This window comes from Balaenoptera musculus, chromosome 11 (assembly GCF_009873245.2).
Source record: "Balaenoptera musculus isolate JJ_BM4_2016_0621 chromosome 11, mBalMus1.pri.v3, whole genome shotgun sequence".
Classification (NCBI taxonomy): domain Eukaryota; kingdom Metazoa; phylum Chordata; class Mammalia; order Artiodactyla; family Balaenopteridae; genus Balaenoptera; species Balaenoptera musculus.
The window spans coordinates 41,214,657-41,275,604 of NC_045795.1; the positions used below are offsets into that span (position 1 = coordinate 41,214,657).

Sequence of the window (60,948 nt, forward strand, 5' to 3'; positions counted from 1 at the left end):
TCAATTTCGTTCCTTTTTATGGCTGAGTAATATTCCATTGTATATATGTACCACAACTTCTTTATCCATTCGTCTGTCAATGGGCATTTAGGTTGCTTCCATGACCTGGCTATTGTAAATAGTGCTGCAATGAACATTGGTGGAGGCACCATTACTCTTAATGCATCTTCCATACTTAACTTTATAATGTTTCATTTCATAAAATGTTAAGAATGAAAGGGGCTTTAGGGACTATCCAGCCAATTTCAGCCTCCACCTACCAAGAAAATGCAAATAGTCGGAGGAGTGTATCTTTCCCAGCCAAGGTCACCCACCAAGGTCTCCTCACGTCCAGTCCAGACCTCATGAGTTCCCTTCCAATTTACACTTTCCTAAATATCACTTGGCATGTATGTTCCGAAGTTTTTACAGGGAATGTTAAATATTTATACAAAAGCATAATGGAGAGGAGAGAGCAGCTGGTAGATCTCAGTGGCTTATCTTCAGGGAAAGCCAGGGGGAGCCTTAACCTAAATGGAAAGTTTATTAGCAGCAGCCCCAAGAACCTTGCAGTGAAGCAGCCTATGTACAGTTCTGAAAAGGGCCCCTTCCCAGCCGAGAGCCTTGATGCCCAGGCATCCCAGGCATACATCACACGTCCCTTCCCCCATGTCAGACACCACCAGCTGCTTGAAGGATACTGTCACATTTTCTTCTGCAAGATCCCCAAGAGACATGGTCTCTCACCACATCCTGGGTTTCCACACTTTCCACTCTTAGTTAACTTTTGTGTAGGTGGTTTAGAAGGCGGTGGCCAAGGCCAGCTCCCTCCACTGAGGGACAGAAGGCTCACGGCCTCAGGGAGGAGCCGGTGGCAGGGGCAGAGGCAGCCTGGGACCAGGAGGAAACCTCTCGTTAATCCAGGAGACTGGATGGGTTAAGTTAGGGCCAGTTGTGTTCTAAGTGAGGGTCCGGGCTCAGCCGCAGCTATTTCCACCAAGCAAAAGGCCCTCTTTGCTTATCTCAGTGTTCATTGTTCTGTTCCCAAAGCCCTGAACCTTCAGCTGTGTTCAGGCGGGAAAGCTTATGAAAGGTGGTACTTTCTGTCTTGGATATAGATAGGGTGCCGTTATTTGGTTTTCAGATACACACATTCGAATTAAAGACCAGTGTCATTTGAGACTTGGAATTGATTTGTGTCTGAGGTACAGAAGTGATCTAAGTCCCTGTTACTTGACGTGGCCCACACAGCAGCAGCGTCAGCATTACCTGGGGGCCTCTTAGAAATGCAGGAATGTGGGCCCCCATGCCAGGCCCACAGAGCCAGAGGTGCACTTCAGTAAGAGACCTGTATGCAGATTAGTTTGACAATGACCCTGCCCTAGGATCTTTCAGATAAAGAAAAGTAGACAAGCAGATGAAGCTGAGAAAAGTGGGTGGACAAGATGAACTAGGGGTTGGGGGTAGGAGAGGGATGTGGGTCCAAAGACATGGGTTGGAAACGGTTCTCTGCAGGGTCTGCTGAGCCAGTCTAAGCGGGACAGCACCCCAGTGCGCACACAGCCCGAGTTACCTGTAACTCACCATGTGACCACTGACTTGGCACAGCGACAGTTTGGAGTAAAAGAAAAATTCACTTCCAGGGGTCATTTCTCCTCTCCCCACAGGGGCTGACAGCTACTAGGGAGGTGAGGCATCTGTTTTCATCACTATGCGTCTTTCTAGAAAGAGCTGAGGATCATGATGAAGAAATCATTTCCTGGCATATCTGGGCTAATTAAAAAAAACCAACCCTCACCACCATCCGTTTAGTTGTAGAACTCACACATTCAAGAGTTTTCACAATGCCAATTCCATTCTTTTATTTCCTCATACCACAAACACTTTATTGCCTTTTTACAAACTGAATTTACACAAGCAAATTGCAAAGGAAAAACAGGCGTTCTTTAATCCTCCAAAATGCATGTATGAAATATAGCACAAACCCTAGTATCTAAACATAAACAGGTTTAGCTGAAGCTTTATGGCAATTTCTTAAAATTAGCATGACAGTTTAGATATTTATGCTTGTAAAGTTTGCATAATCTACTATACATAGTTTTTTCAGAAGCAGTTAAGACTTTTAACTAATTGGGGAAATAAAACTTCAACAAAAAGCTCTAACAATTGTGTGAAACTTAAATTATTTACAATTAAACATTTAGGGTCCTGATTCACAAAACTTAGTGCATATCATGATTTATTTATGAGTTTCGCAGAGAAGGTAAGTAGTATGCAGAATAATCCCCAGGTAAAATCTAGAATAAATGGCTTTTAGAAGAATGTCTGTAATATGCTTACTGGAAACTAGAGAAAAAGTAACAAAACAAAAACTTCAGCAGCTGCGTTTGATTTGAAAATTTAAGTAGACAGCAGCAATCAGAATAAACAGGTGACCACAACAGAAGAGCTGGTGGCATTTTTGACATTACTCTTGGTATGTACAAGAAGAAAAACGATTCTCCCCCTTTTTCCATAAAAAAAATCACCCCCAATAATCACTACGCATGAACTCAGTTTTTCTCCAGAGTTGTCTTCAAACTTGATGCCAAAATTAGCAAATGCAGACAGAAAGTACTGTCAGTTCAGTGGGTTCTGTTTAGTGGGAAAAGCTTGGGACAGGGTTACCGAGGGGTTAGCTATTCCAATTACCAAAGAATCATCATAGATAAGGTGCCGGAAATCCAAGCTTCCCCTCAAAGCACTTTGGTGGATTCAACAGTGATTTTATGTATATGCCAAAGGAGATGATTCAAAGAAAATTAGCAGGACAAACTGTTTTCAAGGTGAAGTGACAGATTTCAGTGAATCAGGTCCCAGGTAAAGTCTTTTTAAAAAAACCAAAAATTTACAGTAAACATTTTAAACTCTGGAATGCAGATATAGTATAGTTATCAGTAAGTTACATTTACAAAACCGTTTCCACAGTAGTTGCTCCAGTCAGAACTGAAAAATGTACAAGCCAGCTCATAAATGACTTTAGATACAGTGTTATTAAAATACATTGTTAATCATAAAAATACTTTACTATGTACATGTACACTGTATAAACTCTAGATTTGCCTAAACCCACTTCTGCCGAGCAGCTCAGGGAACAGTGCAGTGCTATTATCTGGTCTTCACACCACGCAGACGGGCTGATCCTGCGGTCAGTCCTTCACTAACACGGTGAAGCATTTCTCCTTCTGCAGGACGTCTAGTTGGAAGAGTCAGTTTTACTTCCACTGTACTTTACTTTCCTAAATGCTGGTCCAAGTAACTCTGGGCATTCACATAATTCATTTGCGATTTGGTTACACTTTAAAAGAAGGCTATAGTTCATCTCGTCAGTTATTACACTGTCTTGTTTGTAGTCTGGATGGTTTGCGATAAACTCCCTCATCCATCTGGCAACTGTCATTAATTCTCCTGAAAAAAAAAAAAAAAATTTTTTTTTTTTTTTTTAACAACTTAATGGTAGTGGTGTTTTTTTGTTTGGTTGGTTTTTTTCTTTTGTAAGTTGACATTTATTGGCCCACATAATACGATCCTGAAGAAGAATCAGTGTGGCCTTCTGGTGTACCCACATGGCAGGGGCCAGGAACGAGCTGTATTACGTGGCCGTAATGTTGGAAGAATTCCTCCCGGGGAAGGGTTTCATGCTGCAGGCAGGCAGCGAGAACACACACATCCCACTGCTACGGCACCTGTCAGATGCCACCCACATGGTGATGCTGCCGGCTCTAAGACATGGGAGCCAACGCGTGTGGACTAGAGCCCGAGTTCTCCCATCTGGCCACGTCCTGCCCATGCCGGTGTCACGAGACTGCCCCGGGACAGGAGGGCCCCCGAGTTCCCCAGAGCCATCTGACCAAAGAGGCGGACAGAATAATGAAAAGTAGATGCATGAAGACAGAAACTGGCAGATACAGCATTTGGGGGCGGGGTATATGCTTTGTGGATCTGGAAATTTTACAGAAGCCTCGAGCAAAATACAGATGCCACTGCTACTGTCCTCTTAGTCACGGCTGACAGCTCCCCGGCCACCATGATCTCAAAGCTGAGAAAGTGGGGTTCCAGGGCGCCCCTGTAGGGAGGCAGGCTGGAGGGCCACCGTCCTAGCTGTGCTATTAGTTAACCTGAGGACTGGCTTAGACTCACTGTGCAAAGAGCCCAGGGTGCCTCACGACACACACATTCGGGCATAAATGTTGGACAGGCAATCCAGATACTGTATTTCATTGCCTAAGAGGCCATCGGCTTAAAGATGCAGCATTATTGTACGGAACCAGTAAGAAAAAAATCACTGCTAATTAAACTGTGACTGTCAAAGATTACAAGGTGCATCCAACCGCAGAGATGGTACAATGTGGAAAAGTGCATTGATTTAGGATACCATATACTTTAATAAAAGACTGCTTTAAAAAGTGAATATTGTAAGATTGTGAGGTTCTGCCTACGTTAAGAGATTTTTAAAAAAGCAAAGCACAGAATGCCATACCAGATGCTCTCTTCTTAATCAGCTTCAGGTAGTTCAGAATACTGCATCTGGTGTCCACATCCACCTCCATGTTTTCCAGGTAAGAGTTCAGGATGGGGATCAGCCCGGGGAACACACCTTCCTGCAAGACGTGGGGTGCGCTATCAGCCGACTCCCCGGGGGTGGGGGGGTGGGGGGAGGGGCCGGGTAGCTGGGGCGCGGGCCCTACCTTGCCGTTGATGATGGTGTCAATGGTCATGAGTGCGTACTCCTCGGCCGCTGGCTCGGTGCTGCCCGTGGTCTTGCCGCGGCCGTCCACCATGGCGTTGCCACCTGCCAGAGGGGCGCAGAGGGTGTTAGCGGCCCGTGTGGCCTACAGGGACCCCAAAAATGCAAGAGGAGGCAGTACCTTTGCAAATATCTTTTCTGAAATAAAACAATCCCTGCAGGACGGCATCTCGCTTCTGTGCTACTTTCATGTTCTCATCAACCTAAAGGAGGAAAACAATCGCAGCCAAGTCAGAACATTGCCGAAGTCAGGGCACTCCTGCTCCCGCGCGTTTGGGGGCTGCGGCGCCTCGCTCACCTCGCGGTCTGGACCCATCTGTGAAGAAGCCTCCCACAGCCAGCGCTTGCTGGTGGCCAGATAAGACTTTGCACTGTCATGTGGGGCTGTGTCCCTCAACCCCAGACTGCTGGGACGTGCTTTTTAATAACAACAGGGCAATTCTAAGAGAAGCTTACCTTAAAAATCAATGTGAAACTTACACTCATGTAGGCCGCCCACATCTCGAGGTCCCTTGAGACACCCTGGGATGAATCTATGGCATTGGCAGGTCAGGGGGCTGGTCCCTCCTCACAGCCCAGACTCACTCTCCTGCCTCTCCTGCCACCTGGAGTTGAGGGCTATGCCCTCCCCGCCCCTGGGGTTTTGCTGCCTCATAGGCTGGCTGTGGGATCTGGAATAAGGTGACCCCTCCCAGGGCAGGTCACCAATGCTGCCTGCCCACCTGCGGCTCTGCCGTGCCCACTCCCTCAGGAGACCCCAACCCCTATTTGTGAATTCTCCATTTCTCCAATGACTTTTTAAGACCCTCAAAGTAGAGCTTTTAAAACTTTTTGGTAGTAGTCCCTTATTTCTGTAATGAAACCTTAGGGGACTCTCCATATACAAAACAGACACAAGTCAGAGGTCATGTTGAAGAGGGATGGTCAGTACAGAGTCTTTGATTACTTAGCTTTGCCCCCTCACACTGATTAATTCCTATCATTATTTTTTTTTTGTTTTAAGGCACATATGACCTTCGGATTAATCTAGACACAGGAACATATTCAAGCAATCTAAAATTCTATCATGGCTAGGAACATCCGGCTTCATTTCTAATAATGTTTGTATTTTTCTTAGTCTTGACAAAAATTCACAAAGATCACCAGTTTTAATTTCTGCTTTTATGAATTCCTTTTAAAAAGCTGTAATTTTACTACAGCTCTTTAGATTCTTAATTTAATTACTTAGGTTTATTTTTAATGTTTCTGTTTATAGTACTTAAAGCTGTGATTTTCCCTTAGAAATTATCTTTGCCAGCATCATTTTCCTCTACAATCTATAATTCGTTTTTTTTAAAAAATTTTATTGAAGTATAGTTGATTTACAACATTGTGTTAATTTGTGCTGTACAGCAAAGTGACTTACTTATACACGTATGTATTCTTTTCCATTCTAGTTTATTGCAGGATACTGAATATAGTTCCCTGTGCTATACAGTAGGACTTTGTTGTTTACCCATTTCTATATATACTAGTTTGCATCTATAATTCTAGTTTTGACTTAATCTAGAACCTACTAGGAAAATGATTTAAAATCTCCAATAGTTAAATTTTTCCTGAACATTTTCTTATTGAATTTTGGTGGGAACGTATCCTGTACAGTGTCTACTTCTGAGAAGTGAAAATTTTCCTTAATTAATTTTTGTTATTCTTCCTCAGGGCATTTAAAAAAGGTGTGCCATGGTATAAGATTTGTGATCAGGTGACACAACCAAGCTTATTAACTGTGTCATTTAATTCCCCTGTGGCCTTTCGCATCCTTTGATTATATGGCCTGTCAGTTACTGAGTAACGCGCCAGAAACTCTGCTAAGTGACTTACTCCATGAACCCCACATGGCCTTACGACAGCCCACGTGTCTCTGTTCTACACCTGCGAACTGGGGCACTGAGAGGACAACTAACTTGTCTAGGTGAAAAAGCTAGTAAGTAGTGCAAGTGGTTTATGAATTGAGTGCTCACCTGGAAGCCACATCTTACCCACCGTACTACAGTGCCTTTAAATTCTTCTTATGCTGCTGAGAAATGTTTGCTACACTTTATGTTTAAAAAAAAAAATGGCTCTAATGTTATCTTGAAAGAGTATATAAAATTGTTTCCTGTATCTCATTTAAGACCTTCTCACATTTTGTCTGTTGAGACTTTGCCCTTCCTGAATTGTTAAAAGGTCACTATGGAGCCCTTTACTGTCAACATCTGCCCTTGTTTTAAGTATATCTTATGCAAACAACATGTACCATTACATTGCTATTTTATATCACCTGTTTTAGCTTTTGAATAGGAGAATTTAGTCTATTCAAATTTGTTTTCATCTTATTTTTACCACTGTATATTCTCTGGACCATAATGTCTTATCACGCCCGTGGCCCCAGACCCGCTTTTGTGGCACCAGGAAGTTTTGTTTTTTTCCCACCTCTTTAGCTAGGAGATTAGAGGCGACAAACCCTATTTCTATACTGTCAGTGGTCTTTCTTACTTTTAGACAAGTAGTTTTGAAATTCTCTCTCCAAATGTCAAGCATTAAGAAGTATCTACCACTCCCCTCCTTCCAATGTCCCCTTGCTAGATAAGATTTCTGGCTTACTTTAGCCCTAACTTAATCTTTTTTGTTAGAATCACTTGGAATTTAAAGACTAGTTTGGCTGGCATGGTTCTAATTCTTTACCCTTCGGATTCTGTAGACCTCTCACCATCTCTTCTAGCATTTGATGTTGTAGATGAGAAATGATATCAATTGATTTTCTTCTCCCTCTTGGCAGGAAGTTTAGGTATCCTAATTTCCTCTCCTGTCTGGACAACTGATCTTCTCTTTGAGATTCAGAAATTCCTAGACTTGGGTTCTTCTTTAAATAATTCTGTCTCATCCTCAGTGGACTCTCACTCAGGGGTAATTCTATTTTTTATTTTCTTTATTGTATCTCACATCTCTTTTGTATAGACTGTTCTCTTCTTCTAAATTTTGATACAAACCCTGAACTTTCCAGAGAAATCCTCTCTTCCTTTTTCCCATAATCTCTGTTTCTTTGCCATCCTGCTGGGATGAATCTCAGTTTGGTTCCCCTAAATCACAGACTTTGATCTTCAACCACACCTACTTACTGGTAAGCATACTGAGTGTGGCTACCACGTCCTTTGTTTCTGAGAACTCTTACTTTCCAAATGTTCTTTGGTCCACAGGGCTTGTTTATTTAAGATGCGACCTTTCTCTAGAATTTCTTTGAGGGCACTGAGAATTTATTTAAAAATTCTTTCCAGTTTCTAAATTAACTGTGTTTTGGGACTTCCCTGGTGGTCCAGTGGTTAAGACTCTGAACTTCCACCGCAGGGGGTGCGGGTTTGATCCCTGGTCAGGCAACTAAGATCCCACATGCTACGCGGCCAAAAAAAAAAAAAAAAAAAAAATTAACTGTATTTCACTGAGGATAATATACTCTGCAGGCCCATGGGCTCTTCTCTTTTAAAGTTTTCAATTTTATACTGACTTTCAAACATCTATATCTGACCCCAGAACAATGTGGGTCCACCTATATGAGGATTTTTCCAGCAGTAAATACTACAGCATTCCATGATCTACTGCTGGTTGAATTCTCGGATACGGAGGAACTGACTATAAGTTACACGCAATTTATCAACTGTGTGAGGGTTGGAGCCCCTAACCCCCGTGCTGTCCAAGGGTCAAGTGTATTTCATAAGCAAAGGCTTGGACTGGCAGCTCACGTGAACCCCCCTTACGTGCGTTCATCTCCCCAGTGGCTGTACCACATTCAGGGTGTGTGTGTGTGTGTGTGTGTGTGTGTGTGTGTGTGGTGGAGGGAGGTGCAGGCTGGAGAAGCCCCTGTGTGTGTGTGTGTGTGTGTGTGTGTGGTGGAGGGAGGTGCAGGCTGGAGAAGCCCCTGTGTGTGTGTGTGTGTGTGTGTGGTGGAGGGAGGTGCAGGCTGGAGAAGCCCCTGTGTGTGTGTGTGTGTGTGTGTGTGTGTGTGTGTGTGTGTGTGGTGGAGGGAGGTGCAGGCTGGAGAAGCCCCTGTGTGTGTGTGTGTGTGTGTGGTGGAGGGAGGTGCAGGCTGGAGAAGCCCCTCAGGGAGGAACGGAGCAGGGGAGGCGCAGATGCTCGGCTATGCAGCTTTATTCGTGGGACAGGGCAGCTCTGCTTCTCTTCCCTCCAGCCCTGAGCCCCGGCAGACCCTCACTCCACCCGGCAGCCTTTCCCAGCCACTCTCTGTGCCAAGAGACCCACCGGCCAGGAACCAAAGGTCTCTATACTCACTTGGCTACTGCCCCGCGGCCCCCAGCTTTGCTGCCTCACAGCCTGGAACTGTTCCAAGGCTCTGCCGGGAAACTGCTTCCAGAAAGCTCCTTCTTGGTTTTTGTTGGGCTGAGGCTGATTCAGATTTGTTTTTCCAGTAGTGCAGCGCCAACTATGTTCTCCGGAAACCTCTCCAGTTTGGTTCCACTCCCTGCACTACCGAAGTTACGCGTCCCTCCGTCCTGAGTCTAATATCGTGATCGGCCTGGGACTGGACAGGACGAAACCCATTTGTGGGAATCCCTCCCGCCATCATCTTGAGTCAAAAGCCTCTAGAAACTAGAGATTGTTCAAATGCAACCCTAAATGTCTTCCAAATGGGCTGAGTAAGGAGCTACTATTAACATTTTTTTCCAGGAGTCTCCACCAAAACGGTACCAAAATCTCTAGCACAAACTTAGGTTTAAAAAGAAAAAAAAATTAGGGTGGAAGGAGAGCATTTTATTCTAAGGGAGGAACAATCCTAAGTGAGGTCAGAGTTGAAACAATTATTATCCGTAAATGAGCCACGGATGATAACCTACAGACACCCAGCCCTACACTGAAACTCGTCCTTACCTTTGACAGTGGGATGAGAAAGTCCAGTTTGTAGGAAAGGATCACCCTGGTGAGCAGCACCACGAACACCACGTACGCGGAGTTCTCGAAGTCTGTCAACTGAACCTGGACACGGGGCCCGAGACATTAGGGGCCCGCCGTGCAAACAGCTTCTCCCTGAGAGGCCCCTGAGGGTCATGTCTTTCCCAAGCATCTCCTAACCTCCCACCTGGGTCTGGAAGCCTCTGCCCACAATCTATTCTCAGAAGCAGTCCTCCCGAGCTGCTGCACTTGCGTGTAACACGCACACACGTGATCTGTGCTGCCTTCCAAGTAACCCGAGCTTCTGACAAGGCTGCGGGTGGGTGGCAGGTGGCTGGGAACGGGTGCGTCCGAGTCGGTTCCTGCCGACGGGCTGCATACCTCCATGGGCCGGAATTCCACTCTCCATCCAATGTCGGAGTTTGGAGGAGGAGGCTTAAATCGCATTGTCTGCCAATTTGTGGACTGAATATTCTGTATTCAAAAAGCAGAGAATAAAACCAATTTTCCAGTAAGGTATTAAGATGATTTGATATTTAATACGTGAAGCAGACCATTTACTGTCCATACCAAACACTCTTCAATTTACAAATACAAAAATGTACAATTTGGGGGCTTCCCTGGTGGCGCAGTGGTTGAGAATCTGCCTGCCAATGCAGGGGACACGGGTTCGAGCCCTGATCCGGGAAGATCCCACATGCCGTGGAGCGACTAGGCCTGTGAGCCACAATTGCTGAGCCTGCGCGTCTGGAGCCTGTGCTCCGCAACAAGAGAGGCCGCGATAGTGAGAGGCCCACGCACCGCGATGAAGAGGGGCCCCCACTTGCCGCAACTAGAGAAAGCCCTCGCACAGAAACGAAGACCCAACACAGCCATAAATTAAAAAAAAAAAAAAAAAAAAAAATGTACAATTTAAGATTTTTGTGGAGTGTGACCTGCTAGGGAGACAAAACAGCAAGTGCTTAACGGAAGTTAGGTGACACAACAGCAGTCCTGAAAGAAGCGGTCGTGTTATTTTTCTGTGCAGCACATTTGCATTTTTCATCGCTATGAAAACACGAGAAAATACTGAATGAAAAATTCAGAACCGGAGAGTAAGAATCATAAAATAAGGGTACTTGAACCAATTTAAAATCTTCACTGCACTGGGTCATGGAGGTCATAGAAGGCTTCTACTGTCATCAATGCCTTGCCCCTCCAGACAGCGGCCTCCACCCTGGACAGTGAAGTGAAACGCCTTCAAAGCGGAGCAGATACCTCAAAATGGTCGGACTCGTTGGCATCGTCCAGGTGGATCTTCTCTTCAAACAGAGTCAGCGGGTCTCTAATGAAGAGATGAGCCACGTGCTGGGCCAGGAGATGATCGATGCCTGCAGAGAGAGGTCACACCACTCACTTCAGAGCTGTTCTCCATGCCCAGAAAGACGGCAGGACAGCTCGGGAAGTCTGAAGAAAGGGCATCTAGAAGCTCAGGAAGTGGCTGGGCTGTGCAGGATTCTCGTGTCTCCCAGGATTTTATCCTATGGAGTGTGTTCGCTCCTTACACAACGCCCGTGGGGGCAGAGCTGGGGACCGAGGGACAGACCTCCAAAGTCAGTTCCTTTTGCTAAAAGTCAAGATCTCACAAGTATCTGGAACTTGAAACTTTAAGAACAAGCAGCCTCATGAGAAAAGAGACTTCACATTAAAAATAGAAGCCAGACCAGGAGTCAGCAAATGAGTTTAAAAGGGCTTTGAAGAACTAAAGGCTTACAATCAAATCTAGACAAAAGGAACAGAGGCTCACCTTCCTGCAACAGCTGTTCATAGATTTCTTTGTCTTTCGTCAGGTCGATGTCATTATATTTCTCACCGCACTCAGATAAGTAACTGTCTATTGAATCGTATCGGGACTTACTGATCCTATAGTGGTTGTTCTTCAGCGGCTAAAATTGAAAAAAATACAAATGAATGCCATATAAAATGATGTGGAAATAAACTAACACCCCAAATAATTATATTAAAAGCCTATATACTATATATGTAATTACATGAAACTGTCCAACCTGAACATGAGATCCCGAAAAAAAGCTAGTTAATCCTGAAAAGTATTAGAAAAATTATATTAAAAAAAATCTGAAGACAATTTAAGTAGTCTGTTTTCTGATATGACTTAAAAATATATATATTTCTTTTTTTTTTTTTAAAGTGGATCACCTTCATTCTCATTAAGATAGGAAAATGCCAATGTTGAAAGCAAAACTATAAAACTATAATGTAAAACAAAGCTATTAAAATGATTTCTGCTTTAAAGTTTATTTCTACTTAGAAGGCATGTTCAACAATTTACGAACAATTACATAAAGAGCAGAGCAGCAATAGGGCAGCCCAGGTCGAGAACATTAGAATCACCTGTGAGGGCTCCTTTAGTAACATGTATGTCTAGGTCCCAGTTCTGGACATACTTACTCACTGGGCTAGGATGGGCCTGGGTACTTATTTTTAAAGATCTCTATAGGTGGTTCTGATGCACAGTCTTGGTTGGAGAGATGCAGTTCAACATGCAAACAAGAGGCACAAACCTACCCTTATTAGGCAAACCTAACCCTTTGTAACAGGCAAAAGAACCTGACAACAGATTACACTTTCCACAGCAGAGAGCACCACAGACAAAGCACTCATGTAGCACCAAAAAGCTTTCTGGTAAAAACAGCCATCAGCACTGACTCCCAAAATATAGAAAAATTGTACTACTAATTTTAGAAGGTAAAACAAATACTGGTTTCAACAAATGATGAAAATTAACTTGAACCCCTCCCCCCGCAACCAAATCACATTTCCCACATTCTCACCCCAAACACACATTGTGAAGCCAAAGACAGGTTGATAACCTGTCAGCTTCTTCCCATGTGTGACTAACCCACTCAGGATAAAAATTTAAGGGCGACTTCAAAACTGTGAGTAGTGACAATATCCCCATTTTACCTGCTGGATTTAAAAGACTATTAAGGAAAATCACTCCCACCTCCAGTCCTCTCTCCTCCCGAGTTCTATCATCTACAGATGCAGAAATCACGCCCCAGCGACAATCAATGTCTGACACATAGCCTCGGTAAAAAGGAGACGCAGCGCTCAAAGCCATCTAAAAACAAACAGAAGTCAGCACCTGCAAGTTCAAAGTGTCATTTACATGCTGAAAAAAGCTCCATGCAGTTACCTCTGGTCTGGAAGAATAAGTTTATGCAACCCCTACAGATTTCTACTACATCTACTGTACCTGCCTTCTCATGGTGAAATACACCAGAAGTGACTCCAATCCTTGCCTCTGATTCATTTAAATCATCTTCTCTATACCGTGAGGACAGGCGGGATGGGAGGGGGAAAACGGCTATGCTCAAGCTCGACACTTCAACACAAAAATGCCTTACTGGCAATGGTAAACTCTACAGCTTAGACTCTTATCCATTAGCTCTAAGTCTGCATATTATTCATGTTAGTTCAGTTCTAAATGAAGTCTTAACTGGACTTAAATAGTACATGGTCAGCAAATTTTGCACGTGCAGTCTTTATTTTATACAAAGAAGTAGTTAAAATTAGGTGTGATTTCTACTTACGACAATTGGGCAGATAGTGGCCAACTGATCATAAAGGTATCTGGCCTCAGATATGCTGCAGGCTTGGAACGTTACCTGTTTAAGAATCTCAAGTTATTAAACAACAACACAAAATCAGTACCATCCTCCACAAGGAGCCAAGTCTGAGAAGGAAGGTGGTTGGTCATGGCATGTGATGGTCATTCTGTTGATGACAACACTGAATACAGGAGTTTTAAGAGCTGTCTCGGATGAATTTTGCTAGAAAATGGCTTTAATCATGTTCACATCTACTATAAATAACCATGTTCCAAAGTTAAGTAAGATTAAGAAGTCAGGAAAGAAAAATAAGACCTAGATTAACAATGAAGTTCAGCCAGGCGTTTCCTCTTCCACTGACTTATTTCCTTCTACAGCTGCCCATCCACATCTGTGGGCTTGTATACATTTTGGTACAAGAGGGGGATGTGGAGATGCGAATGATGGGTTTCAGAGTTCGCTGGTGGCACAATGGGGAATAGCTCGGAAGGGGGCAGGACTGGAGGAAGGAAGAGAGGGCAGTTAAAACACTGCAACTGTCCAGGGAAAGACTGAGGAAGTCTGGTGGGAAGAGGCACAGCAGGGCCAAAGCAGGCCTGGTGACCAGTGGGCACAGACAGCGAGGAGTGACCTGGGTTTTGGCTGGGGTGCTCCTCGGACAGATGGGAAGCAGCAGCGCCAGGACACAATGGGCTTATGAGGCCAAGGAAGAGCGAAACAGCCCTGTAAGTGGCTTGGTCTCCAGGGCTGGGGCCAGGAAGAAAAATCCGAGCTGGAGAAGTATTTGGGGAGTAGGCCCGGATGATGCACTAAGAAGGGCAGATTGCCCAGGAAGCCCGCACAAGAGGGGTAAGTAGGACACTTAAGAGTTAGGCAGAGAAGGAGATCACGTAATTGATTAGTGCAAATCCTCTCCAAACAATTACCCAAAAGAAACCAAAAAAAAAAAAAAAGTGCTGCACTCTGCAGGGCTGGGGCAGCGGAAGGGGCAGGGAACACAAACTGTGGTTGTGTTGGCACATTTGTAATAACTGCAAACTGGGAACAGTTCTCATGTCCTGTTGTTATTTAATAATGACACTTTGGATTTTGTGTTGGTGCAGTAAATAATTTAAGTGCTTAATAGTTGAACTAGCAGCTGAGTGAATGTTTACTATTCTAGTTGCAACCTGTTAGTTCCAGTAGTTTTAGCCAGGTCTCAACTTTGCTTTTTTTTGTTTTGTTTTGGCTTTTGTTTAAATGGCAGAGGACTTCTGTTGGAGACTCAAGGGTCTAACTGCTGAATTCATGGCATTTCACGTCAGTGTGGTGACTGACTACAGAAAACGATGATTCAGACCATTTACTGTGTCCTGACTTTCCTACCATTTCTATGTGAATTATTAAGTCAGTGCTATATTTTAATTAAAACATAATGATAGGTACCCAGCCATTACAAATTAATTCAACACACGGAGAAGAGCTGTGTCACAGGTGTAAAGGAGCAAGAATGTCAAAGGTGAAAACAGAAATTGAGAAGAACTGACAGGTCACTAATAACCCAAACCAGGGCAGTTTCTGCCAAGAGGTGGGAATGAAGAAATCCGCTTGTCTGTGGGTAAGAGTTAAATGAGAAGTGGGGGAGATGGCAAGCAGAGTATTTACAGGCTTATCTGCTGTGACTCCACCCCTAAAGTGTAAGCCCTAGGAGGGCAGGGGTCTGCCTTGCAGTTCTCTATCCCCAGTGTGTTGGACAGGGTCTGACACCCACTTAGTCCTTAATATTTATTAAGTGAATAGAGTATCTTGAAGGAAAGAGGGCGCTAAAGAGGAGAACACAGGAGCAAAGGTAAGTTTTATTTTTATAAAATGGAGGGATACTTGAAAAGCTGACCCTACAGCCCAAACTTACATGGATTGAGATTAGGAATACCTAAATGTTCCCCCAAGTGTTTTGACTGCTGAATGCTTTTGAACATACATCTCTTAGTTTATTTAGGCCCTTTTTTGAGTTACTCTTAGCTATTTTAGAGTCTGTTATTTTTGTTTTTAAGAAGATCCTATGATAAGCATTTTTTCTTTTCAGTTTTTTGATTGGCTTCTCTTAGATGGCCTAGTATATACTAGACAATTCACAGGCAAATTCTGAAAAAGTCAACCCTAGAAAAATATGCTTAAGAAAACTGGCAACTGGAATTCAATAGCCGAGTTACAACAGTGATACGACTTAGTTATTCTAAGTATATTTAGTAACTAGCTTCTTTACCCCAGGGCTGATTGAGCCATTGAGACATCACTGTAGTAATGGCTTTAGTGGGGGAAGTAAAAAAAAAGAGTTCTTAACACCTTAAAAAGATATGAATATATGAACGGTTTTGGATTCTGGTATCCTTTTAAAGTATCATATAAAGAAGAGAAGCAATGTCACTAGAAAACTGATGAGGGAAAAAAAAAAGAGAAAGTATGAAAAATTGATGTTAGAAACCTAAATATCTAAAATTTGTCCAGAACCCAGTGCTGAAGTCACAAGATTTTCTTGGGGGGCGGGGGGAAGCCTATCACAATGTGCATGAACTTATTAAATGATTCCTGCAAAGCCCCCCACCAAGAGTCAAGAATTTGAATATAGTTGAAGTACTTTTTGTTCTGTACAGTAAGATGCTCACTGACCTTAAAAATCAAACAAACAAACAAAAACTTTGAAACCATCTTTTTTTTGCCTTATTGTAATAAGTAGTTTCTAGTGTTCCACTTAAGAGATAAAGCAGAGATTTCTGTGGTGATTGATGGAATTTGTCTCATTTACCGTATACTTACATTATCTGTGCTAAAGACTTTTAAGTGGAGTACTGAAAGTGGGGTGCTGGACACACCACTGAGAAAAAGAAAACAACCTTAAACCCATAACAAAGCTTAAATTGGATGGAAAACTGTATCTACAAGCAATAAAGATGTAAACTACCTACCATTAGGACATATTTATTTGTGTAAACACAGTGTTTCAAGGGAAAGACTATCCCTTTGGAATGGGGCAACTGTGCTGTCCATGGCAAAACACCCTGGTTTAATATTAAACCAAGAAAAAAAGGCAATCGGTCCTCCAAGAGCACTGATAGATTTTAAAGCTGTGCACTGTAAGTTCTAGAGCTTAATGGTTCTCTTTAGAAATATCTGGAATTAAGATAGGGAAGCAGATAAGGCAGTTAAAAGTCAACAGGTCTCTTTTTTATGAGTGTGTCCATCTGGAAGGAAACTCATAACCTAGGTTTGTTTGCAAGACACGTTTTATACCACCTATATAAGTCAGGGAAAGCAGGGGAAATGGTATCCTTGGCCATGGTTATTTGAACACACTTAGCATGTGAAAATCTGACTCTGGCATTCAATTTTGATTATACATAGTTGTAAAATAAACACATCCAAGATACATGTGCAAGAAGGTGTGTGTCTGTGTGCAGCTGCCTGAAATGATGGGATGCTGGGTCCCCAGCCGTGTGGAGGGCAGGCAGACCGAGGGCTGGGGGTGGGCTGGGGGGTGCTCATGTGGGGTCAGGCTTCACACCGCTCCAATCAGCAAATAATCAGAACTGGATAAAATCTCCTTGGATAATAACAAGAGGCCCTCTTTTTTTCTTTTGAAATTTTCAGTTTGAAACTTTTAATTTTGTGCCACTTTTACTTCTGTTCTAACATGATTTTAAACAAATTAAAGGTTAAAACCAATACTGTTGTTAATAAAAACAATTAAAGAATATTAGCTCAGAGACAGACCTAGAAGCAGCCTTAATATAAACCCTTCTTTCAGCTGTTGAGAAAACCGAGACCAGAAGAAGGGGAGTTACCCAAGTACCTGAGAAGTTACAGCTAAAGCCCAGACACAGGCTTGTGGGCAGCCCGATGGGTTCCTGCTCCGCGCTCCAGGTCCCCTGTGAAGTGGGACACCATCCCCGCCACAGGTGCCAGTAATCTGATTAGATCCAGGGGAAGTTTTAACCAAGTCATTGAGAGAAAGGCTATTCTACAATACCTCCTGTGAAACTTAGCCAGGGGCAAGGCAAACATGGGCTGCTAGATATTTATTCTTTTTATACCACTAGATAGCCTTGCAGGAAAATAAAAATTTAAAGTCCATATAATCCTTCCCTTGGATCACAAGCTCACTGGAGTGCATCCAGAGTTTATTTTCAGAAATGATAAGATCTGAGCAATGTTTACAATCTCAAAGCTAGTCACTAGATGGCAGCAAAAATTAGGCACAGAGAGAACAGAGACAGTGACTGCGGAATATTTCACATTTTAAGTTCATTAACAACTATGTCTTTGTAGTGAACTGTACATTCCGTAAATTCTGTCCAGAGATAACTTCCAGTGAATTTACTAAGATAACTTCATTGGTTTTCAGAAAGAAGTACTAGCTACTATTTCAACGTGATTAAAATGTGATTTTTAAAAAGGAAACATGCACATATAAAGAAAAGAAGTAAATAAATAGAAACGGATGAGGACAGCTTGCCTCTCTGGATATTTGAAATGATACCTGCAGACAGCAATTGCCCATCCCAAAGCCCATAGCATCCATGTAAATGTGGTCGGGCTTAGAAGCCTTTGCTGCCTCATCATCCTCAGGAAATGTTTCTATAAATGGACATGGTGTATTCTTGTCCTGAAATACTGCAGTATTAGTTGGAAAAAAAAAAAAAAGAAAGAAAAGAGCAAGAAATGGGTGAGAGTCAAGGATTAACAACAATGGGGGGGGTCCCCTCCCACCCGCCACCTCTGTAGACTCACTTGGGACGTTGATGACAACCTTCTCTCCTCTTCTGTGCCGGATGTTCCTGGTGAGGGTACTAAAAAACAGACAACAAATGTCCTAAGTTGGTCACCTAAGAACCATCATGCAAAAGAAGAATTTGACAATATGCAAGTACACGGAATGAAATCCTCCCTCAAACTAATCCTCTAAGACATTCCTACCGAAAATTCATGTGGACCGAGAGACTCTGAGGGGACTTCCTGAAAGAAGGCTTTGCATTAATAACAGGTCCTCTGGCTCTTGTTTGAGAATGTCATTCTCTCTCCTGCCCAAGCCCTGTTCCCCGGCTCCGTGGGACTCACCAAACCAAGCTCAAGTGTTCAAGGTCTGCCGTGGTCTGGCCTCACCCTATGTTTCTAACATTTTCCATGTTAAGTCCAAAGACTTGAGCCAAACTGTGGTACTCATGTTCCCCGGGCATCTCTGGACCCCAGAATCTCATCACTCCCTCCACCCATCCTGCAGCATTAACACTATCCTCCAGCCTGCGATGTCTGATCCAGAAGCCCCTCGGCAAGCTGTGGCTGTGCGCACTGGACGTGCGGCCAGTCCTAATTAAAACGTGCTCTGAGGGTGAACACACAGCACGTTTTGAAGACTTGGTACAGAAATAAAGTAAAACTTATTAATAATTAAAAAATACTGGTCACAAGTTGGATATATAGAGTTAAATAAAATACACTATAAGTTTACCCTTTTCACTTTTTTAATGTGGCTACAAAATTACTACTAAAATTAAACATGTGGCTTGCATTATGGTTTTACTGGGCAGTGCTGCTGTCGACGGTGTAAATGTCACCTCTCTCAGGAGGCCTGCTTTTGACCCCCTCAGTCAGAAGCACCTTCCTCTCTCTGGTGTTACCATCTCTGGACACCTGTCATAATCTACCTTTTCTTGCAGCTGAATATCTCCACATTCCCCTTGGCACACTATAAACACTTGATGTTGGAAACTATGTTTTTATGTCTTTATCTTCCCCATGGACTCTGCACATAGCAGGTGTGCAGACCTGTTACAGGAATGAACACTGAGAAGTCACAGGTCCCTAACTCTAGGTCAGGAGCCCGGGTTCAGGATGACAGGTGAAACTCAAAGGTACAAAGCTGAGATCAGACTGGTGTGGGCCCTGAAGCAACTTGAAACCCTAGAATTAAAACTACAGACTAACAGACTTAGAAGTTAGTGGAACAGAAGGTAGAGCGTGCCTACTATATACACAGGTATTGTACATATTTTACCTTAGTGTCAAGGTATATGGAGTGGAATGAGAAGACCACAGATACTGGTGGTAATTTTCAGAGGAGGAAGAGGTAAAAATAATGACAAGAAAGCTTCTCCAAACAGGTGTTAACAGAACTAGGATTGAAATGCATCTGTGGCTAAGTGAACAACTTTAGGATCATTTGGAAAACAGGCAGATCCAGCCTGGAAACAAGCAGCACCAACCGAGCAGCCTTGGGGGACCAAGAACAGGCGTAGCTGTGGGTCTGCGGCTCCTCTGGTTAATTACCACAGGAGCTGGAATTCAGGAACCGCTCAGTAATGATTGCGGGACGGACACTGCACCCCCAGGGCAGGGATCCAGGGATCCGAGTCATCCACACACTCACCTGAAGCGCGGGTGCTTGTTTATCGCTTCATCAGGAAAGAAGAGGGACTTGGAAGCTCCTCCTTCCACTGGGTTGGGCTTGAACTCGGGCAGCGTGAACCCAGGGCAGCCTAATCTACAACAAATTGAAGAACTAAAGAGATAGAATCTGTCTTCAGGGATTAAAAATGTGCATGTGTAACGCTGCCTTTTTCAGGGGTCCGGTACACAGGTGTTCTGCAAACACTGTGCCCCTTGCAGCCACGCCTTTGCAGTCTGTCTTGCTCACCAAGCTCTTCTCTTGTGACTGCAGCCCTTTGCTGATTTTATCAGAAGCCTCCGTCCACTCAGGGTCTGCAGAGCACTTACTTACATCCTGGCCGCCTTGGCTATTTCCCCCACGCAGTTTCTGAGGCGTCTTCCTTTACCAGCTCTGACCCCTGCATACCACCACCTCCCCATCAGCCTGGTTCGACTTGGGACAGGCCTCCTGTTTCTTGCCTCTGTCAGGCACCTCATGAATCCCTCCAGATCAGGCAGGTTCTCTGCCAGTGCCCCGTCCACCCCCAGATCTCCCTCTGGAGGCTGAAACCCAACCCTATTATCTCACTTGACCTGAAGAAGAGCTTTAATTCCAACACAGAAACAAAGCAGGGTGTAGATCGGCAGTGGGAAACTTCTGGCTTGGGAGCCAAGACTAGCCGGTGCCTTATTTTCCACCTCACCTTTTATAAAACTGGCCGCCCACGTTCCCCTTGTGAACAGCAACTGAACTTGCCGATCTTATCTGGAAAACAGCCCCAGCTATGATGGGGGCTCCTGAGAGTTCCTGCAGCTCCGTACATTATTCACTGACAGCCTGTAGCCTTAGGAAAAGCCCTTGCAGAGAGTGACAAACTGAGATCTGGGGGGCTCTCTGCTGACCAGAATCAGGCTGGTGAAGCACGTGTGCACTTGGCAGGAAGCGGGCAGCCAGGATGCAGACCCGCACCCCCAGCCCCGCTTTTCCTCCAGACCAGCACCGTCCAACGGAACCTCGGCAGGGATGGAAACGCTCATGACTTGCATTGCCCAGATGGGTACTGAGCAGGTGGAAGGAGGCGAATGAGACCGAGGAACTGAACTTCTCACTGTATGCAAGTCTGATTGATTTAAATGTAAACAGTCACATGACCACTGTTTGGGTTACTGGGCCACACTACAGTTGCACCTGTTTACAGAAAGAGACTCACCCTGTTTACACTGAAGAAACTGAGTTTTCCTCTCTCCCTCTTGATCCCGAAATAAAACTTCCCTTATCGTTTAACTGTGGATGTAAGGTGAGGCTTCTACAAACAAATAATTATTATCTTTGTTTTGTTTACAAATCCAAAAACGCCCTCTCACATCATAAAAGATATGGTTAGGCTTTTTAAAAAAAAATTAGATTTTTAGAATAAAACTTATTCCTAGCTCAACTCTCCTCCCTTCATAATAACCTAAGAGAAGGAAAAAGATACTTCTCTAAATGTCTGATGAGTTGTTTAAATAAGGTTTCAACTATTTATATGTGACCATGGAGATTTTAAAAAAGAAAATTCCCTTTAAGTGTCCCAAGACCAGTGGTGTGACTGTGAATGCCTATGTTCATCGTGGACATTTATCAGGAAAAAAAAAAGAAGGCATAAAAATAGTTCAGAGTGTTCCAGGCCACGGATACCAATCCCCAAAGTGCTTTTGAACTTTGGAGAGGTAAGCATACTTTGCCACAATCTGACAGATATCTAGCAGAGATAACCAGATTTACGATTTGGTAGAACTGCATTCTTGAGTACAGGTCCTACGTATAATTGTGTGATATTTACGTACCTCATACTAAGCTAAGGACAGAATTTCACTGTTCATATTTACCTTATATTTACTCTTATGAAACTTTAGCCATAACTAGATTGGATGACAAATCCTAAATCTTTTCAGCACAATCCAAACATGACCCAGTGACTCCCTTGTTCTTTGTTAATATGTATCAACAGACCCTGGGAGGGCTGATGCCAGCCCCCCATCTGGGGCCCCCGGATCTGATCTGGGGGTCAACGCACATCCTTCCTTGTGCACTGCTCCTTCCCTTCGGCCTGCGGAGTCTGTGGCCCTCGGGTCCTTCCACAGTCCCCCCGGCCACCACCACCACTGGCAGAGGCTGGCATGCGACTCTGCCTGCAGCTCTAATGTTACAGATTCTATCAGACACGGTGTGATGCGGATGAACCGTCTGCAAAGCATGAGAGCTGTGGGGTCAAGTGCTGGGTTGTGATCTGCTCTCTTGATACCCGGATGCTCTGAAATGCCAGCCATGCACGTTGACACAGGGACTAACCTGGGAAACGAAGTGATTGTGCAGAGGGCCTGGTTTTCCCCCAGTAGAGATGTCGCTTCCTTGCGGCGCTTCCTCATGTTGTCCTCGACCGTGTTGAACTCAGACATGGTCCCTCCGTACGGCTGGCCAGGTGTCCCCTCGATCATGTAGCTCCCATACTCCGGTCTCCAAAGGGTAGGGTGGCTACAGAGGAGAAAAGGGTTCAGTCCGTCTTATTCTTCTGCTGCAGTCTGCTCCATTTTTAGTTTTGAAAAAGTTGCTTCCAAAAGTTTAGAAACCACTGGGTATACAAGAAGCCAAGAACTCTTTACAATTCCCAGTGGTTGTTAATCTTCCACAGCTTCTCAACTACATAAGGGTTACAAGCGCTGGGTCTAAAATATTTATAAATAACTGAGACGCACACAGGGCATGCACTGTCCAAGGCAAGCAAGCCTGTCCACTCTGCGGGGAAGGACGTGGGGATTTAAGGCCTCCTTCGGTTTAAGACTGGGTTCCAAATGCAAACCCAGCCTCCCAAAATTTAGTGGGTAGAAAAATGAACTGGAGGTACATGCCCCCTTCACCTCTGTCTACTGAAATAAAGAAATATTTTAAAAACATCCTGCCAGCCAAGCAAAACCCATCTGCAAGTTTTCTCTGACACCATGGTTTGTGATCTTGGTAACTGCCAATTAAAAAAAAAAATATTTAAATAGTAAACAGACTTTATATTGAGTTTACTCTTCTAAGTGCTTATTAATGTATTTAGAATGTCTACACCCTAAGAGGTAGGTATTGTTATTATCCCTCATTTACAGTTGAGGAAACTGAGGCACAGAGAAGTTAAGTACCTCGCCTAAGGGTACCCAGCTATTAAGCAGAGGAAGCAGGAGTTGACCCAGGCAACTGGGAACCAGAGCCAGAGTCCTAAACTGCTGTGCTCTCCTGTCTCCTGCACGTGGGAGGAAAGATGATATTCCAGTGGCTCTAACAGTTTCAGAAATTCTCAAAGAAGCCTTCAGTACATCAGCTTACTTTGGGTTTGTCCTTTCCCCCTTTTCTTGCAGAGTTTCAAGAAGTTCCTCTCCAGACAGTACCAGTTGGGCTTTTTTATTTTCATGATCAAAAGATACCAACATGTATTCCACCTATTGAAAATAAAGGAGAGAAAGATGAACATTCCTCCAGACTCGTGCTTGATGTGACCTTTAGGAAAAGTAGGGAAACGTGAAGGTTGGAAAGGATGACAGTGTCCTGAGGAGTCACATCTGCTTACACAACGGTGCTTAGTGAGTGAGGTTTGCATAATGTGAAAACCTGGAGAGAATGGCCAACAGTGGCCTTGTGGGAGGACAAGGGCTCTTACGTGATTCCGTCTTCCCCCGTTCTACTTAATACCTTTTAGAAAGGTCAAGATGCCCATTTTGACAAATTGTACTTCGAGAAAGAAGTATTTCAAAGCCAGGATTCTGTAAATTGCAGTTGCAAGTAGTAGTCGCATTTTACAACGTATTTCCTCGGTGGGCTTACTGTAAGTTTATGAAAGGGGTTACCTGCGCGTTCTAATCAAGGTAGATTATCCTTCCTCACTGGTACATTATTTAATCATCCCACTATGAGCCCCACTAATGGACAGTTAAATCAAAATCAATACAGAGGTGTTAGTTTAGGAGTTTCGGCAATTTTGTTTTGGTTTTTCAGGAATAATTTAAGACCACTTCCCCACTCTGAACTCATACAGAATTTACAATGCAAGGTGCACTAGTGCATTCATAACAATACCTGGTGGAATTCTGATAAAAAATCAAGAGTGAAATACCAAAGTAAGACTTTTCTGGGCAGAGTACAAATAGAACCTGCATTTGTTTTCCCTGAAATTGCATGCTGTAAGTCATGATAGTTGGTATTAATAGTGAAGATTGTGACTCACTATTTACGGTTAAAATAAGACACACATCATCCATAGGTAAGTGAAAAGATTGGAGCTGGACCATTCAGGCAAACATTTGAGAGCACCCTTTGCACAAGACCCCAAGACAGAGAAGAGATGGCAAACTTGTGGCACGTGGCAGACCAATCCCCAGAAAGTACCTTTTTTTGGCGTATCATAAAAGAGACAAGCAACAATACATCCACTATCTACCTTATCTACCTGACATTTCACATGTAAATCCAGATCCCAGCCTTAAAAAACAAACCAAAGCCCGGAAACCCAGCAGGAGGCCTGGGTCCAGAGGGGCTGGGGCTGGGCAGCCCCCCTTTGATGGGGGGCCTCTGGTCTGCAGATCCACCGTCCAGGTGGAAGGCATCTGAGTCAGCCCTCCCTATCACAGAAATAGTACCATTCAAGAGACTGGTTTGCCCTTCAGCTAAGGAATATAAAAGGGGAAAAAATGTTAGTGACCATAGGGAAATAGCCTGGCAGGTTTAAATGACAACAAAAATAAACTTTCGATGAATTTTTATTAGTTGTCGTTATGGACTGAATGTTACTGCCCCCCACACCATTCTTACGTTGAAGCCCTTAACCCCCAATGTGATGGTATTTAGAAGTGAGGACTTGGGGGGGGCGGGTAATTAGGTCAGGAGAGTGGGGCCCTTGTGACGCGATTTGTGCCCTTATAAGAAGAGACGAGAAAGATGATTTCTCTCTACTGTGTGAGAACACAGCTTTTGTAAGCCAGGAAGAGGGACCTCACCTGGAAACCAAATCTACCAGCACCTCTGACCATGGACTTTCCAACCTCCAGAACTGTGAGAAGTAAATGTTTGTTGTTTAAGCCACCCAGTCTGTGGTATTTGTTACAGCAGCCTGAATAGACCGAGAGTTGTCTTACTGATGAGTTCAAGTCATCAGCGCTGAGGTGAAAACAGCACTTAATTTGGAAACAATCTAGTTCCATAAGACTCAGAAGCAGCTACAGGCAGTTCCTTATTTAGGGAGATTGTACTTTGAGAAAGTTCCTCTGTCAATTTCTGTGTACGTTAGAAAAAAGGAATTTTCAAATTCCTTTGAAACAATGTTATACAAAGGTCCCTGGGCCACCTCTCTAAAGTATTTAACCTATCATGTGTCCGACCTCTGGAGAGAGGGAACCCATCACTGTGTCCCTGGGGGACAGTGAGGTCCTACATTGCTTCCCAGGCACTGGGATGAAGACTCCGGCCTCCTTACACCCTCGAGAAGGGGCTGCATTCGGGTGGTCAGGCCGAGGAGGGGGAAGGTGCGGGGAAGCTCAGCCCAGGAGGGCTGGGCTGCGGGGCGGGGTCCGCAGCCACCCTAAAGAAATTCACAATTCAGGATTCAGGGCCAGCTCCTCCATTCCACCGGCCCAAGCAGTAAGCAGTCTTGACTTCGGCTGGAACCACCCGTTGCGTCTAAGAGACCCGGTTTTCTCCTTACACCGACTCCTGAACAAGCCCACAGCCATCTTGTGATAAGGCTCTAACTAGCTGATGACCCATCAGTGCTGAAACACAGCGTCCTGCTGCCTCCACACCCTTTGTCCTTTCACCCAAAGTCCTGTGGTCGGCAGGTGCTGGGAACACTGCACAGAGCCAGGTGGATGTGGCTCCTGCTCTCAAGCTCACAGGTGGCTGAAATGACAGCCAGTAACTCAAGGGAGCTGAAGGGTCTGGGGCACGTGTAACAGGAGGGTCTGGTCCCGCCTGGGGTATCAGAAGGTTTCCTGGGGGGAGGGGGGTGGCCAGGCAAAGGAGAGGGTCGTCATAAATACAGCCCCCACCCCCGACCCCTGTGCTTCCCCTGACCACCACCCTGACCTCAGCGTAATCACCTGGTTGGCTGCCCAGAGATGCAGATAAACCGGGCCCACCCCTGGAGACCATGTCACAGTAGTCCCGCTTCTAGACTGTAAACTGTTTTAAAGCTAGTGACTGTGTCTTCTGCCCAGAAGATGGTTTCCTCACACAGCAAAATACTAATGACCAATATTTTTGAGCACTTTCAACCATCCAGTTGGATGGCACCCATTTCCGTATCTAGCAAGACACTCAAGCCTGGAGCACCCAAAGGGGTGCTAGAACCAATGGCGATGCTACTTGGATTCAAAATCACTTGTAGTGAAATAGGGAAGACCTGCGTGGCAAGACCAGAAGAGCAGCTGTGCCTGAAACAGTGGGTGAACTTGAGGTGACCACCACAGGTCCAGGAACCCTTTGTATATGGTGACATTTAAGACTATAACTGTTGAAGTGTTATTTTAAACTGCTCTATTTTCCCCAAAAGGAAATGTTTTAGTAGTTTACTCTAAAGTTACATCAGGGAACTATACTCAATATTTTGTGATAACCCATAAGGGAAAAGAATCTGAAAAAGAATATATATATGTGTATACATATACATGTACGTGTATATACATGTATGTATAACTGAATCACTTTGTTGTACACCTGAAACACAACACTGTAAATCAACTATACTTCAAAAAAAGAAAGAAACACACAGGCCAAAAATAAAGTTACATCAAATTCTTATAGTATCTGCTATATTCTGACTTTTCCCCCACTATGAAATGCCATTTTATACCACAGAATAACACAGGGTGCATGCCAGGAAAGTTTACACAAAATAAACGTGGCCTTGCCCTGGCCTGGTCTTCCTCCAGTGTCCTAGACCAGGACTTCAGCTAACAGAGCAGGAGGTTCTTTATGTATAATACATTAATCTCAATTTTAACACTGCGTAAAATGATGAATTTCCTATACGATTACGTAAAGTAACTTTCTTGAATCATTACCAAAACAAATTCTTCACATGCCAAGATTAGTAATATGAAGCCTCAGTGAAAAATTTTAAGATTCAGGAGAGAGCAGGGAAAATTGTGATGAATCTCATAAAGGGGACAATGACAGCTTTCAATAAAGGAAAGGAAAAAAAAACACCCTCTCCTTTATGGTAGACACTAGGCACATGTGACCTTTTTAGATTTAAAATTAAAGTAGGTTTTCCCTGGTGTTGCAGTGGTTAAGAATCCCTCTGCCAATGCAGGGGACACGGGTTCGAGCCCTGGTCCAGGAAGATCCCACATGCCGTGGAGCAACTAAGCCCGTGCACCACAACTACTGAGCCTGCACTCTAGAGCCCGCGAGCCACAACTACTGAGCCCATGTGCCACATCTACTGAACCTGTGCGCCTAGACTCCATGCTCCGCAATAAGAGAAGCCACCCAATGAAAAGCCTGTGCACCGCCATGAAGAGTATCCCCCGGCTCGCTGCAACTAGAGAAAGCAGCAACGAAGACCCAATGCAGCCAAAAATAAAATAAATAAAATAAATTTATAAAAAATAAAATAAAATTAAAGTAAAATAAAAATTTCAGTTCCTAAGTCCCTAACTGGATATTGCAAACAATTCGATTACTGCAGGAAGTTGTACTGGACAGCACTGGACTTAAACCCGAGAAAAACCACCTCTTGGAATTATATCTGGACACACTTACTGATGCATTACTGCTGGTGCAAAGGAAAGCCCTGCATGCCGATCTGCTCTTTCATGTCCTACAAATGGTATGAGATGTTTACTTTTTGGGCCTCTGAATTGACACTGGCTGATTTTTGTTAACCATGCCACTACACTTCAGGCGTGTGTCAGTTTTCATTTTCTGATGGTTATAAAGACCAGGCTAAGTCACTCCTACCTTATTTCTGAACCAAAGTGGAACCCAACCAGTCTGCTCCCACAAATTAACCTCACAAAAGAGAGCACATCACATGACGTTACCAAAGGGGATGTTTGCTGTGGCCACCAACACGGGCACTCTGCAACTCAGAAACCTAAGCCAGAAGACACGTCCTCCTAAAGAAATAATATTGTAAATATAAATAGTTCTTATTTACCTCAAAACACCTGCAGGTTAGTACTATAGCTTCTAGGTTCTGAGGACAAGTGAATTCTTCGCTTCTTTCCTGAGAACAGGGTCCTGGTCACCACGTGGCTGACAAGAGAGGGTGTCTTGGACCAACTGCTCTGCAGCGCTTAGCTGGGGAGGGGGCGGTGAGGGGGGTGAGAGGTCAGGGCCCCTGAAGGACTCTCATGAGGTAAAGGAGAACTCAGGGCTTCAGCAGTGCTGGCTCAGGGCCCCAGGCTCTCCTGGAGCAGGTGACTGACAAAGCAAGCTAGGTCCCTGTAAGTGTGTTTAGAGATGAAGTTGGCCCAAATTCAGGGACCACCATCGAGAGATGAGAAATTCAGGGCTTTAGTTCTTAGGAACTGGTGATAGATTAACCCACCCAACAAAGGGAGGGAGATGCTTTCTGAAGAGACCTAGAGCCAGTGCCGAAACAGGACGTGCAACTCCTAAGTCACTGCTGTGCTCAGAGGGGCCCTTGGGCCCCCAGGGGCAGGTGACAGCGATTCTAGACCTCCAAGTCCAATGCCATTTCACCACAGTGAGGGTCTCCTTCATAACCGCATCTGATGGTGCCTGGATGCTGAGGCAGGTCCCACCAAGAGAGCAGTTCTGACCTGCTGAAGACAGGGTCTGCAGGATGCAGACCTGCTAATACAAACCCCTTCCTGCCATACCTGGAATTCACGGGAAAGGATTACAATCTCAAACGGATAAACCAGAGCTCCTGACTCGGGGCTCTGATGCTGGCCCACTACCTGCTGCCTGGGACAAGGTCCGCCTGGCAGCATAGCTATCAAGTGAGGTCAGCCTCATCCCCAGAGGCTCATCTGTGTCTGCCCTTTTACAGGGCTGGGCTGCCAGCAGAAGATTAGCTGGAAAGGCCGCAGCCACATCGCTAAACCTGTTAGCATTTGCCCTGCGGACCGAGAAACTGACCACACATCCTCGACTTTTCAGATCTGAAAGTGCAGCTGGCATTTCACTAGGAGGGAACCACTGGTCATCTGGTAACCAAAAACACCGAAGCTTGCACTTGTTGCTCGAGACCTTTATCAAAGCAGCCCACCCGCCTTGTTACCCCACCCCACACCCTACTCCTTTCCCTTCCACCTCCAGCCTTGTCTCGGGTTGGAGCCTCGTTTGAATCTTAGTAACATCTGTGTTTTTTTCTTGTATAAAATGAGGATAACGCCTACCTCAGGGGGCCACTGGGGAGGAGCACACAAAATAATGCGTGTCAAGTGCCTAAAGTGGTAGTTGAGTACACATATCCTCACGTATTAGTGATTATTTTCTAGCTCTCGGGCAGGGACACACGTATTGAGGCAGAACAGTGTCTTTTAAGTGTTCTTACGGGTCCATGGTGGCCTATAATCAACATTACCAAAAAACATTGAAATGAGTAGAATAAATACCAGAATATGTCATTCATGGGAAAGGAAGTACTATTTCACCCAAATACTGTTTCGCGCAGCGTTTGTTTCAGGTACTCGCTGTCTCAGTAAAAGGAAAGACTTCGTGCAGAACACCGCCAGCTCTGCGACAGCGGGCACAGGTCAAGTCACCCCCCTCCCGGACACTTTCAAATGGCTCAGACTCAGCACATCTTAGCACCCTCACCACGTGTGCCGCCCCTCCACTCCAGCCCCGCCCCCCAGGCTGCAACCACGCAGGCCTTCCTTCTGCCTCTCCGCCAGCCAACCACTCCAGGGCCTGGACAGCACCTCTGTGTAGCTGTCCCTTCAAGCAGCTGGCTCCTGACGGGCTCTAGTCAAGTGCTACCTCTTCAGAGCAGCCTTGGCTAACCCCCAACACTAGGACCTCTCTTGTCCCATGCCCAAGGGTGCCACCCACACTAGTGCCTTGTGGAGTTGTGGAAGTGGTTACCCAGGCCAGAGCAGTCTTAATTTCCCCTCTCTCCTCACAAATATTACAATTATGGACATGTGGAACATGTTCTAATCTAACAAAGTGTCCCTTCCAACTCTAAACTACTATGTCTGTCATTAAACTCTTCCAGAAATTCTTGTGGTATAAAACCATCCATTTTTCTTTCCCTCTCAAAGACATTACACACACTGCATTGCCAGGAAGGGAATTTTTTTCAAATGCATCGTCTTGCTACCTAAAGCTCACCCCTTCTAAGCACATGATCTCTTAAATTGTATGCATACATCAGTGGAAATCTTTCTAAAATTGATTACGTCCTCTTCTGCTACAATAGGAAGATACTAAACATACTTCCACTTTTTTATTAAGGCTTCAGACTCGGGGCAATTTCATTTCTTTAACAGAGCAAGGCCCTGGGAGGCACCGGCTGCCGTGTCTAGATCTGCTTTTCCAAGCTGCTCTCCGACTTGGTCTCTCATTGCTGCCTCGACTGATTTTTTTGTAGTTCATCCTGAACTGAGGAAGGAAATGACCAGCTTGCAGGAATTGTGTATAAAGTGAGCAATCTCCGGGTGAGGGCTTGAGACAGGCTTCCAGGAGTTAAGTACATGCACTCTGTACTGAGAGGGCTTTTGCTTGCTTCCTAGTTCTCGCTGTCTGTGTTCTGGGGCCGGCAGCTCCTGAGCCCTGGATACCACTCACACAGCCATGGAGGGAGGACCACAGGCAGGGCTGCTGCCGCATGGTGTGTTGGACGATATGCCTTCCAAGTGCCCGACTTGTGTAAATACGTGAACGCTTTAGCGGGAAATGAGGGAAGCACTCCCAAATAACCTCTTTAACGTCGCTCTGAGGCTTACAGTGCTCAGAGTATCCTTTCAAGCAAAAAACTTTTTAAATTAAAAAATGTAAACTTTCACGGAGGCTCTTGCCTTCAGGGTTTGTTTTAACTCTGCTAAATCAGCATCCAGTTCAAAAAAAAGGAAGGTGTTAACTAAATCCAAAGGACTGAAAAAAGGGCCTGGGGGATGGGAGACAAGACAGTGGGTTTGTGTGAACATTTATGTAATTAGGAACATCTGGTTTGGGGGTTCTTTTGTAATCTTGTTGTGGAAATAAGTTTAATTTCTAAATCCTGACCATAAGAGACACAAACATCTAAGAACACAGAAAGCTCTCCAAACAGTGTCGAACAGAGTAGAGCCATGGCCATATGAATGCTGCAAAAATACACCAACCTAGATAACCAAGTTTTCTGAGTACCTATAAAAGATGTGCTCTTTTGGCTAGAAGTCTGACGCTTATTTATGTTTCTTTAACTTCTGAAACAATGTCTGGGAAACCCAGCCTTTAAGTGGAGGAGATTCAGGGTCATCATTCTAAATTACTTAATCCTTTATGATCAGTTTCAATATACAATCCCCGTGGCTACTAAGTAACCAAAATGCATATGCTTTCCCAATTCAATTCTGTTTCTTTCTGAAAATCATAACCAAGATTTCAAGGACCCTACAAGCTGTGAAAACATGCATGGGCTTTGGGCCATTTACTTTGGCTGGAAACCAATTTTTGCTCTTTTCCCAAGTTCTTAGTATGTTCGAGATAGGTCGCTGCCAAAGCCTCCAGTCCCCTAACCGGCCAACTCCGGCTTCACTTCCGTTCCCATCCTCGCACCCCTCTTGAAAGCTTGCCACCCTTCCTGCCCCCAGGGCAGTCCTACTGCCCCCACTGGTCCTTCTCCAGATCCCACACACGTCCAGGTCCTTCTGTGTGTATCAGCAGGGTTCGGAGGTGATGGCCATGCTTCCTCTCTGGGTTAGTCATCTCGCGCTCCTCCTTGGTTTTAACCCCACCTTTAGGCCCGCGGCTGCCCTGCCACACACACGGCCAGCTCAGATGTTGCTCCAGCTCCCTCTGCACTGTCTACCCGGCATCTCCGCTGTATGAGCATTGGGCTCCTTCACCCAGGAGGTCCCAAACCAGAAGATCCAAGCAGTTCCCCAGGAACCATCCCCACAGGCTACACTCTCTCCCCTCCCTCAGCATTGAGGTGCTCCTTCACCCAGGAGGTCCCAAACCAGAAGATCCAAGCAGTTCCCCAGGAACCATCCCCACAGGCTACACTCTCTCCCCTCCCTCAGCATCGAGGTGCTCCCAGCACCTAGTTACCCTCCCTAGTTACCCTCAGCATAGAGGCTCCCAGCCTCTAGTTACCCTCCCAGCCCGTTTTCCTCACCACCTCCGAAGGGACCCAGGATTAGTCTCCCTGTACGATTCCTGGACTGACAATACCACGTCTCCTGGCGTGGTCCATTACAAAGGACCTTGACATATATACACTTGACATATATATAAAATGGATAACTAATAAGAACCTGCTGTATAAAAAAATAAATAAAATAAAATTCAAAAATTCAAAAAAAAAAGAATAGATATATGTATATGTATAACTGAATCAGTTTGTCGTATATCTAAAACTAACACAACACTGTAAATCAACTACAGTCCAATATAAAAAAATTAATTAAAAAAACAAAAAAACCCCAAAAAAACAAAGGACCTTCGACAGCCTCAGCCTCTAGCCACTCCCCTTGCCCTGCTCTGGTCCCACGCCACGGCAGTGATCCTCAACTGCAGGCACTTCACAGTCGCACGTCTGCACGCACCCTTCCCTTGCGCTCTCTGTCTCCCTTTGAGATCCTCCCAGGAGGTCCCCCACTCCGCCCCCCATCTCTAAGACTCCCAGGATCTCCAGGCACAGAGCAAACTCCTCCCCTCCTCCCTCCAGCCTGTCCCCCGACCCTGCCATGCCACTGGAGTTCTTCAAGGGCAGGCAGAGTCTCCCTTTTCTTGGTTTCTCTCTTCAACCCCATGACCTACCACAGTAAGTCCTTGATAAACAGGAGTCACTCAATAAATACTTAAAAGTCATCCATCATGGAAATAAAGCCTTTAGTGTTTGCCACATATAAGTGAAGCTTAAGTCTCAGTTTTTCTGAAGGAAACAGTCTGTGATAATATCTTGCTTTTTTTTTTTTTTTATAGAAACATTATGGGGTTCAAACAGGTTTACTTAGGAAGTTAAGGAAAAGGTTTTAGAAACCTAACATCTATGGGTTTGTAATTAGATTACTTTTTCAGTAGCCAGTAAAGTACGTTCTCTTTGAAAAATCCTAAAACCCAAAAGGTGACAGGATAAGGAAACGGATTCTACCATCTCTTGTACACATTTCCTGATTTTTGTCATTTGTGTGGCATTTAAAGCATTCTGAAACAGTCAAATTGTTAAAAGATACAATTAGAAATTATATATATATATAAAAGCATGCAATTCAAAACCAAATGATAGAATTTTTTGATTACTCTTGCAGATGAGAAAATTGTGGTTCTAAGAATTTAAGTTCTGTATCTAAGATCACACAACTGTTTGGAGGAAGACTTGGGGCTGCACTCCCATCTTCAAGTTAGTCCATTCTTAAACATGTAGGCAAACTTCAAAATAATTGTGTTTTCACCAAATACCCAGTCATAGGATAACAGTGGTACTAAGTGATGAACATTACAGCATAAAGGCAAAGAAAATCCTGACTTTAAAAACTTGGCTATATCTAGGTTGCTGGGGATATAACCATGAGGGTAGCTAGCCTTTGGACAAAGTTTATAGACAAAGGAGAGCAGAGCTGAAAGAAAAGGTAGAAAGACTTCCACTTCTGATCAAGATGGAGTAATAGCGATCAATTTCACCCCTCCCCCACCCCAGAAAAGACAGAAAGAGAGAATATATAAAAGAATTTTCAAGACACTGGACATCAGATAACAAAGCGCAGAGATCCCTGTGATAGGAGGGACAATTTTAAAGTGAGTGAGCCCTACAAACGCCCCAGCTTCCTGCGTGGCGAGAGGCACTAGATCATGGGCAGGGAGGTGAAGCAGAGCCCAGGCTGGGAGTGGGGGTTTGGTGGGGGGAAGGACTCCCCGACTTGAAGAGATAGAGCTGAATATCTGAGGAAACCAAGTAATTTAGAGGTCACAGGACCAAGTACCAAAGAGAAGAGAGCTGCACAGACAATTCCAGAGATTTGCAGAGGGTCCCCCCTTAAGGACTCGGTAGTAAATCGACCCACACATGAGAGGTGAGGACCCAAAGCTGGGACAGGGTGCTTTCCCCCCAGCCAGAATGGAATAACTCCTAGTTCAGGGCATTGAGGAAGGTACCCCTGAAGGCCTTGCCTTCGCAGAAGAGAATAATTAGCCCTAAACTGACACTCTTCCGGACCTGCTGAATAAATTGTAAAAGCAAGACCTGAAAGGATCAAACCATCTCCAAATAACTATATTCCAGAACAAAGCTGAAGAATACGTTTAGGAAAACGCAAATATCAAGCACCCAACGAGGTAAAATTCACAATGTCTGGCATCCAATCAAAGACTACCAGGCATGCAAAGAAGCAGAGAAACCTACTCAAAATGTAGAGAAAAAGTCATTTGAACCTGACTTTAAATGACAAAGATGATAGAATTAGCAAAGACATTAAAACAGTTACTAGAACTGTATTCCCTATGTTCAAAAACAGTATAGTAAGGTTGCAAGATACAAGATAAATACACAAAATCAATTTTATTTTAATATATTAGCAACAACAATCAGAAATTATAACTTAAAGAGTAATACCATTTACAATAAAAAAAATGTGAAACACTCAAGTGATACATCTGACAAAAGACATGAAAGACTTGTCCACTGAAAACTACAAAACACTGATGAGAGAAATTAAACAAGTGGAGGGATATACTTGTTCATGGGCTGGAAGCATCATTGTTAAGATGTCAATTCTCCCCAAACAATCTACGGATTCAACGCAACCACAGTCAACATCCCGGTAGGGTTTGTTTTGGGTAGAAACTGCCAAGATGTTCTAAAATTCATGTGTAAATTCAAAGGACCTAAAAAAGTCAAAATGAGTTGAGAAAGAGCAAAGTTGGAGAGGTAAGACTACCTGATCTCACAATTTATTATAAATTATAGCAATAAAAAGCGTGGTATTGGCATAAGGACAAATAGAGCAATGGAACAGTACACAGAGTCCAGAAATGAAATCACACATAGACAACAGATATTAGACAAATGTGCAAGGGCCTTCAGCAGTGGAGAAAGGATAGTCTTTTCAACAAGTGGTGCTGGGGCACTGTGCAAAAGCAACCAAACCCAAAAATCCATACCCTGCATCATATACAAAAGTTAACTCTAAAAGGATCATAGACCTAAATGTAAACCTAAGACCATAAAACTTCTAGAGGAAAATACAGGAGAAAACCTTAGATAATGAAAGATTTCCTAGACAGAAACACAAATTCTATGTTAGAAGCTCAGATAATATTCTGACATCTTTTCTCAAGATATGGGGCCTTACACTGAACATTACCTAGGTTTCTCCTTCAAAATGAAGCTACAGACTTCTAGTTAGTACATTTGCTAACACCACTACTAGACATTCCTAGAAGTGGTACCTTTAGAAGTGATATCCTGGACATTCCTCTTCACAAAGAGGAATTCAACAGTGATGAGGTGGGGTCACAGTAACTTGTTCAGGAGTCCAGAAACATGTTCTAGGGGAGCCACATGTGCAGAAGGAATAAACATTTTCCTCCCACTGTGTTTTCGCCATATCTTTAAAGTACGTCAAAACCTCTACGTATCCAAAGACCTCTACAAACTAATCCTACCTGTTCACCGCACTGACAACACCGCCAGGCACAGAACGCTCACACACCAATGCTATTTCTCACCTTTCTGCCTTTATTACACTGTTCACTTGCCTGGAATGCTTTCCCTTCTCTTCATATAAATAACGACCCTAATTCTCTAGGGCAGCTTCCCAAAGATGTTGCCTGAAGCATCAGAATCACCTGGGGTGCTGTGTGTCTCACACGTCTGCAAAGGGCACAAGGGAACTTCTGGAGGGTGATGGAAGTGTTATATATACACAGATGTTTCCTATTTTTAAATTTTGACTGTGGTTGCAGATATCTGGTTGTATATGCTTGTTAGAAGTCATTGAGCTCTATGTTTAAAATGGGTGCGTATTATTGTATGTAAATTATAATTCAATGAAATTGATTTAAAAAGAAAGCCCACATAAAACTATATAACACAAAATGAACAGGGGGAAAAAATCCCTAACTGAGATGGACACCAGAAGTGATAGTCAAGCTCACATTTAAGCCAAGCTTAAATTCTTAGCCTCAATTCCTAATACACAGTTGACCCTTGAACAATGATGGGGTTAGGGGTGCTGACTCTCCCCACAGCCAAATATCTGCATATAAATTTTATGGTCTGGATCATGTGGTACTCTAGTACGTTATTTATTGAAAAAAAATCCATGTATAAGTGGACAAGTGCAGCTCGAATCCATGTTATTTAAAGCTCAACTGTACACACAGTCAGTTATCTGGTTCTCTAACCTTCAAAAATGAACCTCTTGGTTATAAAAGGTAATTTTGAAAAAAAAAAAAAATCACCAGAAAGCTCCAACCATATTTCACTCTTTTTCCTGGATTTCACCACCGTGCTTTAGACACATCAGTAAATGCTGATAAACTAATGTCCACAGTGACAGCAAGAGACAGAAAGATGAAGCAACTGTGCTTCGTGTGCAGAGAGCACATAATGACCTACGGAATCTTCATGAATTCTCAGAGTAATTTGTGCTCAATACCTTATTCTAAGAAGTCATTGTCAAATAATGCATTTTAAAAACACAATTTAGATTCTGAAATGCAGTTCAGAAATACCATAAACAATTACTAAGCTAATGGAATACAATTATATCTGAATGGGCAAATTTCAGTTGAAAACCGGCAAACATGGAATGCCTCATTCCCCAATAACCATGGCTATTTAAATGATATATTTTAAATGAGATATCCTGGGTATTTAAACATTTCCAAGTGAACATTTATGAGTCTTACTTAAAAGACTAGGCACTTACTTGTAAACTATTCCAACAACATTATCTCATTTAATCTTACTAACTCTATACGGAAGGTATTACTCTCCCCATTTTACAGATGACAAAACTGAGATAAGCACTTTGTCCAAAGCTACACAGAACCTTCAATTAGACTCAAATGACTATGCTTTTGTCCATTCTAGATTTATAGCTTAGGATGCTATTTTTGCTATAGGATCATAATCTTACTGATTAACAAGCTCTGCATTTTCTAATTAGTCATGTAAGCATTCTTAACCTACACAGGTAATTTGAAGTTCAAACTATGAATGATATGCCAGCCCTTTATAAATCCCATCTCAGTTCTTCTTGGTTTTACACATGATAATAACGCACTCATAAATATTAAAGATGTATATTTCTCTCTAAGTTCTCATGGATTTACCTGCTAATTAGAGCACAATTGACCTTCTTGCCTTTGAAAGGCAAAAAAGAAAAGAAAAATCAGAAAAAATGTTTCCTTTAAAATGTTTTTCTGACACCTCTGTAACCTGGAGAGTTTGAACTCTGTAAAAAGAGCTTTGATGAAATCTCATACATTGTAAATATTCCAAAACCTGGTGTAATGTGTTTAAGAAATGGACGTGGAGTCAGACAGATTTCAATTCTGATAATGCCTCTGCCACTAAGTAGCTGAAGAGGCTGGCAGGTAGCTGACACTAGAGGGATATTAGGAAGCATTCAAGAGCCGTACTTACTGCCACATTTGCAGTGTTTATAAACTTCCTAGGTTTGTCTTTTAATGTGCATACTCCAACTTACAAACAAAATCTGTACCTAAAAAGTTGTGTGTGGGCTGTGAAGAGAGAAGTGCTTACTTTTTTGCATAAAAGAACGCTTAGCAAGCATCAGGGCCCCCAGGAACACCCATCTCACCTCCCCCTCTCCCCCATCTGGGGCAGCATGAAGTATCTTCCCAGTACCTGGGAGTTAGAACTTCGATTACCCATAATAACAGCATGATCAATGGGTTGGGACCAGCCACACAAAAGGCGAAACTCGCATCTGTAAGCTGACCTGGGAATCTGCCTGTTTCTAAGCTTCTCACAGGAAAATACTTCTGAATTCCAAAAAGCCAGCAGACACACACTTGTACAATACAACCATTTTTACCACAGTGACTGGTGGCAGACTTCTCTTCACTCAGCAGTCTAAAGATGATCCTAGGCGAGTTTCAAAGAGGAACAACCTTCTCATTTTCCAAAGGAGGAAATTGAGGTTCACAACCACAAAGGTGGTTGGCAAGCCTTGGAATACAACACAAGTGCAACTCCAAATCCAAGTTCTTCCTGATAAAACCACCAGAGACAAATACTGTCCTAGCGCCAAGCATTCCCAAAGTGGCAGGCTCTGCCTCCAACCAGATCTACAATGATGGGTTTAGGCTGCTTTTTTTCCTTTTTTAATCCGAGTCCATGGTCCTGTAAGTGCAACATCAAAACTTCCACAAAGAGCAGTATTTTGGTATCACGCTGACCCAGCCCAACATATCACGTCCCAAACACCCCTTTCTGTCTGATGGGGCCATCCTTCATCTACAGGGCCACGGCACCCACCACACCCTTCTCCACTTTTATCGGCCCAGCCTGACTCTTGGTTGTTTCCTAGGCTTCTGCATACAAACAAGCTCACTTGCAGGCTGATCTTGCCTGCAGACTTTTACTCAGTAGACGTGACAGGGAGTTCCCACTATGTGCAAGGATCAGGGCTAACAGTGTTAACGTCCTCCTCTTTCTCAGAGGCTCACCTCATCAGGGAGGCCTGCCATGATAAATGTGGGACTCTGACTTTCAAACCCCGTAACTGCAACCACAGTAAGAAATAATTTACATGCACCCAATATACCACCCTTACACACACTCTCAAATAACTCGTTTGACATAATATTCTCACTATGTGTGATAAACCAATACTCTTCATCCTACCCCATTTCAATTTTTAAAGTCTCGGAGAGAAAAAATATCTAGGGGGAGAGGAGAGATCATAAAATACACACAGTACACAAATAATACACAGTAGTCCCTCGGTATCCACGAGGGACTGGTGCCAGGACCCGCCAGATACACCAAAATCCGCAGAGGCTCAAGTCCCATAGTTGGCCTTCCATTCAGCATCTGTGGATTCAGCCAACCGTGGATCAGGTAGTATTCACTACCTGACAAAAAAACCTCGTATAAGTAAACCTGAGCAGTTCAGACTCTAGTTCTTCAAGGGTCAAAATGTCAGATGCTGTAAAGAAACGACGAGTTTCAGACTTCTAAAATCTTCTAAATTTATTTCTCAACCCACTAATGGATCATGATCTCCAGTTTGAAAAGTAATTTTCTGTAACATAAGAGTGATTACCTTTACATGATGCTAGAGGAACAGAAGCATCAGCAAATGCTTAGGTGTGAGACAACCCCCCCTCCCCCGCCCAAGTCACATCTTCTCTCTGTCCAGAGATTCAGAGGTACCACAACGGAGAGTTAGCCCCTGCATGCCACAGGTCAAGGAGAGGAGACAGAAATCAAACTGGGGGAGACCAAGGCTTCACTGAAGTGCTATTCCAGGAGTAGGAAGAGTGGGGCTTTTTTCTTAACCACCTGGGAAGTCTTCACAATCTCAATTCTTCCCCTTGGGTCACGCTACCTATTTCCAAGAGGCCTGTCAATACTGGCAGGCAGGAATTTTATTCTTTTTGAAAATCTTACACTCTACCCAGACATGACTGAAGCAGAATTTAAAGTAATAATAAATGATCAGCGGGTTATTTTTTAAATCTAAGATAACTTTTCTACTCCAAGGTTTCTGTTAAACAGTAAACTCCTCATTCCAAAGGACATGGGTTTGTTAGTGGAAAAAAAGGAAAGGGAGGTGTGGGAGAGAAAAAAAAATCTAGAGGGAACAGAGGATAGATCACAAAATAAACACAATACACAAATGAATATATAAAATGTCGGATGCTGCTAAAAAAAAAAAAAAAGAGCTTTAGTCTAAAACTGAAGAAGCATCACCAAACATACTGTACCCCTCTTCTGTCCAATAAAGTATGGCAAACCACTTATGGTAGAAACGTGAATTACTAGTCATGATACTTTTCTAGCTTACAAGAGCACAATTCCTTCAACTGACAGGCAGAAGCATTTTCCAATCATAGAAAAACTAACTTTTTGCAAGGAGAGAGATTCAGCACTGGTGTAGCAGCACCTTGACACTAAGGTAAAGAGTGATAACACTGACAAGGAGATAAATTATTTACACCTGAGCAAGCCATGGAAGGCAAAAGGTAAAAACACGAAAAATATAAATGGACCTTTCCAGAAGTCATTTGATTATTTGAACTGTATATACACGTGATTTTTAAAAACAGGAAGGGAAGGCATAAAAAGCTTTTGCAGAAGAGACTTTAAAACTAACAGGAGGCAGTGCTTTCCAAATCATTCCAATAAACAATGGTTCAATATTGAGAATCTAGAGGCATTTCACTTCGAAGCAGCACACATGTGGAAGCACAGATTCGGAAAGTTTATATACTAGATCTGGGCCATGGAAAGGCACTAACAAATCCTAACTTTGAAGTTCTCAGAGTTCCCATTTAGAATTAAACCAAGCCATGATCTGTTTTAATTTATATCTATAAAGTGGTGGTCGGGGGGTGGTTGATGAGAAGGAGAAGCTGGAGGTTTAAAAGGCACCAGGATGAGGTGCGGCGGAAGCGAAATCCTGAAGACCTGATTCCTAACAGCAACCGGCCTTCTAGGACAACTTAGTCCCTTTCACGTTAATGGCATTTTGAGACGGGACCGTGGGTCGATAGGCGGCGGGCAGACACCCCAGCCTGGAAACTCCTCCAGGCACCCAGTGTCACACTTTTGCATGCTCACGCCCTCCCAGCGCCTACTCCGCACTTGCTGAATGGAAACGAACCCCGAATGAATGAATGGGAGAGAGAAATCCGGCCAAAGGCTCGGAGCACGGCCCTGGACAGCGCTAAACGCCCGCGGGCTCGGCGGGGACCCTCGGGGGCGCGGCGGGGACCCTCAGGACAGCGCAGGGCGCGGACCGAGGGGGCTGGGGCCTCGTCGAACAAAGAGGCGCGGGGCGGCGGGGGCCGGGCGCTCACCTCGTCGCCCCACTTGAGCACGTCCTTGTGCCGGTCCTTGACGGCGTGGTAGATGTGCAGGAACTGGAGGATCCCGTGCAGCCGCACGTGGTCGGCGTGGCGCTGGGTCTCCTCCCAGCTCAGTGGCGAGCCCTGGGACAGTAGCCCCATGGCCGCCCCCTCTCCTCGCCCTCTGGACCGGCGGCGGCCGCTCCGGGCTCCCGGCGCGCGGCGCGGGCCGGACACTCAGTTGCCCGCGGAAGACGGCGGCGGCTCAGCCCCGAGGGGGCGCCCTCGGGCCGCAGCCGGCGGAGGGAGGGTCCGGTCCGCTCCGGCTCCCCGGCGCGAGATCCTCGCCGCCCGGGGGACCGACCCAGGGGTCGGGTGCACCGCGCGGACGGAGGCGGCGGACCGGGGGGCGGGCTGGGCGGCCCTCTGCCCGACGGCCTGGCCGCTCGCCCGCTCCGGCTCCCGCCCCGCTCCTGCTCCGAGGCGGCGGCGGCGGCCCCCACAGCCGCGGCGCGGCGGCGGCTCCCGCTTCTCTTTGCCGGTGTCCTGCACTAGCTCCTTCCTACTTGTGACCAAAACCTGCGCCGCTGAGCATGCCCAGTGCTCCCAACCACTCGCCGCTCCCCAGCGTGATCCGCCGCTCCGGATTTTATAGACTGCGGGCTGGGGCGGGGAAAGGAGGCGGCGCGGGCGAGGAGGCGTGGCCGAGCACTCGCGGAGACTCAGAGGCTGCGGGGTAGGCGTGCGCAGGCGTGGTTAGGGCGGAGTCCAAGGGGAGGGGCTCACCAGGCCGGGGTCAGCCTCGCTTTAAGCAAACGCGATGTGTAAAAATCCGTTTTCTCTAACCCAAAGAGAGAAACTCTCCATTGGGGAAAAAGTTTGATTATTCGAATTAATGAAGAATCCACCATATTATTTTTTATGGAGAGAAGCGCCTCACACTTATAAAACCAGGGTGAGAGCAGCAGGGTGTGGCAAGAAAATTTGTCTACAGGTTTTTAGATGTGTACATAAGTATTTGTGTAGTCTCTATTTATTTGATGACATATGTTCTGTGGATGGCACAGACACCATTCATTGCAACCAAAGGGGCTTTGTCAACATTTCCATAAAGATCGTTAGAAGGAGTCATCTCCAAAGTATATCCCCCATCCAAACCTAGGATTCAACCATCAAGTGATTAAAATGATGCTCATGTGAGCTTACCACGGGGTGGAAGGTTTTAGAAACAGCTGGGGTTGGCCCTATCCTGGCGGGAAAGGGAAGGAACGAGGTACCTCGCCCCCAAGTAGTTGTTCAAAAAATGTGTCAACAGAGCAATGAGGTGACAGATCAGGGGGAAAGTGACAGCAACTAGATCATATGTGTACTGAGACCAGAAAGTGTGTACTTACTGTGCCCTCTTCCCTCACACCACAAAGTTAACATTTAGTGACCACTTACTGACTGACAAATGGGTACATGATCATAGAAGTCTCTTCTCCCACACCCTTCATATTGGCTGTGCCCATCTCAGGGCTTGGGGACATGGATACCCAAGGTCTGGCTGTAATGTCCACAGGGGTGTATGTATATGTGTCTGGAGTGTGGGTGGGGATGTGAGGGGGTTTGAAGCTCAGTAGATGAGGTTTCAATCATCTGTTTCAACAGCTAGGATAAAAACCAAGCCTCATTCTACTTTGTCCACAGCCCCCTCTTCCTTGTACCCTCCCCACTAACCTCACTAGACCTGTGCGGTCCTGGCTTTCTGCTGTTTTTTTTCTGCTTGGAATTCTCCACCTGACACAATCCTGTTCATTCTTTGAGTCCCAGTTACTCCTCTCTGTATTTTGGTTGCATATGAACATGTCACTATTTCTACGTTATGATAGAATCATTTAAAAAATATTTCCACACTAGGTAGTGACTTCCTCTGGGATAGACATGATTCACACCTTTTGTATCTTTAACTCTAGAAAAGTGCTTGGTATAAATGGAAAGAAGGCAGTGTGGAGGTGGGGAGGGAGGGATAGTATTGGTCACTGTTTCACGTCCAGGCGAGGCATCCAAAGGATCATTTTGTAATTCTCATAATCTCATCTCACATCTGCATACCCTGGCATTGTTCAATACAATAGCCATCAGCCACATGTGGCTGACCATTTGAAATAAGGCTAATTTGAGAAAGTGAATTTTACTTTTGTTTTAATCCACTAAAATAGAAATTGTAAAATTGATGTTCCATTTGGCTACTGGAAAGTTTCTAAGGAAATCTGGAACAGATTGGGAATGTGAAATCCACTTTTTCATCTGTAAATTTTATGAAATCTAAATACGGATCAAGTATTTCCAAAGAAAATTTATTGGACTGGAAATGAGCTGTGAGTGTAATACACACACCAGATTCAAAGACTTAGTACACACACACAAAGAATGTAAATATCTCATTAGTAATTTTATATTGATTACATGTTTCTATACTAGTATTTTGGATATGTTATAGTTTATTACTTAAATTAATTGACCTCCAGGGTGACTTGTAATTGCTGTTACACGGGGAAAAAACAACTACAGATCAACAGATGTCATATTTAACAAGTCATTCCCCTCTATTTGACAGTGTTTTGCATTTTCTTTGGTTTAGTTCTCGATATCATTCTGTAGATTGCACCCAAGACTGCGTTTCGACTTGTGGGAGTGGGTTTTCAGCAGACAGCCCCGCACAGAACGTTTAAGGCCTTAATGATGGCTAAAGCGAAAAGAAGGCGCGCATATCGTGCAGAATCAGCCTTGACCAAAGGTGGATTCCCGGAGAGTTCTGCAGAAAACAGCAAGACCCGCTGGACCGGAACCCAGCGACTGTACGAACACCGCATCCTGCTCTCGGAGCATCCAGGGAGGCCGCCAGCCCCGCCCCCAGGGCCGCCCGGAAAATCCGGGCGGTGGAGCCGGGGGGCGGGGAGCGGGCGCCGCTCTGAGCATGCTCGGAGAGCCGGCAGGTCGCGCGAGGAAGCGGCGAGGCCGCGGGCGCTGCACGCCGAGCCGTTGTTGTGGTCCAGCCCCCGACACGTGACTGCGCGGGCCCGGCCCCCGCGCACAGCGCCGCCTCGCCGTGACTCAGCACTTTGTGCCGGTTCAGAGCTGGAAGTCAATCCCGGAGAGGCCGCCCAGGGTTGAAGTCTGGTCCTCCACGCCTGCCCCCGGGGCTGCTGCTGCTGATGTTGCGGCAGCCATTTCAGTCTCGTCGGTTTTCGGGCCTCCGGTCAAAGAGGAAAAAAATGTTTCCCTGTGGCCACGCCGCTCCTAGTTTCCCCTGAGTCAGCGGGTCCGCGGAGAACCCGGAGCTGGCCTTACACGGGGCGAATGAGGAGAGCAGAGGGGCTGTGCCTAGGGCTCTCTGAGGTTCAGGCTACTTGCGGTCACCCGCAACAGCCCTTACTGCTCCGTTTGGCCTGAGCATCCCCTAGATGGTCTCTTGGGTGGTGTCAGTACCTTACTCTTTATGGCGCACCTGCTTTATGCCACGCACTTTGATTTGGAAATCTGTGAGGCAGTCCTGGTTGTTGTCTCGTTTTATGGATGAGGCAACTGAGATCCAGTAATAGCAACAGGTAGTCGCTACGCAGGGATTTGAACTCCAGTGTGATTTCTAAGCCTGTGCACTTTCTGCTGCACTTCACATCCTGCGTGAAGCTGATGGCCTCCTGCAGTGGGACTCTTGGTTCTTGATACTTCCTCCACTACAGCCTTCCTCCTTTGACACACCCTTCCCCCAAAAGACCTCTGGTCTGCTAGTGAGGGGCTTAAGACTTTCTTTTTATTTTCATTAATTGGCAGAAAGACAGTTAACTCTTAGTCTGTAGTGTGCTTCTGGAGCTTATGATAGGAGGGTGAGGCTAGAGCCCCTTCTTTATCCTGTTTTTCTTTCCCTCGTGTTCTCTTAGTCATCCAACCCCGGTCTACTCTCCATAGCATCTTATTTCCTGTCCATGTGAGGCTAGTTATATATTTGTACCAATATTAATATTAAACTGCAGAGTTCTTAGTCCCCTGTCTAGATTTCTTAAAAATTGAGTTTTAAAGAATGAAAACTCATTAGCTTTCTTAAAAGCTCTTTTCCTACTGGACAGGGAATATGTCATATGTATGATCAGGCCATCCAAGATGGCTATTCTCTTGTTCCCTGTACACCCCCTGCTCGACCAGTGCCTGCTTCACCTACACCTACTCACATGACTGACCTTCCTATTGATACATACTTGCCCCTGCCCCAGCTAGTGATTGTTTTAACTTTAGATAAGAACATCTCTACCATGATACCTTATCAAAGGGGCGGTGAGGGGTGCCGCTCTGCTAGTTTCCCTGGTCATCCATAGCCAAGCTGACGTCAGTTCCCCCTGTAGCTGGTAACCTGCCCCCAGCACGCATGTCCCTCCTACCCCCCCACCCCCCAACCCCAGCAAAGACTGCCACATAGTGGGGGGTTGCTCTAGGACCTTGCTTCTGGTGTGTAAGCTCCCCCATCCATTAAGCCATTGACGTCTCTGTTGCTGACTCCGGGCTCTTTCTTCAGTCTTGAAGCTGGGCAAGCTGCGGGGTGCAGCCTGACAGCATACTGGAAGAAGGCTTGGGTGCTACTTTGTTGAGTAGTTGTAAAGATTGAAAATAACCTGCAGAGCATCTGACACACATTGGGGCCCATGAAATGGTACTTCTTTTGCATCAGTCAAGGCAGGGTAGGAATTTCAGGCATAGCAACAGTACTACACTCAAATAGCAGTGAGCTCACGAAGCATCTTCCAGCCATGGATGCTTCTGCTGCTGGAATGGTAAGAAGTTTTAGATTTTCCTGGAGTGACACTCCCTTGTTAACTCAAAAGCTCAGTACCTGTAAAAGCTGGGGTTAAAACTCCCCCCTGGCCACTGAAAACTGCCTCTCTGGGACTTTCATTTTTAAGGTTTTGTGACTTCTGCCAGTGTCTTTTCTGGAAGTGTCATTCAGGCAAATCTCTATGGGTTTTCTACCTTATTTCTCCCCAAGAAGTAACCTGGACAAAGTAGAGAACAGCTTGCTACCCAGCAGCTGCCCCATGGCCTCAGGTAGGGGCGTTGTAGGGGCTTCAAGGAGGGCAGGCCACAGCTCACGTGGTACATGGGCCAGTGAGTTCACAAAGAGAGTCACCATGAAGCATCACTTTGGGATGGGCAGCCCTGCCCTGGTACGGCCCGCTGTTGCCCTTCCGAGGAGTGTTCAGCCAGGGAGATGCGCGCCAGCCAAGGAGGTTGCTCCGTTTGTCCTTGATCTAGGGAAGGAAGGGGATCTAAGAAATCATGCTACATCTGTTATGATCAGGAAGGCTCACATTTATTCCTCCCCACAAACCAAATAAAGCAGCACCTGATCTGGGTGATCACTGCCACCTGGTATGGTCACATCTCACTGTGGGCGGCAACATTCTTTGCAGTAAAAATATTCTCCTTTTCAAGGTGTGCAATATTATGGAAAAGTTTGGGAAAGACTTCTGTGAGGTATGAGCCCATTTTACAGAAGAGGAAGCTGAGGCTCACAGATTATTCCATCCTCAAAGGCCACACTTAGAAACAGCAAGTGAACAGCAAAACCAGGATTTGATACCAGGCCTGTTTGGCTTCAAAGTCCAAGTTCATTCCACCTTCCTCACACTGCTAAAAACCAAACCAAACCATATAAACAGTAATACCTAAGTTTTGATTAGGCTTTTATGGCCTACCAAATGCTTTGACAGAAGAAAGGGAGAATTAAGAGGGGAGGGAAAGAACATTTCTCATATACCTACACTGCATCTGGTGCTTTCCATCAACCGTTTTATTTAATCTTCTTAACAGTGTGAATTTCTGATTCACAAAACTTATAGTAGATGGTCTTGGTTTATTTTACAAATTTAAGTTGCCCTTTCATTATTTTCTCTCTGTACCTCACGAGTTCTAAGGACAAGCACACCAATAACTCATATTTGTGTATGAGAGTGTAGCTTTCGCATAGTTTATCTCATTTGATTCTTATAACACACCTGTGGAGTAGGGCAATTTTACAGGGAAGAAACCGAGGCTGAGAGGTTACCTATTTTGCCCCAAAGTGGCACCACTAGCATAAGGCGAGGCTGGGATTAGAACACACATTATTTCTCCAACCCTGCCAGCACCTGGCAGTGGACGTTGATTCATGAGTATTTCATCACCAACCCAGTTCTTCAACAGCTGAAGTTTAGCAGATAGTTTTCCCGCCCCTCTTTTTCAAAATATTCCCAATCAACAGAAAAAAAAAAAAAAAAGAACAAAAAAACAAAAACCAACCAAACAAACAAAATATCACCAATCAGTTGTCTTTTAAGAACTAATACAAAAAGAAGGCTGGCCCAGGAAATGGCTTTCTTCTCTGGGTAAAGGAGCTGCTGGCCTGGGGCAGGTAGTAAGGTCAGTGTCTCTCCTCATCAGGGCGATGGATGGCTTGACCACCCAGGTTCACCCCATCTTTTCCCAAAGTCTTTCCTTCTGGTACCCTAACCTGACTCCTGCCTGCAGGCTGCCTTTACACATAGTCTGCCTTAATATAACATATAATACGCTGCCTTAATAATATATATGCCCCCCTTTAGCAGCGGGTTTATATAATCTTGTAGAGTTTTAATATGACTTCATTTTAGAGATGGGGAAACTGAGCTGGAGAAAAGTTGAATGATAGAACCTGCACTTAAACCCGGGTCTTTTGACAGAAAAATCAGGACCCTCCTTGCCCTAAGAGCGATGGTGTCATTTCATTCAGTAGAGACTTTCGGAATCAGGCAATCATCCTTACTGGCTCAAGACTGTACAAAAGAAACTCTTAAACTTGATTTTTTTGTTTTTATAAATTTCTGTTTCTCTCTCTATGCCTTTTAATTTCTTTGTCCAGAACTTTGGGGCATTAGAATAATTACCTAAGTCATGTGCTGATGGAAGAAGATGAGAGAAAGACTGGATGACCTTGAGAAGACCCTCAAGAAATGATTTCTTTCTAAAGGAAAATCTTCAATAAGTACACTCCTTAAAGTAAACCCATAGATGTAAAACAGGCCACTCCTCTTCAGTATCATTCACTAAAACTCATCGTATTGAAAATAAAATTCTCTGCCCAGAGATGTCTCTCAGGCACATAGCACAGCCCTTTTTCCTGTCCAGGAAAACCGAATGTAACTTCTGTGAGAGCTCACGAACCATTTTGGGGAAATTCAGTGGGTTTTCTTAGTCATAATTAAATTGCAAGGGTGATAGCTAAAACCTTGAATGTGAGAATTTGTCCTTGAAGTTAAGATTATTACTGAAGTAGATTTAGGCACTATCTTCTTGTTTTCACTCTGCAAAACAAATAACTAAGAAATCTTTTACAGATGTCTTTTAATATTTAAGAACATGGATTAAATATGTCCATAAACTAGTTGTGAAATGAGTACCAATGTTGATCTGGGCTACAAAGAACTTTTGGAAATTTAGACGATACATAAAGTTCCATGATTATATAATGAAGGCAATTCTCTGCCAGTCGGATTGAATGTGTGCTTGTTTATTTAACAAATATTTGCTAGGTACCCTCTCTATGTGGGTCCTGTTCTTGGTACTGGGGACTTTGGGTGAATGGGAAGGACAACATTTCTGTTCTCATGAGCTTTCCTTCTAGAGCGAGAAGACAGAAAATAAACAAGAGAATAAGCACAGTGATTTTAGGTGCCATTTTGAAGAAAGTAATAGAGAGAAGTTATTACTATTGTGATGATTTGCATATGTCAGACCTTCTTCTGGTTAGTTTTGCTAACGATTTAACTACCAGAGCTGTGATTTTGCAGGCCAAAAAAGCTACCAGCTCTAGAGTATTTTCCTTTGCTCCTGCTGGGGATAAAATCTATTAGTTGAAGTAGAGAGTTTTTTCCTTCTTTTCCTTCAGGTAGGGCATACAGCTTCCTTCCTAAAATCCTTCAAAATGAGATAATCGTTGTAATTGTTATTGAAAGACAGATGCTTTAGTTACCTTTGATAGTTTGTTATGCATCTCTAGATCTTAGAAACAACATTTAAACAATTTCTAAAACCTCAGGTATTTAAGAAAGATTTATGATGGGATTTATTCAGTAAGTCAAAATAGTGTCAAAATGTCAAAGAATATTTGATTTGATGTTCATTAAATTGACTTGACATGCTACTTGGGTCAGGGTTTTTTTTTCCCAAAATTTACTTGGATTGAAAATGATAATTAGTGGCATTGCCTTTGCTAACATTAGACTCTGCTCTTCTGCATGGAGACCACATTGATAGAAAGTTCCTAGCACGGGGTGGTGAAGGGCATCTAGAATGTAAAACCAGAGGGAAAAAGTACAAATTGTCCCGTTTTTCAGATATTTGGTACATTTGATGAGGTCAAATTTATAAGAAATACATATTTTAATCCATATTATATTACACCCAAGGTTGTTTATAAATCCTGTTTTTTTTTCCTTCTCCTCATAAGAAACAAACATAAATTCTGCTTCAGGATGGAACCCCAGCAAGAGTTTTCTCTTTTATCCATTTTTGTATTTTCTAGTTGTAAAAAGGAGATTCAGGTCATCCCATTTTAACTAGGGTAATATGTTCTGAGGTTTCTGAGTTTTCATTTTCAAGTTATGGCCAGTTTATATAGTTTTAGGGCTGTTTTATATTCAGATGATTGTATGGTAGTTCATTTAAAAGGCAAAAAGAAGTGCCAACGTAAGCCTGCAAATATTTATTTCGACTTTTAAAAGTCTGTTAACAGCTCAATTCAGGTAACATGTTGCATGATTAATGAAAGCTGGGTTTCTTTTAACTGTACTTAGAAAGAAGACTGTTGAAATAATTAAAAAAAAAAAAGGCTATTGTATTTTGTTTCCTCTGAGGCTTGTAGTTTAGTAATCTCATTAGTATTGCATTCCAGACTCCCAGAGGAAGGGCATGAAAACTGGTGTAGATTATGAAGGGTTACCGGAAAAAGGGAGAGGAGGAAAGAATTGAGGGGAAAATGAAAGAAAGAAGAAAGGGAGAAAGAGAAGAAAAAAAAACCAGGGACAGCCTGGAGCAGTGTCTTTGGTTCCTTATGGACCAACTCATTCCTTCAGATATTAGTGTGCTAGTGACAGGACTCTGGGCAAATACATTAACATCTTAGCCTGGGTTCTGGGGGAAAAAAAACAAGATTAAGAAAAAACGTAAGAAAAGAAATTGAAAATGATAACAATTCCAGCCACAGAGTTATTGTGAGGTTTAAACAGCATAACATATATGAAAATGCTTCAAAAAACTTCTCTACAGAAGAAAGTTCTCTGCAGATACTACAGGCAGACCTCAGAGAGACTGTGTGCAGGTTTGGTCAGACCACCCCAATAAAGCAAATATCAATAAAGTAAGTCACATGAGTTTTCTGGTTTCCCAGTACATATAAAAGTTATGTTTACATTATACTGTAGTCTAGTACTATGTCTTAAAAAAATGTAAATTTTTAATTAAAAAAATACTTTATTGCTAAAAAAAATGTTAACCATCATCTGAGCCTTAAGCGAGTCGTAGTAATAACATCAAAGATCACTGATCACAGATCACTGTAACAAATATGATAATGAAAAAGTGTAAACTATTGAGAGAATTACCAAATTGTGACACAGAGGCACGAAGTGAGCAAATGCTAATGAAAAAACGGCGTGAATAGGCTTGCTTGATGTGGGGTTGCCACAAACCTTCAATTTGTAAAAAATGCAATATCTTCAAAGTGCAATAAAACAAGGTGTGCCTGTATTAATAAAAGGTACAGGACCATTTACCATCTTATTTCTCAAACTATATTTGAGGTATTTCGAGGGGCCTCCAAGCCGGGCTCAGGCACAGAGAGTAAGATGAACATCCTTTATCTTGTGAGAAAACTTGCAGTGTCTTAATACTCAAGTGGGTGCATGTGGGTGTAGGAGGAACAGAACAGTATCTCTTTGATTAGTGCCTATTGTAAAAAACAAACAAACAAAAAAAACCCCCAAAACCCCCCAAACAAAACAAAACAAAGAAACCAAAACTGTATTCGTGCATATTTAAGATATGCTATCTCATTGGGAAGATACTGGGTAGGTGATTCATTCTACAAGACAGGAAAAGGTGAAGGAAGCTGATTCATCCAATTCAAGGCCAGGATCCAATAATTATGGAGGCTGTGTTCCATTCATTGAGGCCATAGTATGTGTCCGCCACTGTGTTCAAACTCTTAAGCATACTCTCGTTTAATTCTCACAACCACTCTATGGGGCCAGCAATAATAGCTCCACGTGGCAGCTGAAAAAAGCAACCTTTAAGGATTTAAGCATATTTACAAGTTACATATCTAGTAAACGGCAGAGTTCGAATCCAAGTCCAGGTGTTCACCACCTTGCTTCTCCACTTCAGCTCTCCGGACATACCTGTGACACCTGCTCTTCCCCAGCATGTAGGGGCTCAAAGGCAAGGGGCCCAGGGCTCCCCTGCAAAGTCAGCTGTTGGCCCTGTGGAATCAGAGACCTTTCCCCCCAACCTGTCCCCCTTTCCTGTAGCATTTCCGGAGGGTGTCTGTGTTTCTTCTCCCCTCTTGGGGTGGCGGCACCATCCTTGACGGCATCCGTGGCTTGCTTCTCAGTGATGTTCGCCTAGTTCCAGAGGTTGGTGAATACTTTGCAGGGGTTAATGGAGGAGCTGGGAAGTGTTAGGGTTCAAAAACGGGAAAGAGGGATAAATTAGGAATTTGGGAGTAACATACATACTACTGTATATAAATTATATGGGAAAAGAATCTGAAAAAGAATATATATATATGTAACTGAATCACTTTGCTCTACAACTGAAACTAACGCAAAATTGTAAACCCACTATACTTCAATAAAAAAGAATTTTTTAAAAAAGGGAAAAGAGGCAGGAAAAGGAGTAAAGTAAGGGTACTAGGGAAATATGAAGAGATCTAATGAGTAGTAGTTAATTGCCTACTAGGTGCCCAATACTGTGATAGGTGCTGGGACAAAAAAGTGAACAAAAGGCAGAGTAGTTCTCTCTCTGTTTACAGCCAGGTTGGGTAGAAAGAAAGTGGTGTTAAATAAAGAGATGTGTGAATTAATGCATAACTGTAAATTATGATGTCTTAGGACAGTAGAAGAGTGCTATGGAAAGGAATAAGGAGAGGAAGATACAGGTTTTTTTTAAATTTTTAATTAAAAAAATTTTTTTTAGATTTTTTTTAACATCTTTATTGGAGTAAAATTGCTTTACAATGGTGTGTTAGTTTCTGCTTTATAACAAAATGAACAGCTATACATATACATATATCCTCATATGGGAGATAGTTTCAGAAAAGGCCCTTCTGAGAAAGTGATATTGAAAACATGTTTATAAACTGTTTGATACTGAAATACTTGTATATTGATGATTCTAGAATAATATAACTATTAACCTTTGATGGAAGTTATGCATAATAGTAGGAAATGCATTTATTTTTATTACATATGCATACTATAGTTTTTGAAAGTAAATTTCAGCTGTAAGTGAATATTTCTGTATCTGCTATAATTATAAATTTTAAGGAACTATTATTATCTTTGTATTACCTGGAGTAAGACATAATAATCATTGATTTTTACAGGTAAAATATCAATTGTTTTGTGACGAGATTTCTCTTTTCCTCATGTCCCCCAATTAACCAAAGTTTAACTCCTTCTATACATATAATAGAAATTATCTTCTCACCATTTAATATATCTGTTTTAATATTAATATTCTACAGTATGTGGGCTACAGCTCATTTTTAAGTCTTATTTATATAACCACATAGCATTTTGTTTCCAGTAAAATGTTACTTAAATATTTGGTTTAGGATACATCTACATTTTCATAGAGAATAAACTGATAAAATTTTAGCAACATTTAATGGCCAAATAAAACATTTAGAAAGCTTTTCCAAAAAAATACAATAAAATATGTACTTTCACGCTACCTTTTTTTTTTAAGGATATTTGTCTTTCTCTTATTTATTTATTTACTTATTTTTGGCTGCACTGGTTCTTCTTTGCTGAGCGTGGGCTTTCTCTAGTTGTGGCGAGTGGGGTCTACTCTTCATTGTGGTGCGTGGCCTTCTCATTGTGGTGGCTTCTCTTGTTGCAGAGCACGGGCTCTAGGTGCACGGGCTTCAGTAGTTGTGGCACATGGGCTCAGTAGTTGGGGCTTGTGGGCTCTAGAGCACAGGCTCAGTAGTTGTGATGCACAGGCTTAGTTGCTCTGCCGCATGTGGGATCTTCCCGGACCAGGGCTCAAACCCGTGTCCCCTGCATTGGCAGGAGGATTTTTAACCACTACGCCACCAGGGAAGTCCCTCGCCCTTCCTTTTGAGTGTGAATTATCACCTTATTTCCTATTGAAAGTTACTCCTTAAATATTTTACATTAAAAATACAGTTATCTTAATTAGTGGGAAGAAATATTGATCAAAATCTTTTATATTCCATCCTACCTCTGTGCAAAACTTCATGTACAATGGTGTATGTATATTTCAAAGTGTAAAAGTAATGTGTGTGAGAAATTTTACAATTATCAAACCATTAAAAGCACTGTTAATTTTAACTGTTAATACTGCTGAATAACAGTAAAGCTTGTTAAATGGTAAAAATATATTTCCTCAGTTCTGATTCTTCTTTGTTACAGTCTGAAGTCACGATTTGTTTTATGATCATTGTTTATGATTAGCATTACGGCTGGGGTAAAATAAATTTTTCCCCCCAAACCTTCTTATTTAAATTGATGGTGCAGCTGACAACTATAATTGACCCTTGAAAAACAAGGGGTTTAACTGCTGGATCCACTTATATGGATTTGTTTCAGTAGTAAATACTGCAGTATTACAAGAATCCTTTGTTGGTTGAATCCTGGGGTATGGAGGGTCCACTATACATGGATTTTCAGCTGTGAAACTGTGAAGAGGGTCAGCACCCCTAACCCCTTCCTTATTCAAGGGTCAAATGTAATGGATCTTAGAATTGGCAAAATATGTCATGATGTACATAGTGATTTCAGCAGCAAGTCTTGCTTTCATCCACCTGGGGTATAAAATGAAATATCATTAATTTTTAAAAAATTTTATTGGAGTACAGTTGATTTATAATGTTGTGTTAGTTTCAGGTGTACAGCAAAGTGAATCAGTTATACATATACATATATCCACTCTTTTTAAAGATTCTTTTCCCATATAGGTCATTACAGAGTATTGAGTAGAGTTCCCTGTGCTATACTGTAGGTCCTTATTCCTTATCTATTTTATATAATAGTAGTGTGTGAATATCATTAATTTTTAATATCCAATTTACCATGGTTCTTCTCCCCAGAATGCGATTGATTGACCTGAGCCCCTGCCCCATCCCTCACTTTCCCACATTTCCCGCTAGGTATTTCTGCGAGTCCTGGAAGGGGTGCCTTGCACCAGGCTTATAAGCCCCTCCTCTCCTGTCACCGCGATGGACCCACATGCTCTGTCTCGCGCTCTGTCTGGGCCACACCCACTGCACTTCCTGTGCCTCAAGGACGGTCTCTTCAGACATCCCAGGTCTGTATAGACAGGGAAGTCCCCGGATGCTGCCTCCACCTATGTACAGTCGTCAGAATCTCAGCGGCTTCGGAGTGCCGGGAGAGATGTCCCCAGGGCTGAACTGCACTTGGTCTGGAGGCAGCTCTGCTGGAAGCCAGATGGTCTCCAAGCCTCCGAGGGACGCTTCTGTGGCACCTCCTTACCTCATTGCCGCCTGGACCCCCCATCCCTCCTTTTTTGCCCACCTTCCTTTCAGAGACTAGTGTCCTTAAGAGTGTCCTGGCGGTTCCAACCCATTCCCCTCTGAACAAGGAAACTGCAGCGGCCTCCTTTCCCCCCAAAAGGCATCAAGTCATTTAAAAGAAAATTCAGAAAAGGCATCAGCAAGAACAATGGAGACTACAATAGCTGTTGCCCCATTTTAAAATTAGGAGACTCAGCAGAGAAGATTGGAGGTTGAATGATTTGTCCAAGGTCCCAGACCTAGGAAAACCACGGACAGGCGGAGAACCCAAAACTCTCTATGCCACTGCCCATAAGAAGACTGAGTTTTCTTTGTCCTCCTGGCTTTTTTTTTTGCCTCTTGCTGAGCCTACCAGCTGAGGGAGGTGGAGTAAGAAGTGGGAAGCACATCTCTTCTCCAAGTGCAACTGGTTGAACCCCCTACCCTACCCGACCCCTTTCATGTTGCTGCCATTGTTTCCGGCATAAAGCAGGGACAGTGTCCTAACAAAAAGGCTTCTGAACATGTGTTTCAGCTTTTACCTTACATTCTTCTTTTTTTAATCCCACTTGATATATGCACTTATATGCTTAAAAAAAAAAAAAAGGAAGCTCCAGATAGCTGAGAAGAAATAGTTACAAAAGTGATGACATCTTTTGTTATGAAATCATTCTTATGATTTTAAGTGAGTTTGGATTTTTTTTTTTTTGATCAGTTTTCTCCCTTGAAAGAACCAGTGAATTGAAATGCAGTTCATTCATTCATTCCAATCTTTTTTTTCCTCCCTCCCACCCTTTCTTTCTTCTTCCTTCATTGATCATTTAGGAGACACTTGCAATATTTGAGACAGTGCTAATGGGATACAGAGATGAATATAGCTGGTATGTTTCCTAGGATACTACACTGCAAAGAACTGGATCTTGAGAACGACCGTAAATACCAAAAACACTTTAGCATGAATTAGAAAAGGATAATTATTTAAGCAAAGTTCTGATGAAGTGCTAGTTTTTTGTTTCTGTTTTGTTTTGTACATAGATTTCTCTCCACTGGAAGAGAAGGGCACTGGGGAGGCATCAGTGGGAGGTGATACATGGGCTAGACTTTGAAGGACAAGTGAAAAGTTGTTATGTAGAGATTGGGACATGGACACAGAGTTTTGGGCAGTAGGACCATTAGGAACTACATCATGGAATCAGAGGACAGGCTGCTTAGTCCACAGTGAATATTCTATTTTGATGGAATGTTAGATTTTCAAGGTGAATGATAAAAAATGTTTTAAAAGGTAGATCCAAATCTAGAAGATGTAAAATGCCAATCTAAAGACTTGGGAGTTTGTTTTGTTTTGTCCTATATTGTGCTAAAAGTTAAGCCAACGGTACTCCTCAGTTTATAGCAAAGTTTGTCCATTGGTCTGTGCTAGACTCTTCTGTTTCATTCATTCATTCATTTTTATTTCCTTTTATTTCCCACTCCCAGCAATGGCAACCATGCTAATGCACTTGATAGTCATACTTTTTTTGTATGTGTTTTTATTATATAAGTACGGTTGTGTGCATGCTTTTTAAAATACGCTTCGTTGTGGAAAATTTCAAAAGTAAATGAACTATGCATCATCCACTTGTAATAATCAATTCCTGTCAAATCTTATTTTATCTATAGCCCCACCTACTTTAGCAATCCCTCTGGTCAGATAACTTTGAAAAAATCACAGACATTATATTATTTCATCTGTAACTATTTCAGCCTGAATCCTTAAGGGATAAGGACTTTTTTGGGGGGGAAACATGACTTCAATGCTATTATCTTGCTTAAAAAATTAGTGAAAATTCCTTAATTATTTCTTCAATAAGTGGTGTTTGTATTTCCCTAATATTTCTGTAGAATATTAGAGGAGATGGAAATTTTCAAAATCTGTAAATTTGGAGGAGGAGCCCTGCAGAGCGGGACTAACAGCTCGGAGGAGGTGGGGTTGCTCTCAGTGGGTCACGTTGAGGCTGGCTGGGGGAATGTCGGGAACCCTGCAAACCAGGCTCAACTGTTGCTACTGGCACAGACTCCACTGCTGGGGAAAGGAAGGCTTGAGGGGTGGTAATGGTTCCCTTTTTGATTTTCCAGTTCTTTGCAACCTGGCTAGCAGTTCCTTAATTATGTTCAATACTCACTGTTAACAATGGCTGTGTGTTTCCGCCTCCCAAGTGGACTCCAAATGAGAGACGTCATCTTATCTCCCTTTGGCTTCTGCTCTCCACCACTGCGTTGATATTATCTAGAGTTTTAATTCTAGATTATTATAAATATGTATTTGTATTTTTAATTTTCCTTCTTTTATTTGCTCATTTTTAAAAAAAAATTTTATTTATTTATTTATTTATGGCTGTGTTGGGTCTTCGTTTCTGTGCGAGGGTTTCTCTAGTTGCGGCAAGCCGGGGCCACTCTTCATCGCGGTGCGCGGGCCTCTCACTATCGCGGCCTCTCTTGTTGCAGAGCACAGGCTCCAGACGCGCAGGCTCAGTAGTTGCGGCTCATGGGCCTAGTTGCTCCGCGGCATGTGGGATCTTCCCATGCCAGGGCTCGAACCCGTGTCCCCTGCATTGGCAGGCAGATTCTGAACCACTGCACCACCAGGGAAGCCCTGCTCATTTTTTAAAAATAAAAAATTGGGGTTTGTATTTCATCTATCTTTTTCTTTCTTTTTTTTTTTTTAAGTTTGTTGATTTTGAATATTTATTTATTTATTTTGGCTGTGCTGGGTCTTAGTTGTGGCATGCAGCATCCTTTGTTGCAATATGCGGGATCTTTGTGGACTCTTAGTTGAGGCATGCATGTGGGATCTAATTCCTTGACCAGGGATCAAACCCGGGCCCCCTGCATTGGGAATGCAGAGTCTTACCCACTGGACCACCAGGAAAGTCCCTCATCTATTTTTTTCAGACCAATTTTATTTTTCTGGTAACTTTTATTTTTTTTCATTTTAACAGCTTGATTGAGGTATAACTGACATACAGGAAACTGCACATATTTAAAGTGTACATTTTGATAAGTCTTGGCACATGTATACACTCTTAAAAATCATTACTGTAATCATGATAATATCACTATAATGAACGTATTCATGTCCCCCAAAAGTTTTCTCTTGCTGTTTTGTAACCCTGCTCCCACCGCTCCCTGCCCTTCTTCCCCACCCCCAGGCAACCACTTACCTGCTTTTTGTCGCTGTAGATTAGTTGCATTTTCTAGAATTTAATATAAATCGATCAAACACTATGAACTCTTTTCTGTTTTTCTTGTTTAGCATAAGTATTTTGAGGTTCATTTATGTTACTGCATGTATCAATAGTTCATTCCTTTGTATTGCTCGGTACTATTCCATTATATAAATGTATGGCAGTTTGTTTATCCATTCACTTCTTAATGGACATTTGGATTGTTTCCGGTTTGGGCTATTACCAGTAAATTTGCTGTGAACACTCGTCTAAGTCTTTGTATGGACATATATATACTTTCTTTGTCCTTGGATAATTCATTGGAGTGGAATGGCTGGGTCAGATGGGAGGTGTATGTTGAACTTTTTTTCCCCACGTCTTTATTGGAGTATAAATGCTTTGCAACGTTGTGTTAGTTTCTGCTGTACAACAAAGTGAATCAGCTATACATATACATATATCCCCATATCCCCTCCCTCTTGAGCCTCCCTCCCACTCTCCCTATCCCATCCCTCTAGGTCGTCACAAAGCATCGAGTTGATCTCCTTGTGCTATGCGGCTGCTTCCCTCTAGCCATCCACTCTACATTTGGTAGTGTATATATGTCAATGCTACTCTCATTTCATCCCAGCTTCCCCACCCCGCCCCGTGCCCTCAAGTCCGTTCTCTACGTCTGCATCTTTATTCCTGCCCTGCCACTAAGTTCATCAGTGCCACTTTTTAAAATTCCATCTATATGTGTTAGCATACGGTATTTGTTTTTCTCGCTGACTTACTTCACTCTGTATGACAGATTCTAGGTCTATCCGCCTCACTACAAATAACTCAATTTTGTTCCTTTTTATGGCTGAGTAATATTTTATTGTATTTATGTGCCACATCTTCTTTATCCATTCACCTGTGGATGGACATTTAGGTTGCTTGCATTTCCTGGCTATTGTAAAGAGTGCTGCAATGAACATTGTGGTACGTGTCTCTTTTTGAATTATGGTTTTCTCAGCGTATATGCCCAGTAGTGGGATTGCTGCATCATATGGTAGTTCTATTTTCAGTATTTTTTACGGAACCTCCATACTGTTCTCCATAGTGGCTGTATCAATTTACATTCCCACCAACAGTGCAGGAGGGTTCCCTTTTCTCCACACCCTCCCCAGCATTTATTGTTTGCAGATTTTTTGATGATGGCCATTCTGACCGGTGTGAGGTTATACCCCGTGGTTTTGATTTGCATTTCTCTGATGATTAGTGATGTTGAGCATCTTTTCATGTATTTGTTGGCCATCTGTATGACTTCTTTGGAGAAATGTCTATTTAGGTCTTCTTCCCATTTCTGGATTGGGTTGTTTGTTTTTGTGATACTGAGCTGCATGAGCTGCTTGTAAATTTTGGAGGTTAATCCTTTGTCAGTTGCTTCATTTGTAACTATTTTCTCCCATTCTGAGGGTTGTCTTTTTGTCTTGTTTATGGTTTCCTTTGCTGTGCAAAAGCTTTTAGGTTTCATTAGGTCCTATTTGTTTATTTTTGTTTTTGTTTCCCTTACTCTAGGAGGTGGGTCAAAAAGGATCTTGCTGTGATTTATGTCATAGAGTCTTCTGCCTATGTTTTCCTCTAAGAGTTGTATAGTGTCTGGCCTTACATTTAGGTCTTTAATCCATTTTGATTTTATTTTTGTGTATGGTGTTAGGGAGTATTCTAATTTCATTCTTTTACATGTAGCTGTCCATGTTTCCCAGCACCACTTATTGAACAGGCTGTCTTTTCTCCATTGTATATTCTTGCCTCCTTTGTCAAAGATAAGGTGACCATATGTGTGTGGGTTTATCTCTAGGCTTTCTATCCTGTTCCATTGATCTATATTTCTGTTTTTGTGCCAGTACTATACTGTCTTGATTACTGTAGCTTTGTAGTATAGTCTGAAGTCAGGGAGCCTGATTCCTCCAGCTCCATTTTTTCTTTCTTAAGATTGCTTTGGCTATTCAGGGTCTTTTGTGTTTAATCAATGAATTTGGTAAGATTGCAGGATACAAAATTAATGCACAGAAATCTTGCATTCCTATACACTTACAATGAAAGATCAGAAAGAGAAATTAAGGAAATAATCCCATTTACCATCACAACAAAAAGAATAAAATACCTAGGAATAAACCTACCTAAGGAGGCAAAAGACCTGTACTCAGAAAACTATAAAACACTGATGAAGGAAATCAAAGATAACATAAACAGATGGAGAGATATACCATGCTCCTGGATTGGAAGAGTCAATATTGTGAAAATGACTATAATACCCAAAGCAAACAATCTGCAAGTTCAGTGCCATCCCTATCAAATTACCAAAGGTATTATTCTCAGAATTAGAACAAGAAATTTTACAATTTGTGTATTGAACTTTTAAAGAAACTGCTGAACTACGTTTCAAAGTTGTTGAACCAACCAGCAGTACATGAGAGTTCCAGTTCCTCTATATCCTTGGCAACACTTTGTATGGTTGGTGTGTGGTGGTATTTCATTATTGTTTTATTTTGCACTTCCTTAAGGACTAATTGTGTTGAGCATCTTTTCATGTGCTTATTTGCCATCTATATATCTTCTTTGGTAAAGTGCCTGCTCGAGATAGACCATATTTTGAGCTATAAGACAACTCTCAATGCATTGAAAAGGATTCACATCATACAAAGTATGTTCCAGACCACAGGGGAGTTAAATTAGAAATCAGTAACAGAATGATATCTGGAAAATTTGCAAATATTTGGATCCAGTGTTGCTGTTAAGAAATTCGATTCTTGTAGCTTTATAGGAGATATTCTTTTTCTCTGGAAGCTCTTAGAATTTTCTTTATCTTTTATGTGCTTAAATTTCCCAGTATTATATCTGAGTTCTTTATCTTATTTGGCACTCAGTTCCTTCCATCTGAGTTCTTTCATCTATCTTTAATTCAGGGTTATTTATTTTTGTTATTTCCTTAAATATTTTTTCTCCTCTCTTTAATTATCTCTCCTTTGGATTCCTATTTTCAGTATGTCAGCATGTCTGTTTTTTATCTTCCATGCTGCTTAACTTTT

At 43.3% G+C, this 60,948-nt stretch overlaps 1 protein-coding gene across 4 annotated transcripts; it reads right to left on the reverse strand.

Annotated features, from left to right (window-relative positions):
• Positions 1 to 2,090: 2,090 nt before the first annotated feature.
• GCLC (glutamate-cysteine ligase catalytic subunit) lies at positions 2,091 to 41,498 on the reverse strand. Of its 4 annotated transcripts, XM_036869072.1 has the most exons (16): positions 40,895 to 41,498; positions 23,048 to 23,160; positions 22,031 to 22,213; positions 19,700 to 19,813; positions 18,064 to 18,122; positions 17,813 to 17,946; positions 13,279 to 13,353; positions 12,690 to 12,806; positions 11,472 to 11,610; positions 10,943 to 11,055; positions 10,067 to 10,159; positions 9,665 to 9,769; positions 4,887 to 4,968; positions 4,707 to 4,810; positions 4,499 to 4,619; positions 2,091 to 3,426 (listed from the first exon to the last, which is right to left on the reverse strand). In XM_036869072.1, exons 1-16 carry the CDS (start codon positions 41,042 to 41,044, stop codon positions 3,215 to 3,217), a joined length of 1,914 nt encoding a protein of 637 aa, XP_036724967.1. In that variant the 5' UTR covers positions 41,045 to 41,498; the 3' UTR covers positions 2,091 to 3,214. The 4 variants fall into 4 exon arrangements, with proteins under 4 accessions (XP_036724967.1, XP_036724970.1, XP_036724968.1 ...); XM_036869075.1 differs by lacking the exon at positions 12,690 to 12,806; XM_036869073.1 differs by lacking the exon at positions 9,665 to 9,769.
• Positions 41,499 to 60,948: the final 19,450 nt, after the last annotated feature.

What these genes read in the sequence shown, in the direction of transcription:
- GCLC (XM_036869072.1), bottom strand. Translation starts at nt 41,044, where the DNA reads ATGGGGCTACTGTCCCAGGGCTCGCCACTGAGCTGGGAGGAGACCCAG. An exon ending in GGTTGTCATCAACGTCCCAA is followed by an intron (nt 17,947 to 18,063) that starts GTGAGTCTACAG and finishes CTAATACTGCAG; the next exon opens with TATTTCAGGACAAGAATACA. An exon ending in CCACTATCTGCCCAATTGTC is followed by an intron (nt 12,807 to 13,278) that starts GTAAGTAGAAAT and finishes GTTTGTTTTTAG; the next exon opens with ATGGCTTTGAGCGCTGCGTC.